Below are 72089 nucleotides of genomic sequence, written 5' to 3'. Positions count from 1 at the left end.
CTTTGATGAGCATTGTTTCTTTCTTTAGTTCCATATTAGAAGTCTATGCAATTCAGAAAAGCTTTGATGAATATTGTTTATTGAGTTCCACAATAGAAGTGGTCTTCGCAATTTAGCAAATCTTTGATGAGTATTGTTTAGTTCTTGAGTTCCACAATAGAAGTAGTCTTCGCAATTTAGCGAAGCTTTGATGAGCATTTCTTTATTTTTGAGTTCCGCAATAGTAGTCTATGCAATTTAAGCAAAGCTTTGACGAGAATTGTTTCATTCATGAGTTCCACATTACAAGTCTACGCACATTGGCAAAGCTTGGATGAGCAGCGTTTTGTTCTGGAGTTCCATAACAGAAGTCTATGCAATTTAAGCAACGCTTTCATGAGCATTGTTTGATTCTTGAGTTCCACAATAGAACACTATGCAATTTTGCAAAGCTTTCATGATCAATGTTTCATTCTTGGGTTCCAAATTAGATGTATATGAAATTTAGCAAAGCATTGATGACCAATGTTTAGTTCTTGAGTTCCACAATAGAAGTAGTCTTTGCAATTTAGCAAAGCTTTGATGAGCATTGTTTAATTCTTGAGTTTCACAATAGAAGTGAATGCAATTTAAAAAAAGCTTAGATGAGGATTGTTTTATTCTTGAGTTAAACATTAGAAGTCTATGAAATTTGGCAAAGATTTGATGAGCATTGTTTAATTCTTGAGTTCCACAATAGAAGTCTATGCACTTTAAGCAAAGCTTTGATGAGCATTGTTTCATTATTGAGTTACATATTATAAGTCTATGCAATTTAGCAAAGCTTTGATGAGCATTGTTTAATTCTTGATTTCCACAATAGAAGTAATCTTCGTAAATTAGCAAAGCCTTGATGAGCAATTCTTTATTCTTGTGTTCCACAATAGTACTCTATGCAATTTAAGCAAAGCTTTGACGAGCAGTGTTTCATTCTTGATTTCCACATTTGAGGTCTACGCAATTTAGCAAAGCTTTGATGAGCATCGTTTCATTCTTGAGTTCCACAATAGAAGTCTATGCAATTTAAGCAAAGAATTGATGAGCATTGTTTTGTTCTTGAGTTCCACAGTAGATGTCTATGCAATTTAGCAAAGCTTTCTTAAGCATTGTGTCATTCTTGGGTTCCACATTAGAAGTCTATGGAATTTAGCAAAGCATTGATGAGCATTGATTAGTTCTTGAGTTCCACAATAAAAGTAGTCTATGCAATTTATGAAAGCTTTGATGAGCATTATTTAATTTTTGAGTTCCACAATAGAAGTGGATGTAATCTAAGCAAAGCTTTGAAGAGCATTGTTTCATTCTTGAGTTTCACATTAGAAGTCAATTGAATTTAGCAAAGCTTTGATGAGCATTGTTTAATTCTTGAGTTCCATAATAGTAGTCTTCGCAATTTCGCAAGGCTTTGAAGAGCATTTCTTTATTCTTGAGTTCCACAATATAAGCCTATGCAATTTAAGTAAAGCTTTGATGAGCATTGTTTTATTCTTGTGTTCCACATTAGAAGTCTATGCAATTTAGCAAAGCTTTGATGAGCATCGTTTAATTGTGTTCCTCAATAGAAGTCTATAAAATTTAAGCAAAGCTTTGATTAGAATTTTTTGATTCTTGAGTTCAATAATAGAAGTCAATGCAATTTTGAAAAGCATTCATGTGCATTCTTTTCATTCTTGGGTTCCACATTAGAAGTCTATGCAATTTAGCAATGCTTTGATGAGCATTGCTTAACACTTGAGTTCCACACTAGAAGTCTATGCAATTTAGCAAAACATTGATGAGCATTATTTAATTCTTGAGTTCCAAAATAGAAGTAGTCGTTGCAATTTGATAAAGCTTTGATGAGCATTGTTTAATTCTTTGGTTCCACAATAGAAGTGTATGCAATTTTTCCAAAGCTTTGATGAGCATTGTTTCTTTCATTAGTTCCATATTAGAAGTCTATGCAATTCAGAAAAGCTTTGATGAACATTGTTTATTGAGTTCCACAATAGAAGTGGTCTTCGCAATTTAGCAAATCTTTGATGAGTATTGTTTAGTTCTTGAGTTCCACAATAGAAGTAGTCTTCGCAATTTAGCGAAGCTTTGATGAGCATTTCTTTATTTTTGAGTTCCACAATAGTAGTCTATGCAATTTAAGCAAAGCTTTGACGAGAATTGTTTCATTCATGAGTTCCACATTACAAGTCTACGCACATTGGCAAAGATTGGATGAGCAGTGTTTTGTTCTGGAGTTCCACAACAGAAGTCTATGCAATTTAAGCAAAGCTTTCATGAGCATTGTTTGACTCTTGAGTTCCATCATAGAACACTATGCAATTTTGCAAAGCTTTCATGATTAATGTTTCATTCTTGGGTTCCACATTAGATGTATATGCAATTTAGCAAAGCGTTGATGACCAATGTTTAGTTCTTGAGTTCCACAATAGAAGTAGTCTTTGCAATTTAGCAAAGCTTTGATGAGCATTGTTTAGTTCTTGAGTTTCACAATAGAAGTGAATGCAATTTAAAAAATGCTTAGATGAGGATTGTTTTATTCTTATGTTAAACATTAGAAGTCTATGAAATTTAGTAAAGATTTGATGAGCAATGTTTAATTCTTGAGTTCCACAATAGAAGTCTATGCACTTTAAGCAAAGCTTTGATGAGCATTGTTTCATTATTGAGTTCCACATTATAAGTCTATGCAATTTAGCAAAGCTTTGATGAGCATTATTTAATTCTTGAGTTCCACAATAGAAGTGGATGTAATTTAAGCAAAGCTTTGAAGAGCATTGTTTCATTCTTGAGTTTCACATTAGAAGTCAATTGAATTTAGCAAAGCTTTGATGAGCATTGTTTAATTCTTGAGTTCCATAATAGTAGTCTTCGCAATTTCACAAGGCTTTGAAGAGCATTTCTTTATTCTTGAGTTCCACAATATAAGCCTATGCAATTTAAGTAAAGTTTTGATGAGCATTGTTTTATTCTTGTGTTCCACATTAGAAGTCTATGCAATTTAGCAAAGCTTTGATGAGCATCGTTTAATTGTGTTCCTCAATAGAAGTCTATAAAATTTAAGCAAAGCTTTGATTAGAATTTTTTGATTCTTGAGTTCAACAATAGAAGTCAATGCAGTTTTGAAAAGCGTTTATGTGCATTCTTTCATTCTTGGGTTCCACATTAGAAGTCTATGCAATTTAGCAATGCTTTGATGAGCATTGCTTAATACTTGAGTTCCACACTAGAAGTCTATGCAATTTAGCAAAACATTGATGAGCATTATTTAATTCTTGAGTTCCAAAATAGAAGTAGTCGTTGCAATTTGATAAAGCTTTGATGAGCATTGTTTAATTCTTTGGTTCCACAATAGAAGTGTATGCAATTTTTCCAAAGCTTTGATGAGCATTGTTTCTTTCTTTAGTTCCATATTAGAAGTCTATGCAATTCAGAAAAGCTTTGATGAATATTGTTTATTGAGTTCCACAATAGAAGTGGTCTTCGCAATTTAGCAAATCTTTGATGAGTATTGTTTAGTTCTTGAGTTCCACAATAGAAGTAGTCTTCGCAATTTAGCGAAGCTTTGATGAGCATTTCTTTATTTTTGAGTTCCGCAATAGTAGTCTATGCAATTTAAGCAAAGCTTTGACGAGAATTGTTTCATTCATGAGTTCCACATTACAAGTCTACGCACATTGGCAAAGCTTGGATGAGCAGCGTTTTGTTCTGGAGTTCCATAACAGAAGTCTATGCAATTTAAGCAACGCTTTCATGAGCATTGTTTGATTCTTGAGTTCCACAACAGAACACTATGCAATTTTGCAAAGCTTTCATGATCAATGTTTCATTCTTGGGTTCCACATTAGATGTATATGAAATTTAGCAAAGCATTGATGACCAATGTTTAGTTCTTGAGTTCCACAATAGAAGTAGTCTTTGCAATTTAGCAAAGCTTTGATGAGCATTGTTTAATTCTTGAGTTTCACAATAGAAGTGAATGCAATTTAAAAAAAGCTTAGATGAGGATTGTTTTATTCTTGAGTTAAACATTAGAAGTCTATGAAATTTGGCAAAGATTTGATGAGCATTGTTTAATTCTTGAGTTCCACAATAGAAGTCTATGCACTTTAAGCAAAGCTTTGATGAGCATTGTTTCATTATTGAGTTACATATTATAAGTCTATGCAATTTAGCAAAGCTTTGATGAGCATTGTTTAATTCTTGATTTCCACAATAGAAGTAATCTTCGTAAATTAGCAAAGCCTTGATGAGCAATTCTTTATTCTTGTGTTCCACAATAGTACTCTATGCAATTTAAGCAAAGCTTTGACGAGCAGTGTTTCATTCTTGATTTCCACATTTGAGGTCTACGCAATTTAGCAAAGCTTTGATGAGCATCGTTTCATTCTTGAGTTCCACAATAGAAGTCTATGCAATTTAAGCAAAGAATTGATGAGCATTGTTTTGTTCTTGAGTTCCACAGTAGATGTCTATGCAATTTAGCAAAGCTTTCTTAAGCATTGTGTCATTCTTGGGTTCCACATTAGAAGTCTATGGAATTTAGCAAAGCATTGATGAGCATTGATTAGTTCTTGAGTTCCACTATAAAAGTAGTCTATGCAATTTATGAAAGCTTTGATGAGCATTATTTAATTTTTGAGTTCCACAATAGAAGTGGATGTAATCTAAGCAAAGCTTTGAAGAGCATTGTTTCATTCTTGAGTTTCACATTAGAAGTCAATTGAATTTAGCAAAGCTTTGATGAGCATTGTTTAATTCTTGAGTTCCATAATAGTAGTCTTCGCAATTTCGCAAGGCTTTGAAGAGCATTTCTTTATTCTTGAGTTCCACAATATAAGCCTATGCAATTTAAGTAAAGCTTTGATGAGCATTGTTTTATTCTTGTGTTCCACATTAGAAGTCTATGCAATTTAGCAAAGCTTTGATGAGCATCGTTTAATTGTGTTCCTCAATAGAAGTCTATAAAATTTAAGCAAAGCTTTGATTAGAATTTTTTGATTCTTGAGTTCAATAATAGAAGTCAATGCAATTTTGAAAAGCATTCATGTGCATTCTTTTCATTCTTGGGTTCCACATTAGAAGTCTATGCAATTTAGCAATGCTTTGATGAGCATTGCTTAACACTTGAGTTCCACACTAGAAGTCTATGCAATTTAGCAAAACATTGATGAGCATTATTTAATTCTTGAGTTCCAAAATAGAAGTAGTCGTTGCAATTTGATAAAGCTTTGATGAGCATTGTTTAATTCTTTGGTTCCACAATAGAAGTGTATGCAATTTTTCCAAAGCTTTGATGAGCATTGTTTCTTTCATTAGTTCCATATTAGAAGTCTATGCAATTCAGAAAAGCTTTGATGAACATTGTTTATTGAGTTCCACAATAGAAGTGGTCTTCGCAATTTAGCAAATCTTTGATGAGTATTGTTTAGTTCTTGAGTTCCACAATAGAAGTAGTCTTCGCAATTTAGCGAAGCTTTGATGAGCATTTCTTTATTTTTGAGTTCCACAATAGTAGTCTATGCAATTTAAGCAAAGCTTTGACGAGAATTGTTTCATTCATGAGTTCCACATTACAAGTCTACGCACATTGGCAAAGATTGGATGAGCAGTGTTTTGTTCTGGAGTTCCACAACAGAAGTCTATGCAATTTAAGCAAAGCTTTCATGAGCATTGTTTGACTCTTGAGTTCCATCATAGAACACTATGCAATTTTGCAAAGCTTTCATGATTAATGTTTCATTCTTGGGTTCCACATTAGATGTATATGCAATTTAGCAAAGCGTTGATGACCAATGTTTAGTTCTTGAGTTCCACAATAGAAGTAGTCTTTGCAATTTAGCAAAGCTTTGATGAGCATTGTTTAGTTCTTGAGTTTCACAATAGAAGTGAATGCAATTTAAAAAATGCTTAGATGAGGATTGTTTTATTCTTATGTTAAACATTAGAAGTCTATGAAATTTAGTAAAGATTTGATGAGCAATGTTTAATTCTTGAGTTCCACAATAGAAGTCTATGCACTTTAAGCAAAGCTTTGATGAGCATTGTTTCATTATTGAGTTCCACATTATAAGTCTATGCAATTTAGCAAAGCTTTGATGAGCATTATTTAATTCTTGAGTTCCACAATAGAAGTGGATGTAATTTAAGCAAAGCTTTGAAGAGCATTGTTTCATTCTTGAGTTTCACATTAGAAGTCAATTGAATTTAGCAAAGCTTTGATGAATATTGTTTAATTCTTGAGTTCCATAATAGTAGTCTTCGCAATTTCACAAGGCTTTGAAGAGCATTTCTTTATTCTTGAGTTCCACAATATAAGCCTATGCAATTTAAGTAAAGCTTTGATGTGCATTGTTTTATTCTTGTGTTCCACATTAGAAGTCTATGCAATTTAGCAAAGCTTTGATGAGCATCGTTTAATTGTGTTCCTCAATAGAAGTCTATAAAATTTAAGCAAAGCTTTGATTAGAATTTTTTGATTCTTGAGTTCAACAATAGAAGTCAATGCAGTTTTGAAAAGCGTTTATGTGCATTCTTTCATTCTTGGGTTCCACATTAGAAGTCTATGCAATTTAGCAATGCTTTGATGAGCATTGCTTAATACTTGAGTTCCACACTAGAAGTCTATGCAATTTAGCAAAACATTGATGAGCATTATTTAATTCTTGAGTTCCAAAATAGAAGTAGTCGTTGCAATTTGATAAAGCTTTGATGAGCATTGTTTAATTCTTTGGTTCCACAATAGAAGTGTATGCAATTTTTCCAAAGCTTTGATGAGCATTGTTTCTTTCTTTAGTTCCATATTAGAAGTCTATGCAATTCAGAAAAGCTTTGATGAATATTGTTTATTGAGTTCCACAATAGAAGTGGTCTTCGCAATTTAGCAAATCTTTGATGAGTATTGTTTAGTTCTTGAGTTCCACAATAGAAGTAGTCTTCGCAATTTAGCGAAGCTTTGATGAGCATTTCTTTATTTTTGAGTTCCGCAATAGTAGTCTATGCAATTTAAGCAAAGCTTTGACGAGAATTGTTTCATTCATGAGTTCCACATTACAAGTCTACGCACATTGGCAAAGCTTGGATGAGCAGCGTTTTGTTCTGGAGTTCCATAACAGAAGTCTATGCAATTTAAGCAACGCTTTCATGAGCATTGTTTGATTCTTGAGTTCCACAATAGAACACTATGCAATTTTGCAAAGCTTTCATGATCAATGTTTCATTCTTGGGTTCCAAATTAGATGTATATGAAATTTAGCAAAGCATTGATGACCAATGTTTAGTTCTTGAGTTCCACAATAGAAGTAGTCTTTGCAATTTAGCAAAGCTTTGATGAGCATTGTTTAATTCTTGAGTTTCACAATAGAAGTGAATGCAATTTAAAAAAAGCTTAGATGAGGATTGTTTTATTCTTGAGTTAAACATTAGAAGTCTATGAAATTTGGCAAAGATTTGATGAGCATTGTTTAATTCTTGAGTTCCACAATAGAAGTCTATGCACTTTAAGCAAAGCTTTGATGAGCATTGTTTCATTATTGAGTTACATATTATAAGTCTATGCAATTTAGCAAAGCTTTGATGAGCATTGTTTAATTCTTGATTTCCACAATAGAAGTAATCTTCGTAAATTAGCAAAGCCTTGATGAGCAATTCTTTATTCTTGTGTTCCACAATAGTACTCTATGCAATTTAAGCAAAGCTTTGACGAGCAGTGTTTCATTCTTGATTTCCACATTTGAGGTCTACGCAATTTAGCAAAGCTTTGATGAGCATCGTTTCATTCTTGAGTTCCACAATAGAAGTCTATGCAATTTAAGCAAAGAATTGATGAGCATTGTTTTGTTCTTGAGTTCCACAGTAGATGTCTATGCAATTTAGCAAAGCTTTCTTAAGCATTGTGTCATTCTTGGGTTCCACATTAGAAGTCTATGGAATTTAGCAAAGCATTGATGAGCATTGATTAGTTCTTGAGTTCCACAATAAAAGTAGTCTATGCAATTTATGAAAGCTTTGATGAGCATTATTTAATTTTTGAGTTCCACAATAGAAGTGGATGTAATCTAAGCAAAGCTTTGAAGAGCATTGTTTCATTCTTGAGTTTCACATTAGAAGTCAATTGAATTTAGCAAAGCTTTGATGAGCATTGTTTAATTCTTGAGTTCCATAATAGTAGTCTTCGCAATTTCGCAAGGCTTTGAAGAGCATTTCTTTATTCTTGAGTTCCACAATATAAGCCTATGCAATTTAAGTAAAGCTTTGATGAGCATTGTTTTATTCTTGTGTTCCACATTAGAAGTCTATGCAATTTAGCAAAGCTTTGATGAGCATCGTTTAATTGTGTTCCTCAATAGAAGTCTATAAAATTTAAGCAAAGCTTTGATTAGAATTTTTTGATTCTTGAGTTCAACAATAGAAGTCAATGCAATTTTGAAAAGCATTCATGTGCATTCTTTTCATTCTTGGGTTCCACATTAGAAGTCTATGCAATTTAGCAATGCTTTGATGAGCATTGCTTAACACTTGAGTTCCACACTAGAAGTCTATGCAATTTAGCAAAACATTGATGAGCATTATTTAATTCTTGAGTTCCAAAATAAAAGTAGTCGTTGCAATTTGATAAAGCTTTGATGAGCATTGTTTAATTCTTTGGTTCCACAATAGAAGTGTATGCAATTTTTCCAAAGCTTTGATGAGCATTGTTTCTTTCATTAGTTCCATATTAGAAGTCTATGCAATTCAGAAAAGCTTTGATGAACATTGTTTATTGAGTTCCACAATAGAAGTGGTCTTCGCAATTTAGCAAATCTTTGATGAGTATTGTTTAGTTCTTGAGTTCCACAATAGAAGTAGTCTTCGCAATTTAGCGAAGCTTTGATGAGCATTTCTTTATTTTTGAGTTCCACAATAGTAGTCTATGCAATTTAAGCAAAGCTTTGACGAGAATTGTTTCATTCATGAGTTCCACATTACAAGTCTACGCACATTGGCAAAGATTGGATGAGCAGTGTTTTGTTCTGGAGTTCCACAACAGAAGTCTATGCAATTTAAGCAAAGCTTTCATGAGCATTGTTTGACTCTTGAGTTCCATCATAGAACACTATGCAATTTTGCAAAGCTTTCATGATTAATGTTTCATTCTTGGGTTCCACATTAGATGTATATGCAATTTAGCAAAGCGTTGATGACCAATGTTTAGTTCTTGAGTTCCACAATAGAAGTAGTCTTTGCAATTTAGCAAAGCTTTGATGAGCATTGTTTAGTTCTTGAGTTTCAAAATAGAAGTGAATGCAATTTAAAAAATGCTTAGATGAGGATGGTTTTATTCTTATGTTAAACATTAGAAGTCTATGAAATTTAGTAAAGATTTGATGAGCAATGTTTAATTCTTGAGTTCCACAATAGAAGTCTATGCACTTTAAGCAAAGCTTTGATGAGCATTGTTTCATTATTGAGTTCCACATTATAAGTCTATGCAATTTAGCAAAGCTTTGATGAGCATTATTTAATTCTTGAGTTCCACAATAGAAGTGGATGTAATTTAAGCAAAGCTTTGAAGAGCATTGTTTCATTCTTGAGTTTCACATTAGAAGTCAATTGAATTTAGCAAAGCTTTGATGAGCATTGTTTAATTCTTGAGTTCCATAATAGTAGTCTTCGCAATTTCACAAGGCTTTGAAGAGCATTTCTTTATTCTTGAGTTCCACAATATAAGCCTATGCAATTTAAGTAAAGTTTTGATGAGCATTGTTTTATTCTTGTGTTCCACATTAGAAGTCTATGCAATTTAGCAAAGCTTTGATGAGCATCGTTTAATTGTGTTCCTCAATAGAAGTCTATAAAATTTAAGCAAAGCTTTGATTAGAATTTTTTGATTCTTGAGTTCAACAATAGAAGTCAATGCAGTTTTGAAAAGCGTTTATGTGCATTCTTTCATTCTTGGGTTCCACATTAGAAGTCTATGCAATTTAGCAATGCTTTGATGAGCATTGCTTAATACTTGAGTTCCACACTAGAAGTCTATGCAATTTAGCAAAACATTGATGAGCATTATTTAATTTTTGAGTTCCAAAATAGAAGTAGTCGTTGCAATTTGATAAAGCTTTGATGAGCATTGTTTAATTCTTTGGTTCCACAATAGAAGTGTATGCAATTTTTCCAAAGCTTTGATGAGCATTGTTTCTTTCTTTAGTTCCATATTAGAAGTCTATGCAATTCAGAAAAGCTTTGATGAATATTGTTTATTGAGTTCCACAATAGAAGTGGTCTTCGCAATTTAGCAAATCTTTGATGAGTATTGTTTAGTTCTTGAGTTCCACAATAGAAGTAGTCTTCGCAATTTAGCGAAGCTTTGATGAGCATTTCTTTATTTTTGAGTTCCGCAATAGTAGTCTATGCAATTTAAGCAAAGCTTTGACGAGAATTGTTTCATTCATGAGTTCCACATTACAAGTCTACGCACATTGGCAAAGCTTGGATGAGCAGCGTTTTGTTCTGGAGTTCCATAACAGAAGTCTATGCAATTTAAGCAACGCTTTCATGAGCATTGTTTGATTCTTGAGTTCCACAATAGAACACTATGCAATTTTGCAAAGCTTTCATGATCAATGTTTCATTCTTGGGTTCCACATTAGATGTATATGAAATTTAGCAAAGCATTGATGACCAATGTTTAGTTCTTGAGTTCCACAATAGAAGTAGTCTTTGCAATTTAGCAAAGCTTTGATGAGCATTGTTTAATTCTTGAGTTTCACAATAGAAGTGAATGCAATTTAAAAAAAGCTTAGATGAGGATTGTTTTATTCTTGAGTTAAACATTAGAAGTCTATGAAATTTGGCAAAGATTTGATGAGCATTGTTTAATTCTTGAGTTCCACAATAGAAGTCTATGCACTTTAAGCAAAGCTTTGATGAGCATTGTTTCATTATTGAGTTACATATTATAAGTCTATGCAATTTAGCAAAGCTTTGATGAGCATTGTTTAATTCTTGATTTCCACAATAGAAGTAATCTTCGTAAATTAGCAAAGCCTTGATGAGCAATTCTTTATTCTTGTGTTCCACAATAGTACTCTATGCAATTTAAGCAAAGCTTTGACGAGCAGTGTTTCATTCTTGATTTCCACATTTGAGGTCTACGCAATTTAGCAAAGCTTTGATGAGCATCGTTTCATTCTTGAGTTCCACAATAGAAGTCTATGCAATTTAAGCAAAGAATTGATGAGCATTGTTTTGTTCTTGAGTTCCACAGTAGATGTCTATGCAATTTAGCAAAGCTTTCTTAAGCATTGTGTCATTCTTGGGTTCCACATTAGAAGTCTATGGAATTTAGCAAAGCATTGATGAGCATTGATTAGTTCTTGAGTTCCACAATAAAAGTAGTCTAAGCAATTTATGAAAGCTTTGATGAGCATTATTTAATTTTTGAGTTCCACAATAGAAGTGGATGTAATTTAAGCAAAGCTTTGATAAGCATTGTTTCATTCTTGAGTTTCACATTAGAAGTCAATTGAATTTAGCAAAGCTTTGATGAGCATTGTTTAATTCTTGAGTTCCATAATAGTAGTCTTCGCAATTTCACAAGGCTTTGAAGAGCATTTCTTTATTCTTGAGTTCCACAATATAAGCCTATGCAATTTAAGTAAAGCTTTGATGAGCATTGTTTTATTCTTGTGTTCCACATTAGAAGTCTATGCAATTTAGCAAAGCTTTGATGAGCATCGTTTAATTGTGTTCCTCAATAGAAGTCTATAAAATTTAAGCAAAGCTTTGATTAGAATTTTTTGATTCTTGAGTTCAACAATAGAAGTCAATGCAATTTTGAAAAGCATTCATGTGCATTCTTTTCATTCTTGGGTTCCACATTAGAAGTCTATGCAATTTAGCAATGCTTTGATGAGCATTGCTTAACACTTGAGTTCCAACTAGAAGTCTATGCAATTTAGCAAAACATTGATGAGCATTATTTAATTCTTGAGTTCCAAAATAGAAGTAGTCGTTGCAATTTGATAAAGCTTTGATGAGCATTGTTTAATTCTTTGGTTCCACAATAGAAGTGTATGCAATTTTTCCAAAGCTTTGATGAGCATTGTTTCTTTCATTAGTTCCATATTAGAAGTCTATGCAATTCAGAAAAGCTTTGATGAACATTGTTTATTGAGTTCCACAATAGAAGTGGTCTTCGCAATTTAGCAAATCTTTGATGAGTATTGTTTAGTTCTTGAGTTCCACAATAGAAGTAGTCTTCGCAATTTAGCGAAGCTTTGATGAGCATTTCTTTATTTTTGAGTTCCACAATAGTAGTCTATGCAATTTAAGCAAAGCTTTGACGAGAATTGTTTCATTCATGAGTTCCACATTACAAGTCTACGCACATTGGCAAAGATTGGATGAGCAGTGTTTTGTTCTGGAGTTCCACAACAGAAGTCTATGCAATTTAAGCAAAGCTTTCATGAGCATTGTTTGACTCTTGAGTTCCATCATAGAACACTATGCAATTTTGCAAAGCTTTCATGATTAATGTTTCATTCTTGGGTTCCACATTAGATGTATATGCAATTTAGCAAAGCGTTGATGACCAATGTTTAGTTCTTGAGTTCCACAATAGAAGTAGTAGTCTTTGCAATTTAGCAAAGCTTTGATGAGCATTGTTTAGTTCTTGAGTTTCACAATAGAAGTGAATGCAATTTAAAAAATGCTTAGATGAGGATTGTTTTATTCTTATGTTAAACATTAGAAGTCTATGAAATTTAGTAAAGATTTGATGAGCAATGTTTAATTCTTGAGTTCCACAATAGAAGTCTATGCACTTTAAGCAAAGCTTTGATGAGCATTGTTTCATTATTGAGTTCCACATTATAAGTCTATGCAATTTAGCAAAGCTTTGATGAGCATTATTTAATTCTTGAGTTCCACAATAGAAGTGGATGTAATTTAAGCAAAGCTTTGAAGAGCATTGTTTCATTCTTGAGTTTCACATTAGAAGTCAATTGAATTTAGCAAAGCTTTGATGAGCATTGTTTAATTCTTGAGTTCCATAATAGTAGTCTTCGCAATTTCACAAGGCTTTGAAGAGCATTTCTTTATTCTTGAGTTCCACAATATAAGCCTATGCAATTTAAGTAAAGTTTTGATGAGCATTGTTTTATTCTTGTGTTCCACATTAGAAGTCTATGCAATTTAGCAAAGCTTTGATGAGCATCGTTTAATTGTGTTCCTCAATAGAAGTCTATAAAATTTAAGCAAAGCTTTGATTAGAATTTTTTGATTCTTGAGTTCAACAATAGAAGTCAATGCAGTTTTGAAAAGCGTTTATGTGCATTCTTTCATTCTTGGGTTCCACATTAGAAGTCTATGCAATTTAGCAATGCTTTGATGAGCATTGCTTAATACTTGAGTTCCACACTAGAAGTCTATGCAATTTAGCAAAACATTGATGAGCATTATTTAATTCTTGAGTTCCAAAATAGAAGTAGTCGTTGCAATTTGATAAAGCTTTGATGAGCATTGTTTAATTCTTTGGTTCCACAATAGAAGTGTATGCAATTTTTCCAAAGCTTTGATGAGCATTGTTTCTTTCTTTAGTTCCATATTAGAAGTCTATGCAATTCAGAAAAGCTTTGATGAATATTGTTTATTGAGTTCCACAATAGAAGTGGTCTTCGCAATTTAGCAAATCTTTGATGAGTATTGTTTAGTTCTTGAGTTCCACAATAGAAGTAGTCTTCGCAATTTAGCGAAGCTTTGATGAGCATTTCTTTATTTTTGAGTTCCGCAATAGTAGTCTATGCAATTTAAGCAAAGCTTTGACGAGAATTGTTTCATTCATGAGTTCCACATTACAAGTCTACGCACATTGGCAAAGCTTGGATGAGCAGCGTTTTGTTCTGGAGTTCCATAACAGAAGTCTATGCAATTTAAGCAACGCTTTCATGAGCATTGTTTGATTCTTGAGTTCCACAATAGAACACTATGCAATTTTGCAAAGCTTTCATGATCAATGTTTCATTCTTGGGTTCCACATTAGATGTATATGAAATTTAGCAAAGCATTGATGACCAATGTTTAGTTCTTGAGTTCCACAATAGAAGTAGTCTTTGCAATTTAGCAAAGCTTTGATGAGCATTGTTTAATTCTTGAGTTTCACAATAGAAGTGAATGCAATTTAAAAAAAGCTTAGATGAGGATTGTTTTATTCTTGAGTTAAACATTAGAAGTCTATGAAATTTGGCAAAGATTTGATGAGCATTGTTTAATTCTTGAGTTCCACAATAGAAGTCTATGCACTTTAAGCAAAGCTTTGATGAGCATTGTTTCATTATTGAGTTACATATTATAAGTCTATGCAATTTAGCAAAGCTTTGATGAGCATTGTTTAATTCTTGATTTCCACAATAGAAGTAATCTTCGTAAATTAGCAAAGCCTTGATGAGCAATTCTTTATTCTTGTGTTCCACAATAGTACTCTATGCAATTTAAGCAAAGCTTTGACGAGCAGTGTTTCATTCTTGATTTCCACATTTGAGGTCTACGCAATTTAGCAAAGCTTTGATGAGCATCGTTTCATTCTTGAGTTCCACAATAGAAGTCTATGCAATTTAAGCAAAGAATTGATGAGCATTGTTTTGTTCTTGAGTTCCACAGTAGATGTCTATGCAATTTAGCAAAGCTTTCTTAAGCATTGTGTCATTCTTGGGTTCCACATTAGAAGTCTATGGAATTTAGCAAAGCATTGATGAGCATTGATTAGTTCTTGAGTTCCACAATAAAAGTAGTCTAAGCAATTTATGAAAGCTTTGATGAGCATTATTTAATTTTTGAGTTCCACAATAGAAGTGGATGTAATTTAAGCAAAGCTTTGATAAGCATTGTTTCATTCTTGAGTTTCACATTAGAAGTCAATTGAATTTAGCAAAGCTTTGATGAGCATTGTTTAATTCTTGAGTTCCATAATAGTAGTCTTCGCAATTTCACAAGGCTTTGAAGAGCATTTCTTTATTCTTGAGTTCCACAATATAAGCCTATGCAATTTAAGTAAAGCTTTGATGAGCATTGTTTTATTCTTGTGTTCCACATTAGAAGTCTATGCAATTTAGCAAAGCTTTGATGAGCATCGTTTAATTGTGTTCCTCAATAGAAGTCTATAAAATTTAAGCAAAGCTTTGATTAGAATTTTTTGATTCTTGAGTTCAACAATAGAAGTCAATGCAATTTTGAAAAGCATTCATGTGCATTCTTTTCATTCTTGGGTTCCACATTAGAAGTCTATGCAATTTAGCAATGCTTTGATGAGCATTGCTTAACACTTGAGTTCCAACTAGAAGTCTATGCAATTTAGCAAAACATTGATGAGCATTATTTAATTCTTGAGTTCCAAAATAGAAGTAGTCGTTGCAATTTGATAAAGCTTTGATGAGCATTGTTTAATTCTTTGGTTCCACAATAGAAGTGTATGCAATTTTTCCAAAGCTTTGATGAGCATTGTTTCTTTCATTAGTTCCATATTAGAAGTCTATGCAATTCAGAAAAGCTTTGATGAACATTGTTTATTGAGTTCCACAATAGAAGTGGTCTTCGCAATTTAGCAAATCTTTGATGAGTATTGTTTAGTTCTTGAGTTCCACAATAGAAGTAGTCTTCGCAATTTAGCGAAGCTTTGATGAGCATTTCTTTATTTTTGAGTTCCACAATAGTAGTCTATGCAATTTAAGCAAAGCTTTGACGAGAATTGTTTCATTCATGAGTTCCACATTACAAGTCTACGCACATTGGCAAAGATTGGATGAGCAGTGTTTTGTTCTGGAGTTCCACAACAGAAGTCTATGCAATTTAAGCAAAGCTTTCATGAGCATTGTTTGACTCTTGAGTTCCATCATAGAACACTATGCAATTTTGCAAAGCTTTCATGATTAATGTTTCATTCTTGGGTTCCACATTAGATGTATATGCAATTTAGCAAAGCGTTGATGACCAATGTTTAGTTCTTGAGTTCCACAATAGAAGTAGTAGTCTTTGCAATTTAGCAAAGCTTTGATGAGCATTGTTTAGTTCTTGAGTTTCACAATAGAAGTGAATGCAATTTAAAAAATGCTTAGATGAGGATTGTTTTATTCTTATGTTAAACATTAGAAGTCTATGAAATTTAGTAAAGATTTGATGAGCAATGTTTAATTCTTGAGTTCCACAATAGAAGTCTATGCACTTTAAGCAAAGCTTTGATGAGCATTGTTTCATTATTGAGTTCCACATTATAAGTCTATGCAATTTAGCAAAGCTTTGATGAGCATTATTTAATTCTTGAGTTCCACAATAGAAGTGGATGTAATTTAAGCAAAGCTTTGAAGAGCATTGTTTCATTCTTGAGTTTCACATTAGAAGTCAATTGAATTTAGCAAAGCTTTGATGAGCATTGTTTAATTCTTGAGTTCCATAATAGTAGTCTTCGCAATTTCACAAGGCTTTGAAGAGCATTTCTTTATTCTTGAGTTCCACAATATAAGCCTATGCAATTTAAGTAAAGTTTTGATGAGCATTGTTTTATTCTTGTGTTCCACATTAGAAGTCTATGCAATTTAGCAAAGCTTTGATGAGCATCGTTTAATTGTGTTCCTCAATAGAAGTCTATAAAATTTAAGCAAAGCTTTGATTAGAATTTTTTGATTCTTGAGTTCAACAATAGAAGTCAATGCAGTTTTGAAAAGCGTTTATGTGCATTCTTTCATTCTTGGGTTCCACATTAGAAGTCTATGCAATTTAGCAATGCTTTGATGAGCATTGCTTAATACTTGAGTTCCACACTAGAAGTCTATGCAATTTAGCAAAACATTGATGAGCATTATTTAATTCTTGAGTTCCAAAATAGAAGTAGTCGTTGCAATTTGATAAAGCTTTGATGAGCATTGTTTAATTCTTTGGTTCCACAATAGAAGTGTATGCAATTTTTCCAAAGCTTTGATGAGCATTGTTTCTTTCTTTAGTTCCATATTAGAAGTCTATGCAATTCAGAAAAGCTTTGATGAATATTGTTTATTGAGTTCCACAATAGAAGTGGTCTTCGCAATTTAGCAAATCTTTGATGAGTATTGTTTAGTTCTTGAGTTCCACAATAGAAGTAGTCTTCGCAATTTAGCGAAGCTTTGATGAGCATTTCTTTATTTTTGAGTTCCGCAATAGTAGTCTATGCAATTTAAGCAAAGCTTTGACGAGAATTGTTTCATTCATGAGTTCCACATTACAAGTCTACGCACATTGGCAAAGCTTGGATGAGCAGCGTTTTGTTCTGGAGTTCCATAACAGAAGTCTATGCAATTTAAGCAACGCTTTCATGAGCATTGTTTGATTCTTGAGTTCCACAATAGAACACTATGCAATTTTGCAAAGCTTTCATGATCAATGTTTCATTCTTGGGTTCCACATTAGATGTATATGAAATTTAGCAAAGCATTGATGACCAATGTTTAGTTCTTGAGTTCCACAATAGAAGTAGTCTTTGCAATTTAGCAAAGCTTTGATGAGCATTGTTTAATTCTTGAGTTTCACAATAGAAGTGAATGCAATTTAAAAAAAGCTTAGATGAGGATTGTTTTATTCTTGAGTTAAACATTAGAAGTCTATGAAATTTGGCAAAGATTTGATGAGCATTGTTTAATTCTTGAGTTCCACAATAGAAGTCTATGCACTTTAAGCAAAGCTTTGATGAGCATTGTTTCATTATTGAGTTACATATTATAAGTCTATGCAATTTAGCAAAGCTTTGATGAGCATTGTTTAATTCTTGATTTCCACAATAGAAGTAATCTTCGTAAATTAGCAAAGCCTTGATGAGCAATTCTTTATTCTTGTGTTCCACAATAGTACTCTATGCAATTTAAGCAAAGCTTTGACGAGCAGTGTTTCATTCTTGATTTCCACATTTGAGGTCTACGCAATTTAGCAAAGCTTTGATGAGCATCGTTTCATTCTTGAGTTCCACAATAGAAGTCTATGCAATTTAAGCAAAGAATTGATGAGCATTGTTTTGTTCTTGAGTTCCACAGTAGATGTCTATGCAATTTAGCAAAGCTTTCTTAAGCATTGTGTCATTCTTGGGTTCCACATTAGAAGTCTATGGAATTTAGCAAAGCATTGATGAGCATTGATTAGTTCTTGAGTTCCACAATAAAAGTAGTCTAAGCAATTTATGAAAGCTTTGATGAGCATTATTTAATTTTTGAGTTCCACAATAGAAGTGGATGTAATTTAAGCAAAGCTTTGATAAGCATTGTTTCATTCTTGAGTTTCACATTAGAAGTCAATTGAATTTAGCAAAGCTTTGATGAGCATTGTTTAATTCTTGAGTTCCATAATAGTAGTCTTCGCAATTTCACAAGGCTTTGAAGAGCATTTCTTTATTCTTGAGTTCCACAATATAAGCCTATGCAATTTAAGTAAAGCTTTGATGAGCATTGTTTTATTCTTGTGTTCCACATTAGAAGTCTATGCAATTTAGCAAAGCTTTGATGAGCATCGTTTAATTGTGTTCCTCAATAGAAGTCTATAAAATTTAAGCAAAGCTTTGATTAGAATTTTTTGATTCTTGAGTTCAACAATAGAAGTCAATGCAATTTTGAAAAGCATTCATGTGCATTCTTTTCATTCTTGGGTTCCACATTAGAAGTCTATGCAATTTAGCAATGCTTTGATGAGCATTGCTTAACACTTGAGTTCCAACTAGAAGTCTATGCAATTTAGCAAAACATTGATGAGCATTATTTAATTCTTGAGTTCCAAAATAGAAGTAGTCGTTGCAATTTGATAAAGCTTTGATGAGCATTGTTTAATTCTTTGGTTCCACAATAGAAGTGTATGCAATTTTTCCAAAGCTTTGATGAGCATTGTTTCTTTCATTAGTTCCATATTAGAAGTCTATGCAATTCAGAAAAGCTTTGATGAACATTGTTTATTGAGTTCCACAATAGAAGTGGTCTTCGCAATTTAGCAAATCTTTGATGAGTATTGTTTAGTTCTTGAGTTCCACAATAGAAGTAGTCTTCGCAATTTAGCGAAGCTTTGATGAGCATTTCTTTATTTTTGAGTTCCACAATAGTAGTCTATGCAATTTAAGCAAAGCTTTGACGAGAATTGTTTCATTCATGAGTTCCACATTACAAGTCTACGCACATTGGCAAAGATTGGATGAGCAGTGTTTTGTTCTGGAGTTCCACAACAGAAGTCTATGCAATTTAAGCAAAGCTTTCATGAGCATTGTTTGACTCTTGAGTTCCATCATAGAACACTATGCAATTTTGCAAAGCTTTCATGATTAATGTTTCATTCTTGGGTTCCACATTAGATGTATATGCAATTTAGCAAAGCGTTGATGACCAATGTTTAGTTCTTGAGTTCCACAATAGAAGTAGTAGTCTTTGCAATTTAGCAAAGCTTTGATGAGCATTGTTTAGTTCTTGAGTTTCACAATAGAAGTGAATGCAATTTAAAAAATGCTTAGATGAGGATTGTTTTATTCTTATGTTAAACATTAGAAGTCTATGAAATTTAGTAAAGATTTGATGAGCAATGTTTAATTCTTGAGTTCCACAATAGAAGTCTATGCACTTTAAGCAAAGCTTTGATGAGCATTGTTTCATTATTGAGTTCCACATTATAAGTCTATGCAATTTAGCAAAGCTTTGATGAGCATTATTTAATTCTTGAGTTCCACAATAGAAGTGGATGTAATTTAAGCAAAGCTTTGAAGAGCATTGTTTCATTCTTGAGTTTCACATTAGAAGTCAATTGAATTTAGCAAAGCTTTGATGAGCATTGTTTAATTCTTGAGTTCCATAATAGTAGTCTTCGCAATTTCACAAGGCTTTGAAGAGCATTTCTTTATTCTTGAGTTCCACAATATAAGCCTATGCAATTTAAGTAAAGTTTTGATGAGCATTGTTTTATTCTTGTGTTCCACATTAGAAGTCTATGCAATTTAGCAAAGCTTTGATGAGCATCGTTTAATTGTGTTCCTCAATAGAAGTCTATAAAATTTAAGCAAAGCTTTGATTAGAATTTTTTGATTCTTGAGTTCAACAATAGAAGTCAATGCAGTTTTGAAAAGCGTTTATGTGCATTCTTTCATTCTTGGGTTCCACATTAGAAGTCTATGCAATTTAGCAATGCTTTGATGAGCATTGCTTAATACTTGAGTTCCACACTAGAAGTCTATGCAATTTAGCAAAACATTGATGAGCATTATTTAATTCTTGAGTTCCAAAATAGAAGTAGTCGTTGCAATTTGATAAAGCTTTGATGAGCATTGTTTAATTCTTTGGTTCCACAATAGAAGTGTATGCAATTTTTCCAAAGCTTTGATGAGCATTGTTTCTTTCTTTAGTTCCATATTAGAAGTCTATGCAATTCAGAAAAGCTTTGATGAATATTGTTTATTGAGTTCCACAATAGAAGTGGTCTTCGCAATTTAGCAAATCTTTGATGAGTATTGTTTAGTTCTTGAGTTCCACAATAGAAGTAGTCTTCGCAATTTAGCGAAGCTTTGATGAGCATTTCTTTATTTTTGAGTTCCGCAATAGTAGTCTATGCAATTTAAGCAAAGCTTTGACGAGAATTGTTTCATTCATGAGTTCCACATTACAAGTCTACGCACATTGGCAAAGCTTGGATGAGCAGCGTTTTGTTCTGGAGTTCCATAACAGAAGTCTATGCAATTTAAGCAACGCTTTCATGAGCATTGTTTGATTCTTGAGTTCCACAATAGAACACTATGCAATTTTGCAAAGCTTTCATGATCAATGTTTCATTCTTGGGTTCCACATTAGATGTATATGAAATTTAGCAAAGCATTGATGACCAATGTTTAGTTCTTGAGTTCCACAATAGAAGTAGTCTTTGCAATTTAGCAAAGCTTTGATGAGCATTGTTTAATTCTTGAGTTTCACAATAGAAGTGAATGCAATTTAAAAAAAGCTTAGATGAGGATTGTTTTATTCTTGAGTTAAACATTAGAAGTCTATGAAATTTGGCAAAGATTTGATGAGCATTGTTTAATTCTTGAGTTCCACAATAGAAGTCTATGCACTTTAAGCAAAGCTTTGATGAGCATTGTTTCATTATTGAGTTACATATTATAAGTCTATGCAATTTAGCAAAGCTTTGATGAGCATTGTTTAATTCTTGATTTCCACAATAGAAGTAATCTTCGTAAATTAGCAAAGCCTTGATGAGCAATTCTTTATTCTTGTGTTCCACAATAGTACTCTATGCAATTTAAGCAAAGCTTTGACGAGCAGTGTTTCATTCTTGATTTCCACATTTGAGGTCTACGCAATTTAGCAAAGCTTTGATGAGCATCGTTTCATTCTTGAGTTCCACAATAGAAGTCTATGCAATTTAAGCAAAGAATTGATGAGCATTGTTTTGTTCTTGAGTTCCACAGTAGATGTCTATGCAATTTAGCAAAGCTTTCTTAAGCATTGTGTCATTCTTGGGTTCCACATTAGAAGTCTATGGAATTTAGCAAAGCATTGATGAGCATTGATTAGTTCTTGAGTTCCACAATAAAAGTAGTCTAAGCAATTTATGAAAGCTTTGATGAGCATTATTTAATTTTTGAGTTCCACAATAGAAGTGGATGTAATTTAAGCAAAGCTTTGATAAGCATTGTTTCATTCTTGAGTTTCACATTAGAAGTCAATTGAATTTAGCAAAGCTTTGATGAGCATTGTTTAATTCTTGAGTTCCATAATAGTAGTCTTCGCAATTTCACAAGGCTTTGAAGAGCATTTCTTTATTCTTGAGTTCCACAATATAAGCCTATGCAATTTAAGTAAAGCTTTGATGAGCATTGTTTTATTCTTGTGTTCCACATTAGAAGTCTATGCAATTTAGCAAAGCTTTGATGAGCATCGTTTAATTGTGTTCCTCAATAGAAGTCTATAAAATTTAAGCAAAGCTTTGATTAGAATTTTTTGATTCTTGAGTTCAACAATAGAAGTCAATGCAATTTTGAAAAGCATTCATGTGCATTCTTTTCATTCTTGGGTTCCACATTAGAAGTCTATGCAATTTAGCAATGCTTTGATGAGCATTGCTTAACACTTGAGTTCCAACTAGAAGTCTATGCAATTTAGCAAAACATTGATGAGCATTATTTAATTCTTGAGTTCCAAAATAGAAGTAGTCGTTGCAATTTGATAAAGCTTTGATGAGCATTGTTTAATTCTTTGGTTCCACAATAGAAGTGTATGCAATTTTTCCAAAGCTTTGATGAGCATTGTTTCTTTCATTAGTTCCATATTAGAAGTCTATGCAATTCAGAAAAGCTTTGATGAACATTGTTTATTGAGTTCCACAATAGAAGTGGTCTTCGCAATTTAGCAAATCTTTGATGAGTATTGTTTAGTTCTTGAGTTCCACAATAGAAGTAGTCTTCGCAATTTAGCGAAGCTTTGATGAGCATTTCTTTATTTTTGAGTTCCACAATAGTAGTCTATGCAATTTAAGCAAAGCTTTGACGAGAATTGTTTCATTCATGAGTTCCACATTACAAGTCTACGCACATTGGCAAAGATTGGATGAGCAGTGTTTTGTTCTGGAGTTCCACAACAGAAGTCTATGCAATTTAAGCAAAGCTTTCATGAGCATTGTTTGACTCTTGAGTTCCATCATAGAACACTATGCAATTTTGCAAAGCTTTCATGATTAATGTTTCATTCTTGGGTTCCACATTAGATGTATATGCAATTTAGCAAAGCGTTGATGACCAATGTTTAGTTCTTGAGTTCCACAATAGAAGTAGTAGTCTTTGCAATTTAGCAAAGCTTTGATGAGCATTGTTTAGTTCTTGAGTTTCACAATAGAAGTGAATGCAATTTAAAAAATGCTTAGATGAGGATTGTTTTATTCTTATGTTAAACATTAGAAGTCTATGAAATTTAGTAAAGATTTGATGAGCAATGTTTAATTCTTGAGTTCCACAATAGAAGTCTATGCACTTTAAGCAAAGCTTTGATGAGCATTGTTTCATTATTGAGTTCCACATTATAAGTCTATGCAATTTAGCAAAGCTTTGATGAGCATTATTTAATTCTTGAGTTCCACAATAGAAGTGGATGTAATTTAAGCAAAGCTTTGAAGAGCATTGTTTCATTCTTGAGTTTCACATTAGAAGTCAATTGAATTTAGCAAAGCTTTGATGAGCATTGTTTAATTCTTGAGTTCCATAATAGTAGTCTTCGCAATTTCACAAGGCTTTGAAGAGCATTTCTTTATTCTTGAGTTCCACAATATAAGCCTATGCAATTTAAGTAAAGTTTTGATGAGCATTGTTTTATTCTTGTGTTCCACATTAGAAGTCTATGCAATTTAGCAAAGCTTTGATGAGCATCGTTTAATTGTGTTCCTCAATAGAAGTCTATAAAATTTAAGCAAAGCTTTGATTAGAATTTTTTGATTCTTGAGTTCAACAATAGAAGTCAATGCAGTTTTGAAAAGCGTTTATGTGCATTCTTTCATTCTTGGGTTCCACATTAGAAGTCTATGCAATTTAGCAATGCTTTGATGAGCATTGCTTAATACTTGAGTTCCACACTAGAAGTCTATGCAATTTAGCAAAACATTGATGAGCATTATTTAATTCTTGAGTTCCAAAATAGAAGTAGTCGTTGCAATTTGATAAAGCTTTGATGAGCATTGTTTAATTCTTTGGTTCCACAATAGAAGTGTATGCAATTTTTCCAAAGCTTTGATGAGCATTGTTTCTTTCTTTAGTTCCATATTAGAAGTCTATGCAATTCAGAAAAGCTTTGATGAATATTGTTTATTGAGTTCCACAATAGAAGTGGTCTTCGCAATTTAGCAAATCTTTGATGAGTATTGTTTAGTTCTTGAGTTCCACAATAGAAGTAGTCTTCGCAATTTAGCGAAGCTTTGATGAGCATTTCTTTATTTTTGAGTTCCGCAATAGTAGTCTATGCAATTTAAGCAAAGCTTTGACGAGAATTGTTTCATTCATGAGTTCCACATTACAAGTCTACGCACATTGGCAAAGCTTGGATGAGCAGCGTTTTGTTCTGGAGTTCCATAACAGAAGTCTATGCAATTTAAGCAACGCTTTCATGAGCATTGTTTGATTCTTGAGTTCCACAATAGAACACTATGCAATTTTGCAAAGCTTTCATGATCAATGTTTCATTCTTGGGTTCCACATTAGATGTATATGAAATTTAGCAAAGCATTGATGACCAATGTTTAGTTCTTGAGTTCCACAATAGAAGTAGTCTTTGCAATTTAGCAAAGCTTTGATGAGCATTGTTTAATTCTTGAGTTTCACAATAGAAGTGAATGCAATTTAAAAAAAGCTTAGATGAGGATTGTTTTATTCTTGAGTTAAACATTAGAAGTCTATGAAATTTGGCAAAGATTTGATGAGCATTGTTTAATTCTTGAGTTCCACAATAGAAGTCTATGCACTTTAAGCAAAGCTTTGATGAGCATTGTTTCATTATTGAGTTACATATTATAAGTCTATGCAATTTAGCAAAGCTTTGATGAGCATTGTTTAATTCTTGATTTCCACAATAGAAGTAATCTTCGTAAATTAGCAAAGCCTTGATGAGCAATTCTTTATTCTTGTGTTCCACAATAGTACTCTATGCAATTTAAGCAAAGCTTTGACGAGCAGTGTTTCATTCTTGATTTCCACATTTGAGGTCTACGCAATTTAGCAAAGCTTTGATGAGCATCGTTTCATTCTTGAGTTCCACAATAGAAGTCTATGCAATTTAAGCAAAGAATTGATGAGCATTGTTTTGTTCTTGAGTTCCACAGTAGATGTCTATGCAATTTAGCAAAGCTTTCTTAAGCATTGTGTCATTCTTGGGTTCCACATTAGAAGTCTATGGAATTTAGCAAAGCATTGATGAGCATTGATTAGTTCTTGAGTTCCACAATAAAAGTAGTCTAAGCAATTTATGAAAGCTTTGATGAGCATTATTTAATTTTTGAGTTCCACAATAGAAGTGGATGTAATTTAAGCAAAGCTTTGATAAGCATTGTTTCATTCTTGAGTTTCACATTAGAAGTCAATTGAATTTAGCAAAGCTTTGATGAGCATTGTTTAATTCTTGAGTTCCATAATAGTAGTCTTCGCAATTTCACAAGGCTTTGAAGAGCATTTCTTTATTCTTGAGTTCCACAATATAAGCCTATGCAATTTAAGTAAAGCTTTGATGAGCATTGTTTTATTCTTGTGTTCCACATTAGAAGTCTATGCAATTTAGCAAAGCTTTGATGAGCATCGTTTAATTGTGTTCCTCAATAGAAGTCTATAAAATTTAAGCAAAGCTTTGATTAGAATTTTTTGATTCTTGAGTTCAACAATAGAAGTCAATGCAATTTTGAAAAGCATTCATGTGCATTCTTTTCATTCTTGGGTTCCACATTAGAAGTCTATGCAATTTAGCAATGCTTTGATGAGCATTGCTTAACACTTGAGTTCCAACTAGAAGTCTATGCAATTTAGCAAAACATTGATGAGCATTATTTAATTCTTGAGTTCCAAAATAGAAGTAGTCGTTGCAATTTGATAAAGCTTTGATGAGCATTGTTTAATTCTTTGGTTCCACAATAGAAGTGTATGCAATTTTTCCAAAGCTTTGATGAGCATTGTTTCTTTCATTAGTTCCATATTAGAAGTCTATGCAATTCAGAAAAGCTTTGATGAACATTGTTTATTGAGTTCCACAATAGAAGTGGTCTTCGCAATTTAGCAAATCTTTGATGAGTATTGTTTAGTTCTTGAGTTCCACAATAGAAGTAGTCTTCGCAATTTAGCGAAGCTTTGATGAGCATTTCTTTATTTTTGAGTTCCACAATAGTAGTCTATGCAATTTAAGCAAAGCTTTGACGAGAATTGTTTCATTCATGAGTTCCACATTACAAGTCTACGCACATTGGCAAAGATTGGATGAGCAGTGTTTTGTTCTGGAGTTCCACAACAGAAGTCTATGCAATTTAAGCAAAGCTTTCATGAGCATTGTTTGACTCTTGAGTTCCATCATAGAACACTATGCAATTTTGCAAAGCTTTCATGATTAATGTTTCATTCTTGGGTTCCACATTAGATGTATATGCAATTTAGCAAAGCGTTGATGACCAATGTTTAGTTCTTGAGTTCCACAATAGAAGTAGTAGTCTTTGCAATTTAGCAAAGCTTTGATGAGCATTGTTTAGTTCTTGAGTTTCACAATAGAAGTGAATGCAATTTAAAAAATGCTTAGATGAGGATTGTTTTATTCTTATGTTAAACATTAGAAGTCTATGAAATTTAGTAAAGATTTGATGAGCAATGTTTAATTCTTGAGTTCCACAATAGAAGTCTATGCACTTTAAGCAAAGCTTTGATGAGCATTGTTTCATTATTGAGTTCCACATTATAAGTCTATGCAATTTAGCAAAGCTTTGATGAGCATTATTTAATTCTTGAGTTCCACAATAGAAGTGGATGTAATTTAAGCAAAGCTTTGAAGAGCATTGTTTCATTCTTGAGTTTCACATTAGAAGTCAATTGAATTTAGCAAAGCTTTGATGAGCATTGTTTAATTCTTGAGTTCCATAATAGTAGTCTTCGCAATTTCACAAGGCTTTGAAGAGCATTTCTTTATTCTTGAGTTCCACAATATAAGCCTATGCAATTTAAGTAAAGTTTTGATGAGCATTGTTTTATTCTTGTGTTCCACATTAGAAGTCTATGCAATTTAGCAAAGCTTTGATGAGCATCGTTTAATTGTGTTCCTCAATAGAAGTCTATAAAATTTAAGCAAAGCTTTGATTAGAATTTTTTGATTCTTGAGTTCAACAATAGAAGTCAATGCAGTTTTGAAAAGCGTTTATGTGCATTCTTTCATTCTTGGGTTCCACATTAGAAGTCTATGCAATTTAGCAATGCTTTGATGAGCATTGCTTAATACTTGAGTTCCACACTAGAAGTCTATGCAATTTAGCAAAACATTGATGAGCATTATTTAATTCTTGAGTTCCAAAATAGAAGTAGTCGTTGCAATTTGATAAAGCTTTGATGAGCATTGTTTAATTCTTTGGTTCCACAATAGAAGTGTATGCAATTTTTCCAAAGCTTTGATGAGCATTGTTTCTTTCTTTAGTTCCATATTAGAAGTCTATGCAATTCAGAAAAGCTTTGATGAATATTGTTTATTGAGTTCCACAATAGAAGTGGTCTTCGCAATTTAGCAAATCTTTGATGAGTATTGTTTAGTTCTTGAGTTCCACAATAGAAGTAGTCTTCGCAATTTAGCGAAGCTTTGATGAGCATTTCTTTATTTTTGAGTTCCGCAATAGTAGTCTATGCAATTTAAGCAAAGCTTTGACGAGAATTGTTTCATTCATGAGTTCCACATTACAAGTCTACGCACATTGGCAAAGCTTGGATGAGCAGCGTTTTGTTCTGGAGTTCCATAACAGAAGTCTATGCAATTTAAGCAACGCTTTCATGAGCATTGTTTGATTCTTGAGTTCCACAATAGAACACTATGCAATTTTGCAAAGCTTTCATGATCAATGTTTCATTCTTGGGTTCCACATTAGATGTATATGAAATTTAGCAAAGCATTGATGACCAATGTTTAGTTCTTGAGTTCCACAATAGAAGTAGTCTTTGCAATTTAGCAAAGCTTTGATGAGCATTGTTTAATTCTTGAGTTTCACAATAGAAGTGAATGCAATTTAAAAAAAGCTTAGATGAGGATTGTTTTATTCTTGAGTTAAACATTAGAAGTCTATGAAATTTGGCAAAGATTTGATGAGCATTGTTTAATTCTTGAGTTCCACAATAGAAGTCTATGCACTTTAAGCAAAGCTTTGATGAGCATTGTTTCATTATTGAGTTACATATTATAAGTCTATGCAATTTAGCAAAGCTTTGATGAGCATTGTTTAATTCTTGATTTCCACAATAGAAGTAATCTTCGTAAATTAGCAAAGCCTTGATGAGCAATTCTTTATTCTTGTGTTCCACAATAGTACTCTATGCAATTTAAGCAAAGCTTTGACGAGCAGTGTTTCATTCTTGATTTCCACATTTGAGGTCTACGCAATTTAGCAAAGCTTTGATGAGCATCGTTTCATTCTTGAGTTCCACAATAGAAGTCTATGCAATTTAAGCAAAGAATTGATGAGCATTGTTTTGTTCTTGAGTTCCACAGTAGATGTCTATGCAATTTAGCAAAGCTTTCTTAAGCATTGTGTCATTCTTGGGTTCCACATTAGAAGTCTATGGAATTTAGCAAAGCATTGATGAGCATTGATTAGTTCTTGAGTTCCACAATAAAAGTAGTCTATGCAATTTATGAAAGCTTTGATGAGCATTATTTAATTTTTGAGTTCCACAATAGAAGTGGATGTAATTTAAGCAAAGCTTTGAAGAGCATTGTTTCATTCTTGAGTTTCACATTAGAAGTCAATTGAATTTAGCAAAGCTTTGATGAGCATTGTTTAATTCTTGAGTTCCATAATAGTAGTCTTCGCAATTTCGCAAGGCTTTGAAGAGCATTTCTTTATTCTTGAGTTCCACAATATAAGCCTATGCAATTTAAGTAAAGCTTTGATGAGCATTGTTTTATTCTTGTGTTCCACATTAGAAGTCTATGCAATTTAGCAAAGCTTTGATGAGCATCGTTTAACTGTGTTCCTCAATAGAAGTCTATAAAATTTAAGCAAAGCTTTGATTAGAATTTTTTGATTCTTGAGTTCAACAATAGAAGTCAATGCAATTTTGAAAAGCATTCATGTGCATTCTTTTCATTCTTGGGTTCCACATTAGAAGTCTATGCAATTTAGCAATGCTTTGATGAGCATTGCTTAACACTTGAGTTCCAACTAGAAGTCTATGCAATTTAGCAAAACATTGATGAGCATTATTTAATTCTTGAGTTCCAAAATAGAAGTAGTCGTTGCAATTTGATAAAGCTTTGATGAGCATTGTTTAATTCTTTGGTTCCACAATAGAAGTGTATGCAATTTTTCCAAAGCTTTGATGAGCATTGTTTCTTTCATTAGTTCCATATTAGAAGTCTATGCAATTCAGAAAAGCTTTGATGAACATTGTTTATTGAGTTCCACAATAGAAGTGGTCTTCGCAATTTAGCAAATCTTTGATGAGTATTGTTTAGTTCTTGAGTTCCACAATAGAAGTAGTCTTCGCAATTTAGCGAAGCTTTGATGAGCATTTCTTTATTTTTGAGTTCCAGAATAGTAGTCTATGCAATTTAAGCAAAGCTTTGACGAGAATTGTTTCATTCATGAGTTCCACATTACAAGTCTACGCACATTGGCAAAGAATGGATGAGCAGTGTTTTGTTCTGGAGTTCCACAACAGAAGTCTATGCAATTTAAGCAAAGCTTTCATGAGCATTGTTTGACTCTTGAGTTCCATCATAGAACACTATGCAATTTTGCAAAGCTTTCATGATTAATGTTTCATTCTTGGGTTCCACATTAGATGTATATGCAATTTAGCAAAGCGTTGATGACCAATGTTTAGTTCTTGAGTTCCACAATAGAAGTAGTCTTTGCAATTTAGCAAAGCTTTGATGAGCAGTGTTTAGTTCTTGAGTTTCACAATAGAAGTGAATGCAATTTAAAAAATGCTTAGATGAGGATTGTTTTATTCTTATGTTAAACATTAGAAGTCTATGAAATTTAGTAAAGATTTGATGAGCAATGTTTAATTCTTGAGTTCCACAATAGAAGTCTATGCACTTTAAGCAAAGCTTTGATGAGCATTGTTTCATTATTGAGTTCCACATTATAAGTCTATGCAATTTAGCAAAGCTTTGATGAGCATTATTTAATTCTTGAGTTCCACAATAGAAGTGGATGTAATTTAAGCAAAGCTTTGAAGAGCATTGTTTCATTCTTGAGTTTCACATTAGAAGTCAATTGAATTTAGCAAAGCTTTGATGAGCATTGTTTAATTCTTGAGTTCCATAATAGTAGTCTTCGCAATTTCACAAGGCTTTGAAGAGCATTTCTTTATTCTTGAGTTCCACAATATAAGCCTATGCAATTTAAGTAAAGTTTTGATGAGCATTGTTTTATTCTTGTGTTCCACATTAGAAGTCTATGCAATTTAGCAAAGCTTTGATGAGCATCGTTTAATTGTGTTCCTCAATAGAAGTCTATAAAATTTAAGCAAAGCTTTGATTAGAATTTTTTGATTCTTGAGTTCAACAATAGAAGTCAATGCAGTTTTGAAAAGCGTTTATGTGCATTCTTTCATTCTTGGGTTCCACATTAGAAGTCTATGCAATTTAGCAATGCTTTGATGAGCATTGCTTAATACTTGAGTTCCACACTAGAAGTCTATGCAATTTAGCAAAACATTGATGAGCATTATTTAATTCTTGAGTTCCAAAATAGAAGTAGTCGTTGCAATTTGATAAAGCTTTGATGAGCATTGTTTAATTCTTTGGTTCCACAATAGAAGTGTATGCAATTTTTCCAAAGCTTTGATGAGCATTGTTTCTTTCTTTAGTTCCATATTAGAAGTCTATGCAATTCAGAAAAGCTTTGATGAATATTGTTTATTGAGTTCCACAATAGAAGTGGTCTTCGCAATTTAGCAAATCTTTGATGAGAATTGTTTAGTTCTTGAGTTCCACAATAGAAGTAGTCTTCGCAATTTAGCGAAGCTTTGATGAGCATTTCTTTATTTTTGAGTTCCGCAATAGTAGTCTATGCAATTTAAGCAAAGCTTTGACGAGAATTGTTTCATTCATGAGTTCCACATTACAAGTCTACGCACATTGGCAAAGCTTGGATGAGCAGCGTTTTGTTCTGGAGTTCCATAACAGAAGTCTATGCAATTTAAGCAACGCTTTCATGAGCATTGTTTGATTCTTGAGTTCCACAATAGAACACTATGCAATTTTGCAAAGCTTTCATGATCAATGTTTCATTCTTGGGTTCCACATTAGATGTATATGAAATTTAGCAAAGCATTGATGACCAATGTTTAGTTCTTGAGTTCCACAATAGAAGTAGTCTTTGCAATTTAGCAAAGCTTTGATGAGCATTGTTTAATTCTTGAGTTTCACAATAGAAGTGAATGCAATTTAAAAAAAGCTTAGATGAGGATTGTTTTATTCTTGAGTTAAACATTAGAAGTCTATGAAATTTGGCAAAGATTTGAGGAGCATTGTTTAATTCTTGAGTTCCACAATAGAAGTCTATGCACTTTAAGCAAAGCTTTGATGAGCATTGTTTCATTATTGAGTTACATATTATAAGTCTATGCAATTTAGCAAAGCTTTGATGAGCATTGTTTAATTCTTGATTTCCACAATAGAAGTAATCTTCGTAAATTAGCAAAGCCTTGATGAGCAATTCTTTATTCTTGTGTTCCACAATAGTACTCTATGCAATTTAAGCAAAGCTTTGACGAGCAGTGTTTCATTCTTGATTTCCACATTTGAGGTCTACGCAATTTAGCAAAGCTTTGATGAGCATCGTTTCATTCTTGAGTTCCACAATAGAAGTCTATGCAATTTAAGCAAAGAATTGATGAGCATTGTTTTGTTCTTGAGTTCCACAGTAGATGTCTATGCAATTTAGCAAAGCTTTCTTAAGCATTGTGTCATTCTTGGGTTCCACATTAGAAGAGAATAGTAACCACAAATGATATATGAATGGAAAGAAATGGATAGATTAGTAACAACTCAAGACCTATTAAGTTGTATACCGGTGAAAACAATCCAAGACCTATTGGATTGAGTTCGTATCAAGTCAAGAACACGTCCTAACAAGATAATTTTTGAATTATAACAATAATTCCAAGTGAACAAAAGTTTTTTTCTTAGAAATTCGTCTATTCCTTTTTCCATGCATAAACTTGGCTTTATATGAAGCCTTTATTACAAATTTGGTGGTTACAAGCCAACCAACCAAATATTCATTAAAACTAGTAAATGAAAATTAAGGAAACTCTTTAAATAACACAAAAAACGTCCAAGACACTTGAGAATGACAAAAAAAACGTCCATGTCTTCAATTAGTCTTCAATTGCTAGTAATTGGTTATGAGAAGATGTAGAGTGTAACTCCCAAGGATTAAAGAGAGCCATCAATGATAACATTGTAACTCCCAAAGTTTAAAGAGGACCATCAATATTACCCTTCCAAATGCTTCCATAACCATCCAAGCATTGAATCAAACAATCAATGAAGTCTTGGATTTATTAAACTTCTATTAATTTAATTAAGAAAACCCTAATCCAACAACTACCTCACCATGCACACCCCATAGGCCATTAAGCCCAAACAACTTTCTAGCCCAATAGTAAGCTACCCATAACCTTTTGGGCCTTCATTATCCATACACGGATCATTCCCTCCTTGTTCGAAAGGAATTGTCCTCAATTCAGTAAGGACCAGATTATGTTGTTCTCCCATATGAACCTTCCATGACATTAGGTCCTGAAAACAAATAGTTATTATAGAATGTGAACTTTTCTTTACTCCAAGTTGGTATCTTCTTTCAAATGAAGGATATCTCAAGATAACATTACCCTTCTTAAAATCAGTTTTATCCATACCGAAATTATCATCACTTAACTCTTCTTTTTTCAAACTAACCATTTGCTTTGGCTTAGCAGCTCTGATGTCATCAATCTCACTCTCCTTTTGATCCATAGAAGTATGAATCAATACTTGCATTATTTTGGACAAACCACCATAGAAACTAAGCACAACATCCTCTTGTCCATCTACATACCCATTCACAAGTTTGTAATCCTCCACAACATTCTTTTTCCAAAGTTGATCATGATTGATGCGCCACATGGCCTTGGGTTTTGAATTCCACCCATGTGTAATTATTTTTAGATGGTTAGCTGATACGAGATCCTCTTTTAACCCACGCCATGATCCATGCTTCCATCCTCCTGTTTTATGTTTTAACACTTGTGAAAAGTGCAAATCATGGACATAAGTATCTTTATGAGATAGGGTATTGCACAAAAGGATCATCCCACAATTAATGTTCTTGAACTTGAAAAGATAAAATAAATTTAGCCATATTAACGCAGGAGCAGCAACCACGTGTTTTTCATTCATTGCAAATAACCTTGTAATGTCTCTCCTCCACATACACATGTTCGTCTTCAAATAACTCAAAGAACTCGCTGAATTCACTCCTAACCATATCTTCCATTTGTGGATCAAAAACCACTTTTGTACACTCCCATGAACAAGATTAGGACCTAGTAAATTATCCTTGTAATAATCTAAAGGATTGATAATGGTCATATGAAATAATGGATCATGGTTTGTACATATGGGTTGATAAACAACATGTTCCAATAACATGGCTTCCCAACTTAAGGCACACCAAAAGAATAGGAATCCAAGCATTATGAACTCCCTCCCTCGTAATTGCTCGGAACTTGGAACTTGATGGGTCACTCCTTCTTCTAGGTTCTTAGAAAGACGGTTTGTTATAAGACGAGTATCGTTATCCTTCTTAACCACAACCACATCTTCGTGGTCAAGAACCTGCTCCACCTTTTTGGATTCTTCAATCTTTTCTTCAACAATTTTGTTTGTAACAACAAAATCGATTTCTTTCACAGTTGTTTCAACAATTTTGTTTCCAACCACGAAATTTATTTCTTCTTCAATTTCTTCATGGTCGTCTTCCCCATCAGTGGCATAGAAAGGGTTAGAGTGTTCAACAATTTCTTCTCCAGTCACTAAATTAATTCTTTCAACAAATTCCCCTTCCCCATCGGTGTCATAGATGGGACCGGAATCTTCTTCCTCCTCTTCTTCAAATTTCTCTTCCTCTATTTCTTCTTCATAGTATAACTTACGCAACATGTTTGGAAAACAATTTCTGAATAGGAACTGAAATCAAACAAACCTAGAAGGATTTTTTTGAACAAGAACTTAGTTACACCCAATCGGAACTAGGCTCTGATACCACTTATGATACGTGTATGGGCTTGATTTGGTGAGTAGGGTAGTGTTTAGGTAAATTAAGAGAGAATAGTAACCACAAATGATATATGAATGGAAAGAAATGGATAGATTAGTAACAACTCAAGACCTATTAAGTTGTATACCGGTGAAAACAATCCAAGACCTATTGGATTGAGTTCGTATCAAGTCAAGAACACGTCCTAACAAGATAATTTTTGAATTATAACAATAATTCCAAGTGAACAAAAGTTTTTTTCTTAGAAATTCGTCTATTCCTTTTTCCATGCATAAACTTGGCTTTATATGAAGCCTTTATTACAAATTTGGTGGTTACAAGCCAACCAACCAAATATTCATTAAAACTAGTAAATGAAAATTAAGGAAACTCTTTAAATAACACAAAAAACGTCCATGTCTTCAATTAGTCTTCAATTGCTAGTAATTGGTTATGAGAAGATGTAGAGTGTAACTCCCAAGGATTAAAGAGAGCCATCAATGATAACATTGTAACTCCCAAAGTTTAAAGAGGACCATCAATATTACCCTTCCAAATGCTTCCATAACCATCCAAGCATTGAATCAAACAATCAATGAAGTCTTGGATTTATTAAACTTCTATTAATTTAATTAAGAAAACCCTAATCCAACAACTACCTCACCATGCACACCCCATAGGCCATTAAGCCCAAACAACTTTCTAGCCCAATAGTAAGCTACCCATAACCTTTTGGGCCTTCATTATCCATACACGGATCAGATGAGCATCGTTTCATTCTTGAGTTCCACAATAGAAGTCTATGCAATTTAAGCAAAGAATTGATGAGCATTGTTTTGTTCTTGAGTTCCACAGTAGATGTCTATGCAATTTAGCAAAGCTTTCTTAAGCATTGTGTCATTCTTGGGTTCCACATTAGAATTCTATGGAATTTAGCAAAGCATTGATGATCATTGATTAGTTCTTGAGTTCCACAATAAAAGTAGTCTATGCAATTTATGAAAGCTTTGATGAGCATTATTTAATTTTTGAGTTCCACAATAGAAGTGGATGTAATTTAAGCAAAGCTTTGAAGAGCATTGTTTCATTCTTGAGTTTCACATTAGAAGTCAATTGAATTTAGCAAAGCTTTGATGAGCATTGTTTAATTCTTGAGTTCCATAATAGTAGTCTTCGCAATTTCGCAAGGCTTTGAAGAGCATTTCTTTATTCTTGAGTTCCATAATATAAGCCTATGCAATTTAAGTAAAGCTTTGATGAGCATTGTTTTATTCTTGTGTTCCACATTAGAAGTCTATGCAATTTAGCAAAGCTTTGATGAGCATCGTTTAATTGTGTTCCTCAATAGAAGTCTATAAAATTTAAGCAAAGCTTTGATTAGAATTTTTTGATTCTTGAGTTCAACAATAGAAGTCAATGCAATTTTGAAAAGCATTCATGTGCATTCTTTTCATTCTTGGGTTCCACATTAGAAGTCTATGCAATTTAGCAATGCTTTGATGAGCATTGCTTAACACTTGAGTTCCAACTAGAAGTCTATGCAATTTAGCAAAACATTGATGAGCATTATTTAATTCTTGAGTTCCAAAATAGAAGTAGTCGTTGCAATTTGATAAAGCTTTGATGAGCATTGTTTAATTCTTTGGTTCCACAATAGAAGTGTATGCAATTTTTCCAAGGCTTTGATGAGCATTGTTTCTTTCATTAGTTCCATATTAGAAGTCTATGCAATTCAGAAAAGCTTTGATGAACATTGTTTATTGAGTTCCACAATAGAAGTGGTCTTCGCAATTTAGCAAATCTTTGATGAGTATTGTTTAGTTCTTGAGTTCCACAATAGAAGTAGTCTTCGCAATTTAGCGAAGCTTTGATGAGCATTTCTTTATTTTTGAGTTCCACAATAGTAGTCTATGCAATTTAAGCAAAGCTTTGACGAGAATTGTTTCATTCATGAGTTCCACATTACAAGTCTACGCACATTGGCAAAGATTGGATGAGCAGTGTTTTGTTCTGGAGTTCCACAACAGAAGTCTATGCAATTTAAGCAAAGCTTTCATGAGCATTGTTTGACTCTTGAGTTCCATCATAGAACACTATGCAATTTTGCAAAGCTTTCATGATTAATGTTTCATTCTTGGGTTCCACATTAGATGTATATGCAATTTAGCAAAGCGTTGATGACCAATGTTTAGTTCTTGAGTTCCACAATAGAAGTAGTCTTTGCAATTTAGCAAAGCTTTGATGAGCATTGTTTAGTTCTTGAGTTTCACAATAGAAGTGAATGCAATTTAAAAAATGCTTAGATGAGGATTGTTTTATTCTTATGTTAAACATTAGAAGTCTATGAAATTTAGTAAAGATTTGATGAGCAATGTTTAATTCTTGAGTTCCACAATAGAAGTCTATGCACTTTAAGCAAAGCTTTGATGAGCATTGTTTCATTATTGAGTTCCACATTATAAGTCTATGCAATTTAGCAAAGCTTTGATGAGCATTATTTAATTCTTGAGTTCCACAATAGAAGTGGATGTAATTTAAGCAAAGCTTTGAAGAGCATTGTTTCATTCTTGAGTTTCACATTAGAAGTCAATTGAATTTAGCAAAGCTTTGATGAGCATTGTTTAATTCTTGAGTTCCATAATAGTAGTCTTCGCAATTTCACAAGGCTTTGAAGAGCATTTCTTTATTCTTGAGTTCCACAATATAAGCCTATGCAATTTAAGTAAAGTTTTGATGAGCATTGTTTTATTCTTGTGTTCCACATTAGAAGTCTATGCAATTTAGCAAAGCTTTGATGAGCATCGTTTAATTGTGTTCCTCAATAGAAGTCTATAAAATTTAAGCAAAGCTTTGATTAGAATTTTTTGATTCTTGAGTTCAACAATAGAAGTCAATGCAGTTTTGAAAAGCGTTTATGTGCATTCTTTCATTCTTGGGTTCCACATTAGAAGTCTATGCAATTTAGCAATGCTTTGATGAGCATTGCTTAATACTTGAGTTCCACACTAGAAGTCTATGCAATTTAGCAAAACATTGATGAGCATTATTTAATTCTTGAGTTCCAAAATAGAAGTAGTCGTTGCAATTTGATAAAGCTTTGATGAGCATTGTTTAATTCTTTGGTTCCACAATAGAAGTGTATGCAATTTTTCCAAAGCTTTGATGAGCATTGTTTCTTTCTTTAGTTCCATATTAGAAGTCTATGCAATTCAGAAAAGCTTTGATGAATATTGTTTATTGAGTTCCACAATAGAAGTGGTCTTCGCAATTTAGCAAATCTTTGATGAGTATTGTTTAGTTCTTGAGTTCCACAATAGAAGTAGTCTTCGCAATTTAGCGAAGCTTTGATGAGCATTTCTTTATTTTTGAGTTCCGCAATAGTAGTCTATGCAATTTAAGCAAAGCTTTGACGAGAATTGTTTCATTCATGAGTTCCACATTACAAGTCTACGCACATTGGCAAAGCTTGGATGAGCAGCGTTTTGTTCTGGAGTTCCATAACAGAAGTCTATGCAATTTAAGCAACGCTTTCATGAGCATTGTTTGATTCTTGAGTTCCACAATAGAACACTATGCAATTTTGCAAAGCTTTCATGATCAATGTTTCATTCTTGGGTTCCACATTAGATGTATATGAAATTTAGCAAAGCATTGATGACCAATGTTTAGTTCTTGAGTTCCACAATAGAAGTAGTCTTTGCAATTTAGCAAAGCTTTGATGAGCATTGTTTAATTCTTGAGTTTCACAATAGAAGTGAATGCAATTTAAAAAAAGCTTAGATGAGGATTGTTTTATTCTTGAGTTAAACATTAGAAGTCTATGAAATTTGGCAAAGATTTGATGAGCATTGTTTAATTCTTGAGTTCCACAATAGAAGTCTATGCACTTTAAGCAAAGCTTTGATGAGCATTGTTTCATTATTGAGTTACATATTATAAGTCTATGCAATTTAGCAAAGCTTTGATGAGCATTGTTTAATTCTTGATTTCCACAATAGAAGTAATCTTCGTAAATTAGCAAAGCCTTGATGAGCAATTCTTTATTCTTGTGTTCCACAATAGTACTCTATGCAATTTAAGCAAAACGAGCAGTGTTTCATTCTTGATTTCCACATTTGAGGTCTACGCAATTTAGCAAAGCTTTGATGAGCATCGTTTCATTCTTGAGTTCCACAATAGAAGTCTATGCAATTTAAGCAAAGAATTGATGAGCATTGTTTTGTTCTTGAGTTCCACAGTAGATGTCTATGCAATTTAGCAAAGCTTTCTTAAGCATTGTGTCATTCTTGGGTTCCACATTAGAAGTCTATGGAATTTAGCAAAGCATTGATGAGCATTGATTAGTTCTTGAGTTCCACAATAAAATTAGTCTAAGCAATTTATGAAAGCTTTGATGAGCATTATTTAATTTTTGAGTTCCACAATAGAAGTGGATGTAATTTAAGCAAAGCTTTGATAAGCATTGTTTCATTCTTGAGTTTCACATTAGAAGTCAATTGAATTTAGCGGAGCTTTGATGAGCATTGTTTAATTCTTGAGTTCCATAATAGTAGTCTTCGCAATTTCGCAAGGCTTTGAAGAGCATTTCTTTATTCTTGAGTTCCACAATATAAGCCTATGCAATTTAAGTAAAGCTTTGATGAGCATTGTTTTATTCTTGTGTTCCACATTAGAAGTCTATGCAATTTAGCAAAGCTTTGATGAGCATCGTTTAATTGTGTTCCTCAATAGAAGTCTATAAAATTTAAGCAAAGCTTTGATTATAATTTTTTGATTCTTGAGTTCAACAATAGAAGTCAATGCAATTTTGAAAAGCATTCATGTGCATTCTTTTCATTCTTGGGTTCCACATTAGAAGTCTATGCAATTTAGCAATGCTTTGATGAGCATTGCTTAACACTTGAGTTCCACACTAGAAGTCTATGCAATTTAGCAAAACATTGATGAGCATTATTTAATTCTTGAGTTCCAAAATAGAAGTAGTCGTTGCAATTTGATAAAGCTTTGATGAGCATTGTTTAATTCTTTGGTTCCACAATAGAAGTGTATGCAATTTTTCCAAAGCTTTGATGAGCATTGTTTCTTTCATTAGTTCCATATTAGAAGTCTATGCAATTCAGAAAAGCTTTGATGAACATTGTTTATTGAGTTCCACAATAGAAGTGGTCTTCGCAATTTAGCAAATCTTTGATGAGTATTGTTTAGTTCTTGAGTTCCACAATAGAAGTAGTCTTCGCAATTTAGCGAAGCTTTGATGAGCATTTCTTTATTTTTGAGTTCCACAATAGTAGTCTATGCAATTTAAGCAAAGCTTTGACGAGAATTGTTTCATTCATGAGTTCCACATTACAAGTCTACGCACATTGGCAAAGATTGGATGAGCAGTGTTTTGTTCTGGAGTTCCACAACAGAAGTCTATGCAATTTAAGCAAAGCTTTCATGAGCATTGTTTGACTCTTGAGTTCCATCATAGAACACTATGCAATTTTGCAAAGCTTTCATGATTAATGTTTCATTCTTGGGTTCCACATTAGATGTATATGCAATTTAGCAAAGCGTTGATGACCAATGTTTAGTTCTTGAGTTCCACAATAGAAGTAGTCTTTGCAATTTAGCAAAGCTTTGATGAGCATTGTTTAGTTCTTGAGTTTCACAATAGAAGTGAATGCAATTCAAAAAATGCTTAGATGAGGATTGTTTTATTCTTATGTTAAACATTAGAAGTCTATGAAATTTAGTAAAGATTTGATGAGCAATGTTTAATTCTTGAGTTCCACAATAGAAGTCTATGCACTTTAAGCAAAGCTTTGATGAGCATTGTTTCATTATTGAGTTCCACATTATAAGTCTATGCAATTTAGCAAAGCTTTGATGAGCATTATTTAATTCTTGAGTTCCACAATAGAAGTGGATGTAATTTAAGCAAAGCTTTGAAGAGCATTGTTTCATTCTTGAGTTTCACATTAGAAGTCAATTGAATTTAGCAAAGCTTTGATGAGCATTGTTTAATTCTTGAGTTCCATAATAGTAGTCTTTGCAATTTCACAAGGCTTTGAAGAGCATTTCTTTATTCTTGAGTTCCACAATATAAGCCTATGCAATTTAAGTAAAGTTTTGATGAGCATTGTTTTATTCTTGTGTTCCACATTAGAAGTCTATGCAATTTAGCAAAGCTTTGATGAGCATCGTTTAATTGTGTTCCTCAATAGAAGTCTATAAAATTTAAGCAAAGCTTTGATTAGAATTTTTTGATTCTTGAGTTCAACAATAGAAGTCAATGCAGTTTTGAAAAGCGTTTATGTGCATTCTTTCATTCTTGGGTTCCACATTAGAAGTCTATGAAATTTAGCAATGCTTTGATGAGCATTGCTTAATACTTGAGTTCCACACTAGAAGTCTATGCAATTTAGCAAAACATTGATTAGCATTATTTAATTCTTGAGTTCCAAAATAGAAGTAGTCGTTGCAATTTGATAAAGCTTTGATGAGCATTGTTTAATTCTTTGGTTCCACAATAGAAGTGTATGCAATTTTTCCAAAGCTTTGATGAGCATTGTTTCTTTCTTTAGTTCCATATTAGAAGTCTATGCAATTCAGAAAAGCTTTGATGAATATTGTTTATTGAGTTCCACAATAGAAGTGGTCTTCGCAATTTAGCAAATCTTTGATGAGTATTGTTTAGTTCTTGAGTTCCACAATAGAAGTAGTCTTCGCAATTTAGCGAAGCTTTGATGAGCATTTCTTTATTTTTGAGTTCCGCAATAGTAGTCTATGCAATTTAAGCAAAGCTTTGACGAGAATTGTTTCATTCATGAGTTCCACATTACAAGTCTACGCACATTGGCAAAGCTTGGATGAGCAGCGTTTTGTTCTGGAGTTCCATAACAGAAGTCTATGCAATTTAAGCAACGCTTTCATGAGCATTGTTTGATTCTTGAGTTCCACAATAGAACACTATGCAATTTTGCAAAGCTTTCATGATCAATGTTTCATTCTTGGGTTCCACATTAGATGTATATGAAATTTAGCAAAGCATTGATGACCAATGTTTAGTTCTTGAGTTCCACAATAGAAGTAGTCTTTGCAATTTAGCAAAGCTTTGATGAGCATTGTTTAATTCTTGAGTTTCACAATAGAAGTGAATGCAATTTAAAAAAAGCTTAGATGAGGATTGTTTTATTCTTGAGTTAAACATTAGAAGTCTATGAAATTTGGCAAAGATTTGATGAGCATTGTTTAATTCTTGAGTTCCACAATAGAAGTCTATGCACTTTAAGCAAAGCTTTGATGAGCATTGTTTCATTATTGAGTTACATATTATAAGTCTATGCAATTTAGCAAAGCTTTGATGAGCATTGTTTAATTCTTGATTTCCACAATAGAAGTAATCTTCGTAAATTAGCAAAGCCTTGATGAGCAATTCTTTATTCTTGTGTTCCACAATAGTACTCTATGCAATTTAAGCAAAACGAGCAGTGTTTCATTCTTGATTTCCACATTTGAGGTCTACGCAATTTAGCAAAGCTTTGATGAGCATCGTTTCATTCTTGAGTTCCACAATAGAAGTCTATGCAATTTAAGCAAAGAATTGATGAGCATTGTTTTGTTCTTGAGTTCCACAGTAGATGTCTATGCAATTTAGCAAAGCTTTCTTAAGCATTGTGTCATTCTTGGGTTCCACATTAGAAGTCTATGGAATTTAGCAAAGCATTGATGAGCATTGATTAGTTCTTGAGTTCCACAATAAAATTAGTCTAAGCAATTTATGAAAGCTTTGATGAGCATTATTTAATTTTTGAGTTCCACAATAGAAGTGGATGTAATTTAAGCAAAGCTTTGATAAGCATTGTTTCATTCTTGAGTTTCACATTAGAAGTCAATTGAATTTAGCGGAGCTTTGATGAGCATTGTTTAATTCTTGAGTTCCATAATAGTAGTCTTCGCAATTTCGCAAGGCTTTGAAGAGCATTTCTTTATTCTTGAGTTCCACAATATAAGCCTATGCAATTTAAGTAAAGCTTTGATGAGCATTGTTTTATTCTTGTGTTCCACATTAGAAGTCTATGCAATTTAGCAAAGCTTTGATGAGCATCGTTTAATTGTGTTCCTCAATAGAAGTCTATAAAATTTAAGCAAAGCTTTGATTATAATTTTTTGATTCTTGAGTTCAACAATAGAAGTCAATGCAATTTTGAAAAGCATTCATGTGCATTCTTTTCATTCTTGGGTTCCACATTAGAAGTCTATGCAATTTAGCAATGCTTTGATGAGCATTGCTTAACACTTGAGTTCCACACTAGAAGTCTATGCAATTTAGCAAAACATTGATGAGCATTATTTAATTCTTGAGTTCCAAAATAGAAGTAGTCGTTGCAATTTGATAAAGCTTTGATGAGCATTGTTTAATTCTTTGGTTCCACAATAGAAGTGTATGCAATTTTTCCAAAGCTTTGATGAGCATTGTTTCTTTCATTAGTTCCATATTAGAAGTCTATGCAATTCAGAAAAGCTTTGATGAACATTGTTTATTGAGTTCCACAATAGAAGTGGTCTTCGCAATTTAGCAAATCTTTGATGAGTATTGTTTAGTTCTTGAGTTCCACAATAGAAGTAGTCTTCGCAATTTAGCGAAGCTTTGATGAGCATTTCTTTATTTTTGAGTTCCACAATAGTAGTCTATGCAATTTAAGCAAAGCTTTGACGAGAATTGTTTCATTCATGAGTTCCACATTACAAGTCTACGCACATTGGCAAAGATTGGATGAGCAGTGTTTTGTTCTGGAGTTCCACAACAGAAGTCTATGCAATTTAAGCAAAGCTTTCATGAGCATTGTTTGACTCTTGAGTTCCATCATAGAACACTATGCAATTTTGCAAAGCTTTCATGATTAATGTTTCATTCTTGGGTTCCACATTAGATGTATATGCAATTTAGCAAAGCGTTGATGACCAATGTTTAGTTCTTGAGTTCCACAATAGAAGTAGTCTTTGCAATTTAGCAAAGCTTTGATGAGCATTGTTTAGTTCTTGAGTTTCACAATAGAAGTGAATGCAATTCAAAAAATGCTTAGATGAGGATTGTTTTATTCTTATGTTAAACATTAGAAGTCTATGAAATTTAGTAAAGATTTGATGAGCAATGTTTAATTCTTGAGTTCCACAATAGAAGTCTATGCACTTTAAGCAAAGCTTTGATGAGCATTGTTTCATTATTGAGTTCCACATTATAAGTCTATGCAATTTAGCAAAGCTTTGATGAGCATTATTTAATTCTTGAGTTCCACAATAGAAGTGGATGTAATTTAAGCAAAGCTTTGAAGAGCATTGTTTCATTCTTGAGTTTCACATTAGAAGTCAATTGAATTTAGCAAAGCTTTGATGAGCATTGTTTAATTCTTGAGTTCCATAATAGTAGTCTTCGCAATTTCACAAGGCTTTGAAGAGCATTTCTTTATTCTTGAGTTCCACAATATAAGCCTATGCAATTTAAGTAAAGTTTTGATGAGCATTGTTTTATTCTTGTGTTCCACATTAGAAGTCTATGCAATTTAGCAAAGCTTTGATGAGCATCGTTTAATTGTGTTCCTCAATAGAAGTCTATAAAATTTAAGCAAAGCTTTGATTAGAATTTTTTGATTCTTGAGTTCAACAATAGAAGTCAATGCAGTTTTGAAAAGCGTTTATGTGCATTCTTTCATTCTTGGGTTCCACATTAGAAGTCTATGCAATTTAGCAATGCTTTGATGAGCATTGCTTAATACTTGAGTTCCACACTAGAAGTCTATGCAATTTAGCAAAACATTGATTAGCATTATTTAATTCTTGAGTTCCAAAATAGAAGTAGTCGTTGCAATTTGATAAAGCTTTGATGAGCATTGTTTAATTCTTTGGTTCCACAATAGAAGTGTATGCAATTTTTCCAAAGCTTTGATGAGCATTGTTTCTTTCTTTAGTTCCATATTAGAAGTCTATGCAATTCAGAAAAGCTTTGATGAATATTGTTTATTGAGTTCCACAATAGAAGTGGTCTTCGCAATTTAGCAAATCTTTGATGAGTATTGTTTAGTTCTTGAGTTCCACAATAGAAGTAGTCTTCGCAATTTAGCGAAGCTTTGATGAGCATTTCTTTATTTTTGAGTTCCGCAATAGTAGTCTATGCAATTTAAGCAAAGCTTTGACGAGAATTGTTTCATTCATGAGTTCCACATTACAAGTCTACGCACATTGGCAAAGCTTGGATGAGCAGCGTTTTGTTCTGGAGTTCCATAACAGAAGTCTATGCAATTTAAGCAACGCTTTCATGAGCATTGTTTGATTCTTGAGTTCCACAATAGAACACTATGCAATTTTGCAAAGCTTTCATGATCAATGTTTCATTCTTGGGTTCCACATTAGATGTATATGAAATTTAGCAAAGCATTGATGACCAATGTTTAGTTCTTGAGTTCCACAATAGAAGTAGTCTTTGCAATTTAGCAAAGCTTTGATGAGCATTGTTTAATTCTTGAGTTTCACAATAGAAGTGAATGCAATTTAAAAAAAGCTTAGATGAGGATTGTTTTATTCTTGAGTTAAACATTAGAAGTCTATGAAATTTGGCAAAGATTTGATGAGCATTGTTTAATTCTTGAGTTCCACAATAGAAGTCTATGCACTTTAAGCAAAGCTTTGATGAGCATTGTTTCATTATTGAGTTACATATTATAAGTCTATGCAATTTAGCAAAGCTTTGATGAGCATTGTTTAATTCTTGATTTCCACAATAGAAGTAATCTTCGTAAATTAGCAAAGCCTTGATGAGCAATTCTTTATTCTTGTGTTCCACAATAGTACTCTATGCAATTTAAGCAAAGCTTTGACGAGTAGTTTTTCATTCTTGATTTCCACATTTGAGGTCTACGCAATTTAGCAAAGCTTTGATGAGCATCGTTTCATTCTTGAGTTCCACAATAGAAGTCTATGCAATTTAAGCAAAGAATTGATGAGCATTGTTTTGTTCTTGAGTTCCACAGTAGATGTCTATGCAATTTAGCAAAGCTTTCTTAAGCATTGTGTCATTCTTGGGTTCCACATTAGAAGTCTATGGAATTTAGCAAAGCATTGATGAGCATTGATTAGTTCTTGAGTTCCACAATAAAAGTAGTTTATGCAATTTATGAAAGCTTTGATGAGCATTATTTAATTTTTGAGTTCCACAATAGAAGTGGATGTAATTTAAGGAAAGCTTTGAAGAGCATTGTTTCATTCTTGAGTTTCACATTAGAAGTCAATTGAATTTAGCAAAGCTTTGATGAGCATTGTTTAATTCTTGAGTTCCATAATAGTAGTCTTCGCAATTTCGCAAGGCTTTGAAGAGCATTTCTTTATTCTTGAGTTCCACAATATAAGCCTATGCAATTTAAGTAAAGCTTTGATGAGCATTGTTTTATTCTTGTGTTCCACATTAGAAGTCTATGCAATTTAGCAAAGCTTTGATGAGCATCGTTTAATTGTGTTCCTCAATAGAAGTCTATAAAATTTAAGCAAAGCTTTGATTAGAATTTTTTGATTCTTGAGTTCAACAATAGAAGTCAATGCAATTTTGAAAAGCATTCATGTGCATTCTTTTCATTCTTGGGTTCCACATTAGAAGTCTATGCAATTTAGCAATGCTTTGATGAGCATTGCTTAACACTTGAGTTCCACACTAGAAGTCTATGCAATTTAGCAAAACATTGATGAGCATTATTTAATTCTTGAGTTCCAAAATAGAAGTAGTCGTTGCAATTTGATAAAGCTTTGATGAGCATTGTTTAATTCTTTGGTTCCACAATAGAAGTGTATGCAATTTTTCCAAAGCTTTGATGAGCATTGTTTCTTTCATTAGTTTCATATTAGAAGTCTATGCAATTCAGAAAAGCTTTGATGAACATTGTTTATTGAGTTCCACAATAGAAGTGGTCTTCGCAATTTAGCAAATCTTTGATGAGTATTGTTTAGTTCTTGAGTTCCACAATAGAAGTAGTCTTCGCAATTTAGCGAAGCTTTGATGAGCATTTCTTTATTTTTGAGTTCCACAATAGTAGTCTATGCAATTTAAGCAAAGCTTTGACGAGAATTGTTTCATTCATGAGTTCCACATTACAAGTCTACGCACATTGGCAAAGATTGGATGAGCAGTGTTTTGTTCTGGAGTTCCACAACAGAAGTCTATGCAATTTAAGCAAAGCTTTCATGAGCATTGTTTGACTCTTGAGTTCCATCATAGAACACTATGCAATTTTGCAAAGCTTTCATGATTAATGTTTCATTCTTGGGTTCCACATTAGATGTATATGCAATTTAGCAAAGCGTTGATGACCAATGTTTAGTTCTTGAGTTCCACAATAGAAGTAGTCTTTGCAATTTAGCAAAGCTTTGATGAGCATTGTTTAGTTCTTGAGTTTCACAATAGAAGTGAATGCAATTCAAAAAATGCTTAGATGAGGATTGTTTTATTCTTATGTTAAACATTAGAAGTCTATGAAATTTAGTAAAGATTTGATGAGCAATGTTTAATTCTTGAGTTCCACAATAGAAGTCTATGCACTTTAAGCAAAGCTTTGATGAGCATTGTTTCATTATTGAGTTCCACATTATAAGTCTATGCAATTTAGCAAAGCTTTGATGAGCATTATTTAATTCTTGAGTTCCACAATAGAAGTGGATGTAATTTAAGCAAAGCTTTGAAGAGCATTGTTTCATTCTTGAGTTTCACATTAGAAGTCAATTGAATTTAGCAAAGCTTTGATGAGCATTGTTTAATTCTTGAGTTCCATAATAGTAGTCTTCGCAATTTCACAAGGCTTTGAAGAGGATTTCTTTATTCTTGAGTTCCACAATATAAGCCTATGCAATTTAAGTAAAGTTTTGATGAGCATTGTTTTATTCTTGTGTTCCACATTAGAAGTCTATGCAATTTAGCAAAGCTTTGATGAGCATCGTTTAATTGTGTTCCTCAATAGAAGTCTATAAAATTTAAGCAAAGCTTTGATTAGAATTTTTTGATTCTTGAGTTCAACAATAGAAGTCAATGCAGTTTTGAAAAGCGTTTATGTGCATTCTTTCATTCTTGGGTTCCACATTAGAAGTCTATGCAATTTAGCAATGCTTTGATGAGCATTGCTTAATACTTGAGTTCCACACTAGAAGTCTATGCAATTTAGCAAAACATTGATGAGCATTATTTAATTCTTGAGTTCCAAAATAGAAGTAGTCGTTGCAATTTGATAAAGCTTTGATGAGCATTGTTTAATTCTTTGGTTCCACAATAGAAGTGTATGCAATTTTTCCAAAGCTTTGATGAGCATTGTTTCTTTCTTTAGTTCCATATTAGAAGTCTATGCAATTCAGAAAAGCTTTGATGAATATTGTTTATTGAGTTCCACAATAGAAGTGGTCTTCGCAATTTAGCAAATCTTTGATGAGTATTGTTTAGTTCTTGAGTTCCACAATAGAAGTAGTCTTCGCAATTTAGCGAAGCTTTGATGAGCATTTCTTTATTTTTGAGTTCCGCAATAGTAGTCTATGCAATTTAAGCAAAGCTTTGACGAGAATTGTTTCATTCATGAGTTCCACATTACAAGTCTACGCACATTGGCAAAGCTTGGATGAGCAGCGTTTTGTTCTGGAGTTCCATAACAGAAGTCTATGCAATTTAAGCAACGCTTTCATGAGCATTGTTTGATTCTTGAGTTCCACAATAGAACACTATGCAATTTTGCAAAGCTTTCATGATCAATGTTTCATTCTTGGGTTCCACATTAGATGTATATGAAATTTAGCAAAGCATTGATGACCAATGTTTAGTTCTTGAGTTCCACAATAGAAGTAGTCTTTGCAATTTAGCAAAGCTTTGATGAGCATTGTTTAATTCTTGAGTTTCACAATAGAAGTGAATGCAATTTAAAAAAAGCTTAGATGAGGATTGTTTTATTCTTGAGTTAAACATTAGAAGTCTATGAAATTTGGCAAAGATTTGATGAGCATTGTTTAATTCTTGAGTTCCACAATAGAAGTCTATGCACTTTAAGCAAAGCTTTGATGAGCATTGTTTCATTATTGAGTTACATATTATAAGTCTATGCAATTTAGCAAAGCTTTGATGAGCATTGTTTAATTCTTGATTTCCACAATAGAAGTAATCTTCGTAAATTAGCAAAGCCTTGATGAGCAATTCTTTATTCTTGTGTTCCACAATAGTACTCTATGCAATTTAAGCAAAGCTTTGACGAGTAGTGTTTCATTCTTGATTTCCACATTTGAGGTCTACGCAATTTAGCAAAGCTTTGATGAGCATCGTTTCATTCTTGAGTTCCACAATAGAAGTCTATGCAATTTAAGCAAAGAATTGATGAGCATTGTTTTGTTCTTGAGTTCCACAGTAGATGTCTATGCAATTTAGCAAAGCTTTCTTAAGCATTGTGTCATTCTTGGGTTCCACATTAGAAGTCTATGGAATTTAGCAAAGCATTGATGAGCATTGATTAGTTCTTGAGTTCCACAATAAAAGTAGTTTATGCAATTTATGAAAGCTTTGATGAGCATTATTTAATTTTTGAGTTCCACAATAGAAGTGGATGTAATTTAAGCAAAGCTTTGAAGAGCATTGTTTCATTCTTGAGTTTCACATTAGAAGTCAATTGAATTTAGCAAAGCTTTGATGAGCATTGTTTAATTCTTGAGTTCCATAATAGTAGTCTTCGCAATTTCGCAAGGCTTTGAAGAGCATTTCTTTATTCTTGAGTTCCACAATATAAGCCTATGCAATTTAAGTAAAGCTTTGATGAGCATTGTTTTATTCTTGTGTTCCACATTAGAAGTCTATGCAATTTAGCAAAGCTTTGATGAGCATCGTTTAATTGTGTTCCTCAATAGAAGTCTATAAAATTTAAGCAAAGCTTTGATTAGAATTTTTTGATTCTTGAGTTCAACAATAGAAGTCAATGCAATTTTGAAAAGCATTCATGTGCATTCTTTTCATTCTTGGGTTCCACATTAGAAGTCTATGCAATTTAGCAATGCTTTGATGAGCATTGCTTAACACTTGAGTTCCACACTAGAAGTCTATGCAATTTAGCAAAACATTGATGAGCATTATTTAATTCTTGAGTTCCAAAATAGAAGTAGTCGTTGCAATTTGATAAAGCTTTGATGAGCATTGTTTAATTCTTTGGTTCCACAATAGAAGTGTATGCAATTTTTCCAAAGCTTTGATGAGCATTGTTTCTTTCTTTAGTTCCATATTAGAAGTCTATGCAATTCAGAAAAGCTTTGATGAACATTGTTTATTGAGTTCCACAATAGAAGTGGTCTTCGCAATTTAGCAAATCTTTGATGAGTATTGTTTAGTTCTTGAGTTCCACAATAGAAGTAGTCTTCGCAATTTAGCGAAGCTTTGATGAGCATTTCTTTATTTTTGAGTTCCACAATAGTAGTCTATGCAATTTAAGCAAAGCTTTGACGAGAATTGTTTCATTCATGAGTTCCACATTACAAGTCTACGCACATTGGCAAAGATTGGATGAGCAGTGTTTTGTTCTGGAGTTCCACAACAGAAGTCTATGCAATTTAAGCAAAGCTTTCATGAGCATTGTTTGACTCTTGAGTTCCATCATAGAACACTATGCAATTTTGCAAAGCTTTCATGATTAATGTTTCATTCTTGGGTTCCACATTAGATGTATATGCAATTTAGCAAAGCGTTGATGACCAATGTTTAGTTCTTGAGTTCCACAATAGAAGTAGTCTTTGCAATTTAGCAAAGCTTTGATGAGCATTGTTTAGTTCTTGAGTTTCACAATAGAAGTGAATGCAATTCAAAAAATGCTTAGATGAGGATTGTTTTATTCTTATGTTAAACATTAGAAGTCTATGAAATTTAGTAAAGATTTGATGAGCAATGTTTAATTCTTGAGTTCCACAATAGAAGTCTATGCACTTTAAGCAAAGCTTTGATGAGCATTGTTTCATTATTGAGTTCCACATTATAAGTCTATGCAATTTAGCAAAGCTTTGATGAGCATTATTTAATTCTTGAGTTCCACAATAGAAGTGGATGTAATTTAAGCAAAGCTTTGAAGAGCATTGTTTCATTCTTGAGTTTCACATTAGAAGTCAATTGAATTTAGCAAAGCTTTGATGAGCATTGTTTAATTCTTGAGTTACATAATAGTAGTCTTCGCAATTTCACAAGGCTTTGAAGAGCATTTCTTTATTCTTGAGTTCCACAATATAAGCCTATGCAATTTAAGTAAAGTTTTGATGAGCATTGTTTTATTCTTGTGTTCCACATTAGAAGTCTATGCAATTTAGCAAAGCTTTGATGAGCATCGTTTAATTGTGTTCCTCAATAGAAGTCTATAAAATTTAAGCAAAGCTTTGATTAGAATTTTTTGATTCTTGAGTTCAACAATAGAAGTCAATGCAGTTTTGAAAAGCGTTTATGTGCATTCTTTCATTCTTGGGTTCCACATTAGAAGTCTATGCAATTTAGCAATGCTTTGATGAGCATTGCTTAATACTTGAGTTCCACACTAGAAGTCTATGCAATTTAGCAAAACATTGATGAGCATTATTTAATTCTTGAGTTCCAAAATAGAAGTAGTCGTTGCAATTTGATAAAGCTTTGATGAGCATTGTTTAATTCTTTGGTTCCACAATAGAAGTGTATGCAATTTTTCCAAAGCTTTGATGAGCATTGTTTCTTTCTTTAGTTCCATATTAGAAGTCTATGCAATTCAGAAAAGCTTTGATGAATATTGTTTATTGAGTTCCACAATAGAAGTGGTCTTCGCAATTTAGCAAATCTTTGATGAGTATTGTTTAGTTCTTGAGTTCCACAATAGAAGTAGTCTTCGCAATTTAGCGAAGCTTTGATGAGCATTTCTTTATTTTTGAGTTCCGCAATAGTAGTCTATGCAATTTAAGCAAAGCTTTGACGAGAATTGTTTCATTCATGAGTTCCACATTACAAGTCTACGCACATTGGCAAAGCTTGGATGAGCAGCGTTTTGTTCTGGAGTTCCATAACAGAAGTCTATGCAATTTAAGCAACGCTTTCATGAGCATTGTTTGATTCTTGAGTTCCACAATAGAACACTATGCAATTTTGCAAAGCTTTCATGATCAATGTTTCATTCTTGGGTTCCACATTAGATGTATATGAAATTTAGCAAAGCATTGATGACCAATGTTTAGTTCTTGAGTTCCACAATAGAAGTAGTCTTTGCAATTTAGCAAAGCTTTGATGAGCATTGTTTAATTCTTGAGTTTCACAATAGAAGTGAATGCAATTTAAAAAAAGCTTAGATGAGGATTGTTTTATTCTTGAGTTAAACATTAGAAGTCTATGAAATTTGGCAAAGATTTGATGAGCATTGTTTAATTCTTGAGTTCCACAATAGAAGTCTATGCACTTTAAGCAAAGCTTTGATGAGCATTGTTTCATTATTGAGTTACATATTATAAGTCTATGCAATTTAGCAAAGCTTTGATGAGCATTGTTTAATTCTTGATTTCCACAATAGAAGTAATCTTCGTAAATTAGCAAAGCCTTGATGAGCAATTCTTTATTCTTGTGTTCCACAATAGTACTCTATGCAATTTAAGCAAAGCTTTGACGAGTAGTGTTTCATTCTTGATTTCCACATTTGAGGTCTACGCAATTTAGCAAAGCTTTGATGAGCATCGTTTCATTCTTGAGTTCCACAATAGAAGTCTATGCAATTTAAGCAAAGAATTGATGAGCATTGTTTTGTTCTTGAGTTCCACAGTAGATGTCTATGCAATTTAGCAAAGCTTTCTTAAGCATTGTGTCATTCTTGGGTTCCACATTAGAAGTCTATGGAATTTAGCAAAGCATTGATGAGCATTGATTAGTTCTTGAGTTCCACAATAAAAGTAGTTTATGCAATTTATGAAAGCTTTGATGAGCATTATTTAATTTTTGAGTTCCACAATAGAAGTGGATGTAATTTAAGCAAAGCTTTGAAGAGCATTGTTTCATTCTTGAGTTTCACATTAGAAGTCAATTGAATTTAGCAAAGCTTTGATGAGCATTGTTTAATTCTTGAGTTCCATAATAGTAGTCTTCGCAATTTCGCAAGGCTTTGAAGAGCATTTCTTTATTCTTGAGTTCCACAATATAAGCCTATGCAATTTAAGTAAAGCTTTGATGAGCATTGTTTTATTCTTGTGTTCCACATTAGAAGTCTATGCAATTTAGCAAAGCTTTGATGAGCATCGTTTAATTGTGTTCCTCAATAGAAGTCTATAAAATTTAAGCAAAGCTTTGATTAGAATTTTTTGATTCTTGAGTTCAACAATAGAAGTCAATGCAATTTTGAAAAGCATTCATGTGCATTCTTTTCATTCTTGGGTTCCACATTAGAAGTCTATGCAATTTAGCAATGCTTTGATGAGCATTGCTTAACACTTGAGTTCCACACTAGAAGTCTATGCAATTTAGCAAAACATTGATGAGCATTATTTAATTCTTGAGTTCCAAAATAGAAGTAGTCGTTGCAATTTGATAAAGCTTTGATGAGCATTGTTTAATTCTTTGGTTCCACAATAGAAGTGTATGCAATTTTTCCAAAGCTTTGATGAGCATTGTTTCTTTCTTTAGTTCCATATTAGAAGTCTATGCAATTCAGAAAAGCTTTGATGAACATTGTTTATTGAGTTCCACAATAGAAGTGGTCTTCGCAATTTAGCAAATCTTTGATGAGTATTGTTTAGTTCTTGAGTTCCACAATAGAAGTAGTCTTCGCAATTTAGCGAAGCTTTGATGAGCATTTCTTTATTTTTGAGTTCCACAATAGTAGTCTATGCAATTTAAGCAAAGCTTTGACGAGAATTGTTTCATTCATGAGTTCCACATTACAAGTCTACGCACATTGGCAAAGATTGGATGAGCAGTGTTTTGTTCTGGAGTTCCACAACAGAAGTCTATGCAATTTAAGCAAAGCTTTCATGAGCATTGTTTGACTCTTGAGTTCCATCATAGAACACTATGCAATTTTGCAAAGCTTTCATGATTAATGTTTCATTCTTGGGTTCCACATTAGATGTATATGCAATTTAGCAAAGCGTTGATGACCAATGTTTAGTTCTTGAGTTCCACAATAGAAGTAGTCTTTGCAATTTAGCAAAGCTTTGATGAGCATTGTTTAGTTCTTGAGTTTCACAATAGAAGTGAATGCAATTCAAAAAATGCTTAGATGAGGATTGTTTTATTCTTATGTTAAACATTAGAAGTCTATGAAATTTAGTAAAGATTTGATGAGCAATGTTTAATTCTTGAGTTCCACAATAGAAGTCTATGCACTTTAAGCAAAGCTTTGATGAGCATTGTTTCATTATTGAGTTCCACATTATAAGTCTATGCAATTTAGCAAAGCTTTGATGAGCATTATTTAATTCTTGAGTTCCACAATAGAAGTGGATGTAATTTAAGCAAAGCTTTGAAGAGCATTGTTTCATTCTTGAGTTTCACATTAGAAGTCAATTGAATTTAGCAAAGCTTTGATGAGCATTGTTTAATTCTTGAGTTACATAATAGTAGTCTTCGCAATTTCACAAGGCTTTGAAGAGCATTTCTTTATTCTTGAGTTCCACAATATAAGCCTATGCAATTTAAGTAAAGTTTTGATGAGCATTGTTTTATTCTTGTGTTCCACATTAGAAGTCTATGCAATTTAGCAAAGCTTTGATGAGCATCGTTTAATTGTGTTCCTCAATAGAAGTCTATAAAATTTAAGCAAAGCTTTGATTAGAATTTTTTGATTCTTGAGTTCAACAATAGAAGTCAATGCAGTTTTGAAAAGCGTTTATGTGCATTCTTTCATTCTTGGGTTCCACATTAGAAGTCTATGCAATTTAGCAATGCTTTGATGAGCATTGCTTAATACTTGAGTTCCACACTAGAAGTCTATGCAATTTAGCAAAACATTGATGAGCATTATTTAATTCTTGAGTTCCAAAATAGAAGTAGTCGTTGCAATTTGATAAAGCTTTGATGAGCATTGTTTAATTCTTTGGTTCCACAATAGAAGTGTATGCAATTTTTCCAAAGCTTTGATGAGCATTGTTTCTTTCTTTAGTTCCATATTAGAAGTCTATGCAATTCAGAAAAGCTTTGATGAATATTGTTTATTGAGTTCCACAATAGAAGTGGTCTTCGCAATTTAGCAAATCTTTGATGAGTATTGTTTAGTTCTTGAGTTCCACAATAGAAGTAGTCTTCGCAATTTAGCGAAGCTTTGATGAGCATTTCTTTATTTTTGAGTTCCGCAATAGTAGTCTATGCAATTTAAGCAAAGCTTTGACGAGAATTGTTTCATTCATGAGTTCCACATTACAAGTCTACGCACATTGGCAAAGCTTGGATGAGCAGCGTTTTGTTCTGGAGTTCCATAACAGAAGTCTATGCAATTTAAGCAACGCTTTCATGAGCATTGTTTGATTCTTGAGTTCCACAATAGAACACTATGCAATTTTGCAAAGCTTTCATGATCAATGTTTCATTCTTGGGTTCCACATTAGATGTATATGAAATTTAGCAAAGCATTGATGACCAATGTTTAGTTCTTGAGTTCCACAATAGAAGTAGTCTTTGCAATTTAGCAAAGCTTTGATGAGCATTGTTTAATTCTTGAGTTTCACAATAGAAGTGAATGCAATTTAAAAAAAGCTTAGATGAGGATTGTTTTATTCTTGAGTTAAACATTAGAAGTCTATGAAATTTGGCAAAGATTTGATGAGCATTGTTTAATTCTTGAGTTCCACAATAGAAGTCTATGCACTTTAAGCAAAGCTTTGATGAGCATTGTTTCATTATTGAGTTACATATTATAAGTCTATGCAATTTAGCAAAGCTTTGATGAGCATTGTTTAATTCTTGATTTCCACAATAGAAGTAATCTTCGTAAATTAGCAAAGCCTTGATGAGCAATTCTTTATTCTTGTGTTCCACAATAGTACTCTATGCAATTTAAGCAAAGCTTTGACGAGTAGTGTTTCATTCTTGATTTCCACATTTGAGGTCTACGCAATTTAGCAAAGCTTTGATGAGCATCGTTTCATTCTTGAGTTCCACAATAGAAGTCTATGCAATTTAAGCAAAGAATTGATGAGCATTGTTTTGTTCTTGAGTTCCACAGTAGATGTCTATGCAATTTAGCAAAGCTTTCTTAAGCATTGTGTCATTCTTGGGTTCCACATTAGAAGTCAATGGAATTTAGCAAAGCATTGATGAGCATTGATTAGTTCTTGAGTTCCACAATAAAAGTAGTTTATGCAATTTATGAAAGCTTTGATGAGCATTATTTAATTTTTGAGTTCCACAATAGAAGTGGATGTAATTTAAGCAAAGCTTTGAAGAGCATTGTTTCATTCTTGAGTTTCACATTAGAAGTCAATTGAATTTAGCAAAGCTTTGATGAGCATTGTTTAATTCTTGAGTTCCATAATAGTAGTCTTCGCAATTTCGCAAGGCTTTGAAGAGCATTTCTTTATTCTTGAGTTCCACAATATAAGCCTATGCAATTTAAGTAAAGCTTTGATGAGCATTGTTTTATTCTTGTGTTCCACATTAGAAGTCTATGCAATTTAGCAAAGCTTTGATGAGCATCGTTTAATTGTGTTCCTCAATAGAAGTCTATAAAATTTAAGCAAAGCTTTGATTAGAATTTTTTGATTCTTGAGTTCAACAATAGAAGTCAATGCAATTTTGAAAAGCATTCATGTGCATTCTTTTCATTCTTGGGTTCCACATTAGAAGTCTATGCAATTTAGCAATGCTTTGATGAGCATTGCTTAACACTTGAGTTCCACACTAGAAGTCTATGCAATTTAGCAAAACATTGATGAGCATTATTTAATTCTTGAGTTCCAAAATAGAAGTAGTCGTTGCAATTTGATAAAGCTTTGATGAGCATTGTTTAATTCTTTGGTTCCACAATAGAAGTGTATGCAATTTTTCCAAAGCTTTGATGAGCATTGTTTCTTTCTTTAGTTCCATATTAGAAGTCTATGCAATTCAGAAAAGCTTTGATGAACATTGTTTATTGAGTTCCACATAGAAGTGGTCTTCGCAATTTAGCAAATCTTTGATGAGTATTGTTTAGTTCTTGAGTTCCACAATAGAAGTAGTCTTCGCAATTTAGCGAAGCTTTGATGAGCATTTCTTTATTTTTGAGTTCCACAATAGTAGTCTATGCAATTTAAGCAAAGCTTTGACGAGAATTGTTTCATTCATGAGTTCCACATTACAAGTCTACGCACATTGGCAAAGATTGGATGAGCAGTGTTTTGTTCTGGAGTTCCACAACAGAAGTCTATGCAATTTAAGCAAAGCTTTCATGAGCATTGTTTGACTCTTGAGTTCCATCATAGAACACTATGCAATTTTGCAAAGCTTTCATGATTAATGTTTCATTCTTGGGTTCCACATTAGATGTATATGCAATTTAGCAAAGCGTTGATGACCAATGTTTAGTTCTTGAGTTCCACAATAGAAGTAGTCTTTGCAATTTAGCAAAGCTTTGATGAGCATTGTTTAGTTCTTGAGTTTCACAATAGAAGTGAATGCAATTTAAAAAATGCTTAGATGAGGATTGTTTTATTCTTATGTTAAACATTAGAAGTCTATGAAATTTAGTAAAGATTTGATGAGCAATGTTTAATTCTTGAGTTCCACAATAGAAGTCTATGCACTTTAAGCAAAGCTTTGATGAGCATTGTTTCATTATTGAGTTCCACATTATAAGTCTATGCAATTTAGCAAAGCTTTGATGAGCATTATTTAATTCTTGAGTTCCACAATAGAAGTGGATGTAATTTAAGCAAAGCTTTGAAGAGCATTGTTTCATTCTTGAGTTTCACATTAGAAGTCAATTGAATTTAGCAAAGCTTTGATGAGTATTGTTTAATTCTTGAGTTCCATAATAGTAGTCTTCGCAATTTCACAAGGCTTTGAAGAGCATTTCTTTATTCTTGAGTTCCACAATATAAGCCTATGCAATTTAAGTAAAGCTTTGATTAGCATTGTTTTATTCTCGTGTTCCACATTAGAAGTCTATGCAATTTAGCAAAGCTTTGATGAGCATCGTTTAATTGTGTTCCTCAATAGAAGTCTATAAAATTTAAGCAAAGCTTTGATTAGAATTTTTTGATTCTTGAGTTCAACAATAGAAGTCAATGCAGTTTTGAAAAGCGTTTATGTGCATTCTTTTCATTCTTGGGTTCCACATTAGAAGTCTATGCAATTTAGCAATGCTTTGATGAGCATTGCTTAATACTTGAGTTCCACACTAGAAGTCTATGCAATTTAGCAAAACATTGATGAGCATTATTTAATTCTTGAGTTCCAAAATAGAAGTAGTCGTTGCAATTTGATAAAGCTTTGATGAGCATTGTTTAATTCTTTGGTTCCACAATAGAAGTGTATGCAATTTTTCCAAAGCTTTGATGAGCATTGTTTCTTTCTTTAGTTCCATATTAGAAGTCTATGCAATTCAGAAAAGCTTTGATGAATATTGTTTATTGAGTTCCACAATAGAAGTGGTCTTCGCAATTTAGCAAATCTTTGATGAGTATTGTTTAGTTCTTGAGTTCCACAATAAAAGTAGTCTTCGCAATTTAGCGAAGCTTTGATGAGCATTTCTTTATTTTTGATTCCGCAATAGTAGTCTATGCAATTTAAGCAAAGCTTTGACGAGAATTGTTTCATTCATGAGTTCCACATTACAAGTCTACGCACATTGGCAAAGCTTGGATGAGCAGCGTTTTGTTCTGGAGTTCCATAACAGAAGTCTATGCAATTTAAGCAACGCTTTCATGAGCATTGTTTGATTCTTGAGTTCCACAATAGAACACTATGCAATTTTGCAAAGCTTTCATGATCAATGTTTCATTCTTGGGTTCCACATTAGATGTATATGAAATTTAGCAAAGCATTGATGACCAATGTTTAGTTCTTGAGTTCCACAATAGAAGTAGTCTTTGCAATTTAGCAAAGCTTTGATGAGCATTGTTTAATTCTTGAGTTTCACAATAGAAGTGAATGCAATTTAAAAAAAGCTTAGATGAGGATTGTTTTATTCTTGAGTTAAACATTAGAAGTCTATGAAATTTGGCAAAGATTTGATGAGCATTGTTTAATTCTTGAGTTCCACAATAGAAGTCTATGCACTTTAAGCAAAGCTTTGATGAGCATTGTTTCATTATTGAGTTACATATTATAAGTCTATGCAATTTAGCAAAGCTTTGATGAGCATTGTTTAATTCTTGATTTCCACAATAGAAGTAATCTTCGTAAATTAGTAAAGCCTTGATGAGCAATTCTTTATTCTTGTGTTCCACAATAGTACTCTATGCAATTTAAGCAAAGCTTTGACGAGCAGTGTTTCATTCTTGATTTCCACATTTGAGGTCTACGCAATTTAGCAAAGCTTTGATGAGCATCGTTTCATTCTTGAGTTCCACAATAGAAGTCTATGCAATTTAAGCAAAGAATTGATGAGCATTGTTTTGTTCTTGAGTTCCACAGTAGATGTCTATGCAATTTAGCAAAGCTTTCTTAAGCATTGTGTCATTCTTGGGTTCCACATTAGAAGTCTATGGAATTTAGCAAAGCATTGATGAGCATTGATTAGTTCTTGAGTTCCACAATAAAAGTAGTTTATGCAATTTATGAAAGCTTTGATGAGCATTATTTAATTTTTGAGTTCCACAATAGAAGTGGATGTAATTTAAGCAAAGCTTTGAAGAGCATTGTTTCATTCTTGAGTTTCACATTAGAAGTCAATTGAATTTAGCAAAGCTTTGATGAGCATTGTTTAATTCTTGAGTTCCATAATAGTAGTCTTCGCAATTTCGCAAGGCTTTGAAGAGCATTTCTTTATTCTTGAGTTCAACAATATAAGCCTATGCAATTTAAGTAAACCTTTGATGAGCATTGTTTTATTCTTGTGTTGCACATTAGAAGTCTATGCAATTTAGCAAAGCTTTGATGAGCATCGTTTAATTGTGTTCCTCAATAGAAGTCTATAAAATTTAAGCAAAGCTTTGATTAGAATTTTTTGATTCTTGAGTTCAACAATAGAAGTCAATGCAATTTTGAAAAGCATTCATGTGCATTCTTTTCATTCTTGGGTTCCACATTAGAAGTCTATGCAATTTAGCAATGCTTTGATGAGCATTGCTTAACACTTGAGTTCCACACTAGAAGTCTATGCAATTTAGCAAAACATTGATGAGCATTATTTAATTCTTGAGTTCCAAAATAGAAGTAGTCGTTGCAATTTGATAAAGCTTTGATGAGCATTGTTTAATTCTTTGGTTCCACAATAGAAGTGTATGCAATTTTTCCAAAGCTTTGATGAGCATTGTTTCTTTCATTAGTTCCATATTAGAAGTCTATGCAATTCAGAAAAGTTTTGATGAACATTGTTTATTGAGTTCCACAATAGAAGTGGTCTTCGCAATTTAGCAAATCTTTGATGAGTATTGTTTAGTTCTTGAGTTCCACAATAGAAGTAGTCTTCGCAATTTAGCGAAGCTTTGATGAGCATTTCTTTATTTTTGAGTTCCACAATAGTAGTCTATGCAATTTAAGCAAAGCTTTGACGAGAATTGTTTCATTCATGAGTTCCACATTACAAGTCTACGCACATTGGCAAAGATTGGATGAGCAGTGTTTTGTTCTGGAGTTCCACAACAGAAGTCTATGCAATTTAAGCAAAGCTTTCATGAGCATTGTTTGACTCTTGAGTTCCATCATAGAACACTATGCAATTTTGCAAAGCTTTCATGATTAATGTTTCATTCTTGGGTTCCACATTAGATGTATATGCAATTTAGCAAAGCGTTGATGACCAATGTTTAGTTCTTGAGTTCCACAATAGAAGTAGTCTTTGCAATTTAGCAAAGCTTTGATGAGCATTGTTTAGTTCTTGAGTTTCACAATAGAAGTGAATGCAATTTAAAAAATGCTTAGATGAGGATTGTTTTATTCTTATGTTAAACATTAGAAGTCTATGAAATTTAGTAAAGATTTGATGAGCAATGTTTAATTCTTGAGTTCCATAATAGAAGTCTATGCACTTTAAGCAAAGCTTTGATGAGCATTGTTTCATTATTGAGTTCCACATTATAAGTCTATGCAATTTAGCAAAGCTTTGATGAGCATTATTTAGTTCTTGAGTTCCACAATAGAAGTGGATGTAATTTAAGCAAAGCTTTGAAGAGCATTGTTTCATTCTTGAGTTTCACATTAGAAGTCAATTGAATTTAGCAAAGCTTTGATGAGTATTGTTTAATTCTTGAGTTCCATAATAGTAGTCTTCGCAATTTCACAAGGCTTTGAAGAGCATTTCTTTATTCTTGAGTTCCACAATATAAGCCTATGCAATTTAAGTAAAGCTTTGATTAGCATTGTTTTATTCTCGTGTTCCACATTAGAAGTCTATGCAATTTAGCAAAGCTTTGATGAGCATCGTTTAATTGTGTTCCTCAATAGAAGTCTATAAAATTTAAGCAAAGCTTTGATTAGAATTTTTTGATTCTTGAGTCCAACAATAGAAGTCAATGCAGTTTTGAAAAGCGTTTATGTGCATTCTTTTCATTCTTGGGTTCCACATTAGAAGTCTATGCAATTTAGCAATGCTTTGATGAGCATTGCTTAATACTTGAGTTCCACACTAGAAGTCTATGCAATTTAGCAAAACATTGATGAGCATTATTTAATTCTTGAGTTCCAAAATAGAAGTAGTCGTTGCAATTTGATAAAGCTTTGATGAGCATTGTTTAATTCTTTGGTTCCACAATAGAAGTGTATGCAATTTTTCCAAAGCTTTGATTAGCATTGTTTCTTTCTTTAGTTCCATATTAGAAGTCTATGCAATTCAGAAAAGCTTTGATGAATATTGTTTATTGAGTTCCACAATAGAAGTGGTCTTCGCAATTTAGCAAATCTTTGATGAGTATTGTTTAGTTCTTGAGTTCCACAATAAAAGTAGTCTTCGCAATTTAGCGAAGCTTTGATGAGCATTTCTTTATTTTTGAGTTCCGCAATAGTAGTCTATGCAATTTAAGCAAAGCTTTGACGATAATTGTTTCATTCATGAGTTCCACATTACAAGTCTACGCACATTGGCAAAGCTTGGATGAGCAACGTTTTGTTCTGGAGTTCCATAACAGAAGTCTATGCAATTTAAGCAACGCTTTCATGAGCATTGTTTGATTCTTGAGTTCCACAATAGAACACTATGCAATTTTGCAAAGCTTTCATGATCAATGTTTCATTCTTGGGTTCCACATTAGATGTATATGAAATTTAGCAAAGCATTGATGACCAATGTTTAGTTCTTGAGTTCCACAATAGAAGTAGTCTTTGCAATTTAGCAAAGCTTTGATGAGCATTGTTTAATTCTTGAGTTTCACAATAGAAGTGAATGCAATTTAAAAAAAGCTTAGATGAGGATTGTTTTATTCTTGAGTTAAACATTAGAAGTCTATGAAATTTGGCAAAGATTTGATGAGCATTGTTTAATTCTTGAGTTCCACAATAGAAGTCTATGCACTTTAAGCAAAGCTTTGATGAGCATTGTTTCATTATTGAGTTACATATTATAAGTCTATGCAATTTAGCAAAGCTTTGATGAGCATTGTTTAATTCTTGATTTCCACAATAGAAGTAATCTTCGTAAATTAGTAAAGCCTTGATGAGCAATTCTTTATTCTTGTGTTCCACAATAGTACTCTATGCAATTTAAGCAAAGCTTTGACGAGCAGTGTTTCATTCTTGATTTCCACATTTGAGGTCTACGCAATTTAGCAAAGCTTTGATGAGCATCGTTTCATTCTTGAGTTCCACAATAGAAGTCTATGCAATTTAAGCAAAGAATTGATGAGCATTGTTTTGTTCTTGAGTTCCACAGTAGATGTCTATGCAATTTAGCAAAGCTTTCTTAAGCATTGTGTCATTCTTGGGTTCCACATTAGAAGTCTATGGAATTTAGCAAAGCATTGATGAGCATTGATTAGTTCTTGAGTTCCACAATAAAAGTAGTTTATGCAATTTATGAAAGCTTTGATGAGCATTATTTAATTTTTGAGTTCCACAATAGAAGTGGATGTAATTTAAGCAAAGCTTTGAAGAGCATTGTTTCATTCTTGAGTTTCACATTAGAAGTCAATTGAATTTAGCAAAGCTTTGATGAGCATTGTTTAATTCTTGAGTTCCATAATAGTAGTCTTCGCAATTTCGCAAGGCTTTGAAGAGCATTTCTTTATTCTTGAGTTCAACAATATAAGCCTATGCAATTTAAGTAAAGCTTTGATGAGCATTGTTTTATTCTTGTGTTGCACATTAGAAGTCTATGCAATTTAGCAAAGCTTTGATGAGCATCGTTTAATTGTGTTCCTCAATAGAAGTCTATAAAATTTAAGCAAAGCTTTGATTAAAATTTTTTGATTCTTGAGTTCAACAATAGAAGTCAATGCAATTTTGAAAAGCATTCATGTGCATTCTTTTCATTCTTGGGTTCCACATTAGAAGTCTATGCAATTTAGCAATGCTTTGATGAGCATTGCTTAACACTTGAGTTCCACACTAGAAGTCTATGCAATTTAGCAAAACATTGATGAGCATTATTTAATTCTTGAGTTCCAAAATAGAAGTAGTCGTTGCAATTTGATAAAGCTTTGATGAGCATTGTTTAATTCTTTGGTTCCACAATAGAAGTGTATGCAATTTTTCCAAAGCTTTGATGAGCATTGTTTCTTTCATTAGTTCCATATTAGAAGTCTATGCAATTCAGAAAAGCTTTGATGAACATTGTTTATTGAGTTCCACAATAGAAGTGGTCTTCGCAATTTAGCAAATCTTTGATGAGTATTGTTTAGTTCTTGAGTTCCACAATAGAAGTAGTCTTCGCAATTTAGCGAAGCTTTGATGAGCATTTCTTTATTTTTGAGTTCCACAATAGTAGTCTATGCAATTTAAGCAAAGCTTTGACGAGAATTGTTTCATTCATGAGTTCCACATTACAAGTCTACGCACATTGGCAAAGATTGGATGAGCAGTGTTTTGTTCTGGAGTTCCACAACAGAAGTCTATGCAATTTAAGCAAAGCTTTCATGAGCATTGTTTGACTCTTGAGTTCCATCATAGAACACTATGCAATTTTGCAAAGCTTTCATGATTAATGTTTCATTCTTGGGTTCCACATTAGATGTATATGCAATTTAGCAAAGCGTTGATGACCAATGTTTAGTTCTTGAGTTCCACAATAGAAGTAGTCTTTGGAATTTAGCAAAGCTTTGATGAGCATTGTTTAGTTTATGAGTTTCACAATAGAAGTGAATGCAATTTAAAAAATGCTTAGATGAGGATTGTTTTATTCTTATGTTAAACATTAGAAGTCTATGAAATTTAGTAAAGATTTGATGAGCAATGTTTAATTCTTGAGTTCCATAATAGAAGTCTATGCACTTTAAGCAAAGCTTTGATGAGCATTGTTTCATTATTGAGTTCCACATTATAAGTCTATGCAATTTAGCAAAGCTTTGATGAGCATTATTTAATTCTTGAGTTCCACAATAGAAGTGGATGTAATTTAAGCAAAGCTTTGAAGAGCATTGTTTCATTCTTGAGTTTCACATTAGAAGTCAATTGAATTTAGCAAAGCTTTGATGAGTATTGTTTAATTCTTGAGTTCCATAATAGTAGTCTTCGCAATTTCACAAGGCTTTGAAGAGCATTTCTTTATTCTTGAGTTCCACAATATAAGCCTATGCAATTTAAGTAAAGCTTTGATTAGCATTGTTTTATTCTCGTGTTCCACATTAGAAGTCTATGCAATTTAGCAAAGCTTTGATGAGCATCGTTTAATTGTGTTCCTCAATAGAAGTCTATAAAATTTAAGCAAAGCTTTGATTAGAATTTTTTGATTCTTGAGTTCAACAATAGAAGTCAATGCAGTTTTGAAAAGCGTTTATGTGCATTCTTTTCATTCTTGGGTTCCACATTAGAAGTCTATGCAATTTAGCAATGCTTTGATGAGCATTGCTTAATACTTGAGTTCCACACTAGAAGTCTATGCAATTTAGCAAAACATTGATGAGCATTATTTAATTCTTGAGTTCCAAAATAGAAGTAGTCGTTGCAATTTGATAAAGCTTTGATGAGCATTGTTTAATTCTTTGGTTCCACAATAGAAGTGTATGCAATTTTTCCAAAGCTTTGATGAGCATTGTTTCTTTCTTTAGTTCCATATTAGAAGTCTATGCAATTCAGAAAAGCTTTGATGAATATTGTTTATTGAGTTCCACAATAGAAGTGGTCTTCGCAATTTAGCAAATCTTTGATGAGTATTGTTTAGTTCTTGAGTTCCACAATAAAAGTAGTCTTCGCAATTTAGCGAAGCTTTGATGAGCATTTCTTTATTTTTGAGTTCCACAATAGTAGTCTATGCAATTTAAGCAAAGCTTTGACGATAATTGTTTCATTCATGAGTTCCACATTACAAGTCTACGCACATTGGCAAAGCTTGGATGAGCAGCGTTTTGTTCTGGAGTTCCATAACAGAAGTCTATGCAATTTAAGCAACGCTTTCATGAGCATTGTTTGATTCTTGAGTTCCACAATAGAACACTATGCAATTTTGCAAAGCTTTCATGATCAATGTTTCATTCTTGGGTTCCACATTAGATGTATATGAAATTTAGCAAAGCATTGATGACCAATGTTTAGTTCTTGAGTTCCACAATAGAAGTAGTGTTTGCAATTTAGCAAAGCTTTGATGAGCATTGTTTAATTCTTGAGTTTCACAATAGAAGTGAATGCAATTTAAAAAAAGTTTAGATGAGGATTGTTTTATTCTTGAGTTAAACATTAGAAGTCTATGAAATTTGGCAAAGATTTGATGAGCATTGTTTAATTCTTGAGTTCCACAATAGAAGTCTATGCACTTTAAGCAAAGCTTTGATGAGCATTGTTTCATTATTGAGTTACATATTATAAGTCTATGCAATTTAGCAAAGCTTTGATGAGCATTGTTTAATTCTTGATTTCCACAATAGAAGTAATCTTCGTAAATTAGCAAAGCCTTGATGAGGAATTCTTTATTCTTGTGTTCCACAATAGTACTCTATGCAATTTAAGCAAAGCTTTGACGAGCAGTGTTTCATTCTTGATTTCCACATTTGAGGTCTACGCAATTTAGCAAAGCTTTGATGAGCATCGTTTCATTCTTGAGTTCCACAATAGAAGTCTATGCAATTTAAGCAAAGAATTGATGAGCATTGTTTTGTTCTTGAGTTCCACAGTAGATGTCTATGCAATTTAGCAAAGCTTTCTTAAGCATTGTGTCATTCTTGGGTTCCACATTAGAAGTCTATGGAATTTAGCAAAGCATTGATGAGCATTGATTAGTTCTTGAGTTCCACAATAAAAGTAGTTTATGCAATTTATGAAAGCTTTGATGAGCATTATTTAATTTTTGAGTTCCACAATAGAAGTGGATGTAATTTAAGCAAAGCTTTGAAGAGCATTGTTTCATTCTTGAGTTTCACATTAGAAGTCAATTGAATTTAGCAAAGCTTTGATGAGCATTGTTTAATTCTTGAGTTCCATAATAGTAGTCTTCGCAATTTCGCAAGGCTTTGAAGAGCATTTCTTTATTCTTGAGTTCAACAATATAAGCCTATGCAATTTAAGTAAAGCTTTGATGAGCATTGTTTTATTCTTGTGTTCCACATTAGAAGTCTATGCAATTTAGCAAAGCTTTGATGAGCATCGTTTAATTGTGTTCCTCAATAGAAGTCTATAAAATTTAAGCAAAGCTTTGATTAGAATTTTTTGATTCTTGAGTTCAACAATAGAAGTCAATGCAATTTTGAAAAGCATTCATGTGCATTCTTTTCATTCTTGGGTTCCACATTAGAAGTCTATGCAATTTAGCAATGCTTTGATGAGCATTGCTTAACACTTGAGTTCCACACTAGAAGTCTATGCAATTTAGCAAAACATTGATGAGCATTATTTAATTCTTGAGTTCCAAAATAGAAGTAGTCGTTGCAATTTGATAAAGCTTTGATGAGCATTGTTTAATTCTTTGGTTCCACAATAGAAGTGTATGCAATTTTTCCAAAGCTTTGATGAGCATTGTTTCTTTCATTAGTTCCATATTAGAAGTCTATGCAATTCAGAAAAGCTTTGATGAACATTGTTTATTGAGTTCCACAATAGAAGTGGTCTTCGCAATTTAGCAAATCTTTGATGAGTATTGTTTAGTTCTTGAGTTCCACAATAGAAGTAGTCTTCGCAATTTAGCGAAGCTTTGATGAGCATTTCTTTATTTTTGAGTTCCACAATAGTAGTCTATGCAATTTAAGCAAAGCTTTGACGAGAATTGTTTCATTCATGAGTTCCACATTACAAGTCTACGCACATTGGCAAAGATTGGATGAGCAGTGTTTTGTTCTGGAGTTCCACAACAGAAGTCTATGCAATTTAAGCAAAGCTTTCATGAGCATTGTTTGACTCTTGAGTTCCATCATAGAACACTATGCAATTTTGCAAAGCTTTCATGATTAATGTTTCATTCTTGGGTTCCACATTAGATGTATATGCAATTTAGCAAAGCGTTGATGACCAATGTTTAGTTCTTGAGTTCCACAATAGAAGTAGTCTTTGCAATTTAGCAAAGCTTTGATGAGCATTGTTTAGTTCTTGAGTTTCACAATAGAAGTGAATGCAATTTAAAAAAATGCTTAGATGAGGATTGTTTTATTCTTATGTTAAACATTAGAAGTCTATTAAATTTAGTAAAGATTTGATGAGCAATGTTTAATTCTTGAGTTCCATAATAGAAGTCTATGCACTTTAAGCAAAGCTTTGATGAGCATTGTTTCATTATTGAGTTCCACATTATAAGTCTATGCAATTTAGCAAAGCTTTGATGAGCATTATTTAATTCTTGAGTTCCACAATAGAAGTGGATGTAATTTAAGCAAAGCTTTGAAGAGCATTGTTTCATTCTTGAGTTTCACATTAGAAGTCAATTGAATTTAGCAAAGCTTTGATGAGCATTGTTTAATTCTTGAGTTCCATAATAGTAGTCTTCGCAATTTCACAAGGCTTTGAAGAGCATTTCTTTAGTTTTGAGTTCCACAATATAAGCCTATGCAATTTAAGTAAAGCTTTGATGAGCATTGTTTTATTCTTGTGTTCCACATTAGAAGTCTATGCAATTTAGCAAAGCTTTGATGAGCATCGTTTAATTGTGTTCCTCAATAGAAGTCTATAAAATTTAAGCAAAGCTTTGATTAGAATTTTTTGATTCTTGAGTTCAACAATAGAAGTCAATGCAGTTTTGAAAAGCGTTTATGTGCATTCTTTCATTCTTGGGTTCCACATTAGAAGTCTATGCAATTTAGCAATGCTTTGATGAGCATTGCTTAATACTTGAGTTCCACACTAGAAGTCTATGCAATTTAGCAAAACATTGATGAGCATTATTTAATTCTTGAGTTCCAAAATAGAAGTAGTCGTTGCAATTTGATAAAGCTTTGATGAGCATTGTTTAATTCTTTGGTTCCACAATAGAAGTGTATGCAATTTTTCCAAAGCTTTGATGAGCATTGTTTCTTTCATTAGTTCCATATTAGAAGACTATGCAATTCAGAAAAGCTTTGATGAACATTGTTTATTGAGTTCCACAATAGAAGTGGTCTTCGCAATTTAGCAAATCTTTGATGAGTATTGTTTAGTTCTTGAGTTCCACAATAGAAGTAGTCTTCGCAATTTAGCGAAGCTTTGATGAGCATTTCTTTATTTTTGAGTTCCACAATAGTAGTCTATGCAATTTAAGCAAAGCTTTGACGAGAATTGTTTCATTCATGAGTTCCACATTACAAGTCTACGCACATTGGCAAAGATTGGATGAGCAATGTTTTGTTCTGGAGTTCCACAACAGAAGTCTATGCAATTTAAGCAAAGCTTTCATGAGCATTGTTTGACTCTTGAGTTCCATCATAGAACACTATGCAATTTTGCAAAGCTTTCATGATTAATGTTTCATTCTTGGGTTCCACATTAGATGTATATGCAATTTAGCAAAGCGTTGATGACCAATGTTTAGTTCTTGAGTTCCACAATAGAAGTAGTCTTTGCAATTTAGCAAAGATTTGATGAGCATTGTTTAGTTCTTGAGTTTCACAATAGAAGTGAATGCAATTTAAAAAATGCTTAGATGAGGATTGTTTTATTCTTATGTTAAACATTAGAAGTCTATGAAATTTAGTAAAGATTTGATGAGCAATGTTTAATTCTTGAGTTCCACAATAGAAGTCTATGCACTTTAAGCAAAGCTTTGATGAGCATTGTTTCATTATTGAGTTCCACATTATAAGTCTATGCAATTTAGCAAAGCTTTGATTAGCATTATTTAATTCTTGAGTTCCACAATAGAAGTGGATGTAATTTAAGCAAAGCTTTGAAGAGCATTGTTTCATTCTTGAGTTTCACATTAGAAGTCAATTGAATTTAGCAAAGCTTTGATGAGCATTGTTTAATTCTTGAGTTCCATAATAGTAGTCTTCGCAATTTCACAAGGCTTTGAAGAGCATTTCTTTATTTTTGAGTTCCACAATATAAGCCTATGCAATTTAAGTAAAGCTTTGATGAGCATTGTTTTATTCTTGTGTTCCACATTAGAAGTCTATGCAATTTAGCAAAGCTTTGATGAGCATCGTTTAATTGTGTTCCTCAATAGAAGTCTATAAAATTTAAGCAAAGCTTTGATTAGAATTTTTTGATTCTTGAGTTCAACAATAGAAGTCAATGCAGTTTTGAAAAGCGTTTATGTGCATTCTTTCATTCTTGGGTTCCACATTAGAAGTGTATGCAATTTAGCAATGCTTTGATGAGCATTGCTTAATACTTGAGTTCCACACTAGAAGTCTATGCAATTTAGCAAAACATTGATGAGCATTATTTAATTCTTGAGTTCCAAAATAGAAGTAGTCGTTGCAATTTGATAAAGCTTTGATGAGCATTGTTTAATTCTTTGGTTCCACAATAGAAGTGTATGCAATTTTTCCAAAGCTTTGATGAGCATTGTTTCTTTCTTTAGTTCCATATTAGAAGTCTATGCAATTCAGAAAAGCTTTGATGAATATTGTTTATTGAGTTCCACAATAGAAGTGGTCTTCGCAATTTAGCAAATCTTTGATGAGTATTGTTTAGTTCTTGAGTTCCACAATAAAAGTAGTCTTCGCAATTTAGCGAAGCTTTGATGAGCATTTCTTTATTTTTGAGTTCCGCAATAGTAGTCTATGCAATTTAAGCAAAGCTTTGACGAGAATTGTTTCATTCATGAGTTCCACATTACAAGTCTACGCACATTGGCAAAGCTTGGATGAGCAGCGTTTTGTTCTGGAGTTCCATAACAGAAGTCTATGCAATTTAAGCAACGCTTTCATGAGCATTGTTTGATTCTTGAGTTCCACAATAGAACACTATGCAATTTTGCAAAGCTTTCATGATCAATGTTTCATTCTTGGGTTCCACATTAGATGTATATGAAATTTAGCAAAGCATTGATGACCAATGTTTAGTTCTTGAGTTCCACAATAGAAGTAGTCTTTGCAATTTAGCAAAGCTTTGATGAGCATTGTTTAATTCTTGAGTTTCACAATAGAAGTGAATGCAATTTAAAAAAAGCTTAGATGAGGATTGTTTTATTCTTGAGTTAAACATTAGAAGTCTATGAAATTTGGCAAAGATTTGATGAGCATTGTTTAATTCTTGAGTTCCACAATAGAAGTCTATGCACTTTAAGCAAAGCTTTGATGAGCATTGTTTCATTATTGAGTTCCATATTATAAGTCTATGCAATTTAGCAAAGCTTTGATGAGCATTGTTTAATTCTTGATTTCCACAATAGAAGTAATCTTCGTAAATTAGCAAAGCCTTGATGAGAAATTCTTTATTCTTGTGTTCCACAATAGTACTCTATGCAATTTAAGCAAAGCTTTGACGAGCAGTGTTTCATTCTTGATTTCCACATTTGAGGTCTACGCAATTTAGCAAAGCTTTGATGAGCATCGTTTCATTCTTGAGTTCCACAATAGAAGTCTATGCAATTTAAGCAAAGAATTGATGAGCATTGTTTTGTTCTTGAGTTCCACAGTAGATGTCTATGCAATTTTGCAAAGCTTTCTTAAGCATTGTATCATTCTTGGGTTCCACATTAGAAGTCTATGGAATTTAGCAAAGCATTGATGAGCATTGATTAGTTCTTGAGTTCCACAATAAAAGTAGTCTATGCAATTTATGAAAGCTTTGATGAGCATTATTTAATTTTTGAGTTCCACAATAGAAGTGGATGTAATTTAAGCAAAGCTTTGAAGAGCATTGTTTCATTCTTGAGTTTCACATTAGAAGTCAATTGAATTTAGCAAAGCTTTGATGAGCATTGTTTAATTCTTGAGTTCCATAATAGTAGTCTTCGCAATTTCGCAAGGCTTTGAAGAGCATTTCTTTATTCTTAAGTTCCACAATATAAGCCTATGCAATTTAAGTAAAGCTTTGATGAGCATTGTTTTATTCTTGTGTTCCACATTAGAAGTCTATGCAATTTAGCAAAGCTTTGATGAGCATCGTTTAATTGTGTTCCTCAATAGAAGTCTATAAAATTTAAGCAAAGCTTTGGTTAGAATTTTTTGATTCTTGAGTTCAACAATAGAAGTCAATGCAATTTTGAAAAGCATTCATGTGCATTCTTTTCATTCTTGGGTTCCACATTAGAAGTCTATGCAATTTAGCAATGCTTTGATGAGCATTGCTTAACACTTGAGTTCCACACTAGAAGTCTATGCAATTTAGCAAAACATTGATGAGCATTATTTAATTCTTGAGTTCCAAAATAGAAGTAGTCGTTGCAATTTGATAAAGCTTTGATGAGCATTGTTTAATTCTTTGGTTCCACAATAGAAGTGTATGCAATTTTTCCAAAGCTTTGATGAGCATTGTTTCTTTCATTAGTTCCATATTAGAAGTCTATGCAATTCAGAAAAGCTTTGATGAACATTGTTTATTGAGTTCCACAATAGAAGTGGTCTTCGCAATTTAGCAAATCTTTGATGAGTATTGTTTAGTTCTTGAGTTCCACAATAGAAGTAGTCTTCGCAATTTAGCGAAGCTTTGATGAGCATTTCTTTAGTTTTGAGTTCCACAATAGTAGTCTATGCAATTTAAGCAAAGCTTTGATGAGAATTGTTTCATTCATGAGTTCCACATTACAAGTCTACGCACATTGGCAAAGATTGGATGAGCAGTGTTTTGTTCTGGAGTTCCACAACAGAAGTCTATGCAATTTAAGCAAAGCTTTCATGAGCATTGTTTGACTCTTGAGTTCCATCATAGAACACTATGCAATTTTGCAAAGCTTTCATGATTAATGTTTCATTCTTGGGTTCCACATTAGATGTATATGCAATTTAGCAAAGCGTTGATGACCAATGTTTAGTTCTTGAGTTCCACAATAGAAGTAGTCTTTGCAATTTAGCAAAGCTTTGATGAGCATTGTTTAGTTCTTGAGTTTCACAATAGAAGTGAATGCAATTTAAAAAATGCTTAGATGAGGATTGTTTTATTCTTATGTTAAACATTAGAAGTCTATGAAATTTAGTAAAGATTTGATGAGCAATGTTTAATTCTTGAGTTCCACAATAGAAGTCTATGCACTTTAAGCAAAGCTTTGATGAGCATTGTTTCATTATTGAATTCCACATTATAAGTCTATGCAATTTAGCAAAGCTTTGATGAGCATTGCTTAATACTTGAGTTCCACATTAGAAGTCTATGCAATTTAGCGAAGCTTTGATGAACATCGTTTAATTGTGTTCCACAAAAGAAGTCTATAAAATTTAAGCAAAGCTTTGATTAGCATTGTTTGATTCTTGAGTTCAACAATAGAAGTCTATGCAATTTAGCAAAGCATTCATGAGCATTCTTTCATTCTTGGGTTCCACATTAAAAGTCTATGCAATTTAGCAATGCTTTGATGAGCATT

Source organism: Lactuca serriola, chromosome 2 (genome assembly GCF_051521515.1).
Source record: "Lactuca serriola cultivar US96UC23 chromosome 2, Lser_US96UC23_V15, whole genome shotgun sequence".
Taxonomy (NCBI): domain Eukaryota; kingdom Viridiplantae; phylum Streptophyta; class Magnoliopsida; order Asterales; family Asteraceae; genus Lactuca; species Lactuca serriola.
This window is presented reverse-complemented; position numbering follows the sequence as displayed.